At 43.3% G+C, this 72,089-nt stretch overlaps 1 protein-coding gene across 1 annotated transcript; it reads left to right on the top strand.

The window, feature by feature from the left end:
* Positions 1–34,540: 34,540 nt before the first annotated feature.
* LPAR4 (lysophosphatidic acid receptor 4) lies at positions 34,541–51,334 on the top strand. Its single transcript, XM_020964611.2, is given in 4 exon segments — positions 34,541–35,100; positions 40,187–40,336; positions 48,466–49,054; positions 49,056–51,334. Coding segments are annotated over 2 exon segments (1,047 nt in total). The 5' UTR covers positions 34,541–35,100; positions 40,187–40,336; positions 48,466–48,638; the 3' UTR covers positions 49,687–51,334.
* The last annotated feature ends 20,755 nt before the right edge of the window (positions 51,335–72,089 follow it).

The raw sequence follows: 72,089 nt of genomic DNA, 5'->3' as shown, positions 1-72,089 counted from the left end.
TCATTAAAGACAATGACAACAATGAGACAACATGTCAGAATTTATGGGATGAAGCCAAAGTAGCACTTAGGGGAAAATTTATACCTCTAAACGTTCACATCAATAAAATAGAGAAAGAACAGATCAACGAATCGGGCATGCAACTAAAAACCTAGAAAAAGGACAATTAAGAATCCCCAAGGCAACACCAAATTGGGAATCCTGAAAAATCAGAGAGGAGATTAATAAAATTGAAAGTTAGAAAACCATTAAACTAATACAACTGGGAGCTACTTTTATTTAAAAAAAACCCATAAAATAAACTATTGTTTAATTTGATTAAAAAAAGAAGAAAATCAAATTACCATTATCAAAAATGGAAAAGGTGAATTTGCTTCCAATGAGGATGAAATTAAAACAACTTTTAGGGGCTATTTTGCTCAATTATACACCAATGAATCCGACAATGTGTCCTCTGTGGATACTCCTTTTAACTAATAATGAGAAAATTCTTAGGAGTTATAAGTAGCATCTTCCCATGTAGGAATGTAAACAGTTAAACTTTATTAAATCCCTTATGATTTCTCTTTCCTGTTTACCTTTTTATACTTCTCTTGAGTCTTGTAATTGAAAATCAAATTTTCTGTTCAGTTCTGGTCTTTTCTTCAGGAGTGCTTGAAAGTTCTTTATTTTGTTGAATATCCACTTTTTCACTTGAAGGATTATACTCAGTTTCACCAAGTAGGTTATTCTTAGTTGTAATCCTAGTTCCTTCACCTTCTGAAATATATTCTAAGCCCTCTGATCCTTTAATGTGGAGGCTACTGAATCTTGTGCGATCCTGATTATTGGCTTCACAATATTTGAATTGTTTCTTTCTGGCTGCTTGCAATATTTTCTACTTGACTTGGGAGCTCTGGAATTTGGCTATAATATTCCTGAGAGTTTTAATTTTTGGATCTCTTTCAAGAGGTACTTTATCACACTCACAAAGTTGTAGCTATCTCTAGTGTTCCTTCATCAAAAACAAGACAGAATGAATATAAAGAGGCAAAGAATAAAGGCTCATATTCACAGGTCATATATTGACTTCAAATGGGGAGGTCCCAGTGCTCCTCCTCTTACATCATCAACACCTCTCTCACCTGAACAGCAGGTAGGCATGAAAGAGCCTGTCCAAAGCAAGGCTTTACTTTTGCTGGTCAATACACCCCAATTTCTACTACACATTCAACCAACAGCCTGTCTCTTTATCATGTAACTTTATGATGGTTACCTGACTCACACACAGGCATGGTTACATGATTTCATCATTTAACCACGTAATGGTTATTAGCAGACCAGGAATGCTCCAAATTAGGGAGTAGGGCATTTCTACTACACCGCATCACACCTTTCTGGCAGCAGGCTTCCCAGTTTCTTTCATGTGAGGATTGCCCTCTGTGCCTAAGCACCAGCCCTTTGTTGCAATTTGAAGATGAAATATAGGTTTTCCATTTATATGATTTATAATCATTTAATTATATGTTTATACACTTCTATCCATTTAGATAAAGGGAGCACTACAAGCACCATGCCCACCAAAGCTGGATAGCCAGGGGACAAAAGCAGTTGGCAGCCTCACCAGAGTGAATGTCTTCTTCATTGAAATCAGGGTTCAGCTTTGCCTAGGAAAGTGGATGCTATTCCACGAATGATAGTGCACTGTCCAGTGGGAGAAAGCCCAAGCAAATTCAACCTGAGAAATGATTGGCTATATATGAGTTTAAGTCAAAGGGAAAGAAAAACTAAGACCAACGAAGACACAGGACGTGATATAGAATAGTCGGAAAACTTGAGTTTGAATTCTAGCTCTGCCACTTAGGAGCTGTGAGATTTTACACAAGCTCCCCTCTCTATCCTTTAAAAGAAATGAAGGCTTTGGACAATGCTACCTCATATGATCATAGGATTTTAGAACTGGAAGTGACCTTGGAAATCATTGCACTGAATTCCCTCATTTTACCAAAGAAGAAAACTTAAGCCTGAATCGGTTAGGTGACTTATCCATGGTCCCACACCAAGTCCAGTATTTCACACTGTCTCACTTAGAATGCTCCTATATTTCCAGTGTTCTCAGAACTATTTGAAAACAAGTTCAGCTGCTATTCTGAAATTCCACATTGCAGAAACTGCTGAAAAGCAGCCAAAAAGTTGTTGCTTTTTCATTGTTAGGTGCCAAATGTTAGATGTCACAATTTTTTCAAGTTCATCTAAGTAAAGGAAGGTAGGGCAAGGCTATTGTGTTTCTCAGGTAAACAAGCAGCCTTACTAGCTGTTCTTCAGGCAGAGTGATCTTAATGCTGGATTGTGTCCCAGAAAAATGGCAACAGCAAGAACATGAGTAGTAGCAGGCTGGCAGTGAAGGGTCAAAGCTGGCTAGGGCTCCAACGGTAGCTCTGCTGCCTGCGTGACCTTGCAAAAGCTACTTGACTTCTCAGGATCCCAGTGTGCGTGGCTCTAAAATGAGGGGCAGGCTGGACTAGATCACAGTACCAGAGATTTGGGGCTGCTCAGGACCTTCGAGGCCATCTAGTTCAACCTCTCATTTTACAGATGATGAAACTGAGTTCCCTTTTGAATCCTATGATCCCTAATGAGTGCTTACTTAATAACAGCTTAGTTTTATGGGAGACTTCATAGTTACATAGCACTTTTATCTCATTTGGCTCTCATGGCAAGTCCATAAGATAGGCAATAAAAGTCTTATTATTCAGATTTTACAGATGAGAAAGCTGCTGCTCAAAGCAGTGAACTAGGGCCAGAGCTGAGCCTCAAGCCCAGGTTTCCTATGCTAGATCATCCTCCATGTCATATGCGACTAACTGTGGGTGTTCCTCAAGAATCTTGCCTTGGCCCCCTTCTCTTTTCCCTCTATACTTTCTGTAATTTCAACAGCTCCCATGGCTTTAACTATCACCTCGATGCAAATGACTCGTTCAGGCCCAGTCTCTCTTCCCTGGGCTTTGGTCCTGCATCATTGTCTGTTGGACATTTCAAACTGGACGTTCCAGAGACATCTTAAAATCAACATGTTTGTAACTAAATTCATTATCTTTCTCTCAAAACTGTGCCCACTTCCAAACCTCTATTGTTGCCTAGGGCATGAGGGAATTGTGGGAATGAATAAATAGTAATAAGTCAACATGCTTAGAAGCTTTGTTTCCTCAGTTATTTTGTCTCTCACCCACCATAGGAGGTGATGGCGCTGCCATCTTTCTAGTCTCCCAGTTTTGTAACCTTGGCATCACCCTGGACTCTTCAACTGCCAGATCTTTGACATTTCTATTTTCACCCGATCCCTCGCATCCAAACCCTTCTCTCTACTCACACAGCTACCACCTTACTTAGGCTCCCATCACCTCTTGCCTACAAATATTTGCAATAAGCTCCAGTTTAATGGTCTCCTTGCCTCAAGACTCTCACCAATCTAGTCCATCCTGTATGCTGCTGCCAAAGTCATTTTCTGTAAGCACAGATCTGACCATGTGACTCCCCTACCCAATCAATTCTAGTGACTTCCTTTACCTCTAGAATAGCATATAAATTCCCTAAAGTCCTTCATGACCTGGTCCCAACCTACCTTTCCAGCTTCCCTGAACATCACTTCCCCTGGATTACACTCTCTGATCCAAGCAAAGTGCTCTTCTCACTCTTTATCTCACACACACACACACACACACACACACACACACACACACGCACCCCTTTTCTCATATCTGTGCCTCTGCAGTGACCATTTCACTTCCCTGGCATGTACTCCATCCTTACAGCTGCCTCAAAGTTTCTCTCTTCCTTTGAGATACAGTTGAAGCACCATCTTCTTCACGAAGCCTTCCCAGATCCTTCCAACTGCTAGTGCTGTCCTTCCCAATCTAACTTGTATTTATTTGTATTTATTTATTTTATGTTTCTGCTGAATGTTGTTGATCCCTCCCATTAGAATGTCAGTTCCTTGAGATCAAAGATTGTTTCATTCTTTATGCTTCTATCCCCAGCATCCGACACATGGCACATAGTAGGTGCTTAATAAATGCTTGTTGATCAATTGCTTCTGATTCCAAGTCCTGTGTGTTTTTCATTGTGCTGCACTGTCTTTCTTAATTCTTGAGGGACCATGAGTTTCAGTGGCTACTCTTCGGGAAGGCTCTGAAAATTAGAAACACCCACAAAAGCTTACATGCTGTAATCATTAGAGGAGCTGGTAAATTCATAAAACCACTTCCCTGGTTAAAGTGTCCAAAGGCATATAAAAGAAATAATGGGCCAAAACTGGGGGAAAAAATCAAACTCAGGCTCAAAGTCAGGAACAAGTTTACTGATACTAAAAAGCATTTGCTCAAAGAATACTCTCTACAAGACCGTAACAACTTCATTTAGGACATTTTTAGCAAAGTCTTAGAAGGTTACTTATTTAGAAAGCGACTCTGAATAGGCGAGAATTGGACTTAGATTCGACAAAAAAGACCTAGAGCCTATGGGCCTCTCTGAAAATTATAATGCCCCTTATTATAGACTTCTGCTCTGCACACTGGACATGCAAGCTTTTCTGGCCCTTTTCTAGAAAATTTAATCTCTCATTCTCTACTCCCTATTTGGCCTGGATGAGCTTTTCACATTAGAGTCCATCTACATCAGAGACGAGAAAACATGTCACTCACCTGAGTGAGAAGTCAGTCCCCTTCCTCCCCTCTCCGTGCCCCCTCTTCTCATTGAGTGGTCAGGAAGGACAGGGTCCTTTCTCTGGAGCTAGTGTTCTATATCGTGCCCATGTGGCAGCTGGTGCTGGGGGCCACAGGTAGATAAAAGCTGGTGTTGCCTGGCTGCTCCTACCTTTTTTGCTTCCTTTCTTTAAGCAGGTAACTGAGTTTCAAGAGATCTAGAAGTCTGCGGCTGCAATGACAACACCATTTTCTGACGTGGGCCACATCTTGCACCACTACAACAGTGGCAATGCCATCCGCCTGAGTGACAGTAATTCATTCACAGGGGAAGGAATAGGCAGAAATTTTCAGAAAGAGGAATAAGCCACTCGGCTATCAGACCAACAGGAACTTAAAAGTGACTGGGCAATACCAATCAAGGTGAAATGTTAAATGGCTAATTAGAAGCTTTTCAAATTGTTCTATAGCTTGAGGAAGCTTAAATTCCAGCCTTCCTGCCTAGCGTTAGTGTAGTTACAGGTTAAATCAATGAATCCTGCTTAAATCATTTTGGTAACGTATACTACAATTCTTATGCTTAGCATTCCTTCTTTGTAAGTTAAAGTAAATCACTTGTCCTATACTTGATTCGTGCTGTGCATTAAATGCCTTTCCCTCTTTTCCCCTTTGGGGTGACCCAGACGTGAGCCCTAACTTTTACAATAATTAGCATGTCCTTAGGACCTGGGGCAGGGGTTTGTTATTGAGCCAATAAATGTGAGAATGGGCAGCCTAATCCTCTAACAAGAGGTCAGGTTTCCCCAGAGGTGGACCCAGGCAAACCACAAGGGCTGGTATAGGCTGTCAGCCCTTGTAGCCTCAGACCTGTAAAAGCAAGGACCTTCACGACCCACGTAGTGGAAAGAGGGTTGGGTTTGTAGGCAGAGGATTGGATTAGAACTCTAAAATCCCCTCCATCTCTGAATCTAGGAGCCTAAGCTAAAAAAGAGTGATAGACAGTTGGGTGGGGTTGGGTGTGCTAACTCCGAGGGAAGCCTCTTTCCTTCCTTCTGAAACACTTCGAAGACCGTCAGAGGTCCCAGCAACTGCCCTGGTAGTACTCTTCGTTTTTCGCCTTTGCTTCAGATGATGAAATTTTCCCCGGTGTGAGTTAAAATTTGACATAATAAAGGTCTATTGCTCTGTGCACTACGGGTTTGTCTAAGCTTTTGGTGAAACCCTTTTAACGTATCATAGCCACTCTTAAGGACTGGGACAGCCTATCTGGTTCTTTTAATATATTTTTCTATGACGTGTTCTCCAGTCTTTTTACCATTCTGGTCCTGGTCCCCTCCTTCTATATGTGCTTTTAAAACGTGGCATCCCAAACTGAATGCATTCATCTTGTCCTGCAAAACATCCTGATTTCTCCATTTTTGAGGCATTAGAATAATGTTACCAACTGGGCCAGTTCACTGAGGTCCTAGGGGTGGGTTGGGGAGTGAGAAGGGCTGAAGTACAAAGCCTAAGTCCTTACTTAATCACAAATGACTTCTTTAAAGGTCATCTCCTTGACTGCACAGCAGGTCGGGTCTCCACGAGACTCAAATCAGACCAATTACAGTTTTCTGAAAAGCAAGCAGTGGAGAGAACACTCTGCGTCTGAGTTGAGTATTTATTTCTGCTTTTAATCCCAAGGTGGCCATGGTTCATTGGAGAACCCTTTAAATCACTCAGAAAAGGTTTCCAGCCTGGCTATAAAAAACACCCTGTCTTTCTGGTAGTTTTTCCTAGTTCCTACATTCTTGAAAAACAGACTCACTGGCTCCCTTTGCAGTAGGTGTCCTTGATCTGTCCGCTGAAGTTGTTCTTTTGGCTTCCAGAGCCAGCCTAGAAACCTTTTGAAGTATAGCTGCAATATAACCTCTCTGCATACCTCACCCCCCTCCCAATCTCCTATCTCCTAAATGAGAAGGGCACTGTACTTCGATTCAAACCCCTACTATGGGCAAGGAACGCTAGGCACTGGGGATGCAGAGATAAAAATGAAATTGCCTCTGCTCTGGAAGATTATAGAACCATAGACTTCCAACTAGAACACTGAGGCCCAGAGGAGTGAAATGATTTTTAAGTCATGCAGGTAGGGCTTGAATTCTACTTGGGGTATACAACACGTACATGAATACATACAAAGTATGCGCAAAGTTATAAAGGAATGTCAAGATGGGAGAGAGATAATAATCGGTGTGGGAGCAGTGAACAAGAAAAGCCTTGCATAGGAGACGGCACCTGAGCTGAGCTTTGAAAGAAGTTAGGGATTCCACAAGGTAGAAGGAAGAAAGGAGCATCGGTAAGGTATTGTTGATGAAAGTAGCTATTACTGTTAGAATGGGTACATCTTTAAGAACGTGTCTTCCCTTCAAATGAGAGGCTCCCTGCTACCTAGGGATGTGGGACTTTCTGATAAATCCTTAGGGCAGCTAGGTGGTGCTGCAGTGGACAGAGTGCCAGGCCTCCAGTCAGGAAGATCTGAATTCAAATATGCCCTCACACACTGATTAGTTGTGTAACCCTGGGCAAGTCACTTCACCCTGTTTGCCTCAGTTTCCTCATCTGTCAAATGAGCTGGACAAGGAAACCACTCCAGCATCTTTGCCAAGAAAACTCCAAATGGGGGCAGGAAGAGTCGGACACAATTGAAAAACAGCTAAACAACAAGAAGATAAATCCTTTGACCTGTAAGGTACCTCTGGAGAACAGATCCTGGAATTGTTAGCAACCAATCACACATCATTGCGTAGAGACTGATAGGTGAGAAAGATAACTACCTCTTCATAGCGCTCCTCCCTTTCAGGATCTAAAGCTAGAAGTTCCTTGAGAGTATCTTAGAGAGCATTTAGTACAATTCCTTCATTTTACAGATAAGGAAACTGAGACCCAGAGAGGCGAAGTGACTTGCCCAAGGTTATAAAGGGTTTATACCCAGGTCTTCAGACCCTAAAACCAACATTCTTCCATTACATCATGCTGAGTGGGCCAGGAAAAGGTCCAGCTGAATGTGTATGGGGGTGATGAGTTTGAGGAGGATCTGAAACAGGGTCAAGTTATATCAGAGTAGAAAAAGTAGTAAGTCTCTAGTCAGGAAACCTGTGTTTTGCTCCCTAATGCCCCATCCCCCAAGCTGAGTCAGGCACAGAATTCTAAATTAAAAGTATCTCTAAGAGTATGTCTGGGTTTGGCCTAGGAACACCAATTCCTTGCCACCTCAGGGCATTTCTTTACAACTCCTGTAAACTTTTCTTTTTTTTTTTCTTTCTTTCTTTTTTTTTTTTTTGCATTTCTTAAAATCGTAGCCAGCATTTTTTAGGCGCAGCCTACTCCGCCCCTTCACTATATTAAAGGACACAGGTTGTATAACATGTCTCTTTCTGTCCGTGTCAGCTATTTAAGAGACTTTTTTTCTTCAGGGTGAAAGGTATTTGAGGATTAAATGATCTGTAAGAGGCCAAACACTTGGGATAGAAAGAGAGAGTAGAGATACAAACATTTGCTGGAAAGAAAACAGGAGACAAAGACCAAAAGTGAAATCAAACTGGCTGAGGATTGCTCCCAGGGGCTGAGATCAGGGTCTGACAGGGTGCATGCTCAGCCTCCATTTCTAAACAAGAAGAAAAACTAGACTCCAGACACTGGGGTGTTAATGAAGATCAGGACATTTCCGTAAGCTTTTGTGAAAGGTAAGAGTGGGTGGAAGAAGCATCATGCTGAATATGAGTCAGATTAGTGACTAGGAAAGTGCTGATGAATCAACCTCATGTAGAGTAACACCGTTATTTCCTTCAAGTGACATAATGCAGTGACTCAATTTCTCTTGCTGTTCAAAATGGCTATCAACATTCAAATGCTTCAATGGCTCCGTGACCACATGGGCTGCAGGACAGAAGGCTCCATATCCATTCCTTTTCCTCCTGTGCGATTTTGGTTCATGTGTTCCCTGAAGTCCCAAGGGGATCCACCCAATATGCCGAAAGCTGTGCATTGGCTCTTCTCATATTTCATGAATACTAGTACAAATGAATAGCTGACTAATCAATCTCCTTTCCCAGTGACACTTCCTTAAGAATGTCTTTTACATCACTTCTTTCAATCAATCGCTTAGGGTGATATATTTCATCCGACTTCTTACCGTTGCTCTCAGGATACCTGCAAGAGTCAACCTTTGGAGATCATAGTGCTCCATGATTCAGTCATATAACACCATTAGGAGAATATTGGTGCTAACTAAATGGACTTTGTAGGAGGGAGGCGCTATGTATTTTCCCAAGTGCAATCCAACCCACTCTCCTATTTAATTTGAGGCCTAACCCACCGCCATCTGCGGTGCCTGTCCTTGGCATAGATGGATTACAGATGGCCGAATTTCAATGGGTTGCCCTTTCACCTGAATCATGAACTGGGCACTATGCCGTCTTCATCTGTTTGACTTTTTCCTATGTGTGTTGCTGGGCTGAGTGTTCAGGTAGCTCATCGGCTCTCTGTGATCCCTCTTCCCTTTGGATTGCTAAGATCCCGACTTTATGATGACTTTCACAGTCGCAGTACTGGATTTGGAGTCAGAGAAGCTGGGTTCAAATCCCACTGCTGCCACCAGAGGCAATTTCCTTCCTCTCTTTCAGCCTCAGTTTCTTCATTTGTCCAGTTCAGCATCCTCTAATGGTGGGTCCTTAGCCAGCCTAACCAGGCAGTAGACCTAGAAGTTCCGTGAAAATTGTAGTGCTTGAAAGATTTATCCTCTGACAGCTTTGTCTATGAACAAATCCAATCATTGCTGCCCAAATGGACTCTGAAGATCCCAAACATACACACACACATGCATACGTACATTCACACATGTATACATGCACACATACATTCATACATGCATACATACATGCATATCCACACGGAGTCAGCAATGTCTCAGCCAGCTCATTATTTTCTTAAACTCTCAAATGTTTGCAGTAGACTCTTCTAGGTTCTCTCCTTTGATGTGATTTTCTAATGCAATCATAATCAGCAAGGGAGTGTTGAAAGAGTAAGAGCGATGGCAGCAGCCATAGTCGACAGAGCCAAGGATGTGCTGGAAAATGTTTAACAACCAGCTTTCCAAAAGAAAAAAAAGTATGCTAGATAAACTTGTAAGTTTAATCTGCAACATTAACATTTTTTCCATCACTTTTTAAAAATCTAGACAATCAACACAACCATAGATCGAGCCCTGGTTTATAGCATCTAATTTCTGAGGTGTAAATACTCACACTGAAAATTTAATGATCGGCTCTTGTGAACCAGTATGAACACCTGTGGATAAAGCTATTAGCTTAGTCAGGAAGACCTAGGGGTGAATCTCATCTCTGGCACTTATTAACTGTGTGATACCAGGCGAGTCATTGAACCTTTATGCATCTTACACAACTTGCTAGGACTTATCTACTAAGTCATAGATGGATCTAATCTGATAGAAGGAATTCACACAACAGCACTCACAATAAACACAGTCCCTTTGCATATTCAGTTAAGGAAGTTGATTTCATGTGTGACCTTGGGCAAGTCACTTCACCTCTCAGTGCCTAGTACTCCTACTAACTGACGGATCTCAAACCCATTGGTGAGTTAGTGGGGTGTCTGCCCCAAGAATGTGAAGACTTCCCCCAGTGGAATGGGGGGAGGGAATGAGAACTCTTTGTTACAAAGGCCACAAAGGCAGCAGAAGCAGGTGCTGTGGAGTGCTTAAAACTTGGTCAGACATCCAAGAAGCCAAGGTCATCCACTGTACCCCAGGCCCATTGCCAGTCGTCTTGACTTCTGTCCTACCCCTGAACCTTGATGACTCAGGAAGACAGAGAGAGTGAGGCTGAGGACTTTGTGGAGCTCTGCCTTGCTGAAATCCAATTCACGGGCAAGTCAAGATATCACCCCATGATGTCATTGGTCCTCTTTGAAAACTAAGGGCAAACAACAACTCCGACTGGGGGGAATATTTGTCTATTGCTGTAAAGCTATTTCATAAATTTGAGTGGCACCCGCAGTTGCACACATTTGATTAACAAAGGTTTCTCCTTATGTCCGATTTTTAGGATACTCAGGAAACTGATAGCTTCTTGGCCCTAGGGATCACCCACAATAAAGGTTCTCTGAGTTTGGGCCAAGCTAAGAGAAGTATATACATGAGGGGCATTATTTACCACCCCCACCCATTTCTTAATTGGCTGAGGAAATTAAAGAGAAGTGTAATTTAGCAGGCAGAGCAATGGTTGGGATGTAGGAAGTTAGAGTTCTAATCCTGGCTTTGCTGCTAACTCACTGTGTAAACTTTGGGCATGTCATTTTCCTTCTCTGGGCCTCAGTTTCCTCATCTGTAAAAAGGGGGACCTAAGTAATCTAGATCTAATATTGTATGCTTTTGACATTCTATGCTCCAAGACAGGGATTCTTCATCTATTTTGTGTCTTGGAATCCTTCTCAGAATCATGTTTTTAAATAATTGAAGGAAATTCTAAACCAGTTAGAAGTCAGTGAAAACAAAGATGTAATTTTTTTCTCCATCTAAGTTCACAGACTTCCTGAAATCTATGCACAGAATCCAGTGGACCCCAGGTTAAGATCCCTGCTGTAAGGTCTCTTCCATTCCCTATCTGAGGAGACATTCCCTGAACAAACATCAACACTGAATGTGACCTAAGGAAGCCAAAAGGAGAAAAGTCCATAAGAGGAAGGGTGTATCCTTTTCAAATAGAAATAAGCAAATGGTCAAATGCCCCATGGTGGATTCTTTGGCATTGCTATGGCCAAAGTCCTTCTACACTTCTTGGTCAACATGTTGTGGGTTTTGAGGTCTCAGAGGCACTGTTGAGCTCTTCACATACCCTCAGCAATGCCTCTTGAGTTTTCTTCGTTTATTCCAAATGAAGTGCTCTGAGTGATCAGGCATGACGGGCCCCTGGTAAATCTGTGTTGCTTATTACTGATGGTTCAGTTATCCCTTGTGGACGGACGACTTGTTTATCTCGGCCCTGGATGTTACCTGCCAGCTGGTATCCGTCAGGAGCCATTTTCCTTTATTTTGATGGGGCTGCTACTCCCTTTTCCCTTTTGTTTATTCACTCCTCTGGTATTTCTCAGATTTTTCAAGCTCTTTGCCCACCATCTCTCAGTATAATCGTGATTCTCTAGGCCCTTGGGATACGGATCACTGAGGTTTGATGATTCGCACAGGCAGACTCAAAATGTCTGATTTTCCTCTCCTGGACTCTTCTAGGGCTCACAGGGGAAATTCCTGTCCTGCCCATAGCCCCAGTAGGTTCCGAGTTCTCTCTTTCCCCTACAGTGCCAAAAGGAGAGAAATTCCAGCTGCATCTGCTCTTTGCCCTCAGTCAACTCTCTGATTTTAGAGACTGCAGGGATTTCCCTGGGACCTTGGCTGCTCCCCTCAAGGCCCAGAATAGGGAGCAGGAATTAAGACTTGTTTGGGGACCTGAATGAGAGTGTGGGTTTCTTGTAGTCATTAGCTCCTGGACCAGGGGTTCTTAACCTGAGGCTCATGAACTTAGTTTTGAAAAAAAAAATGTTGATTATCCTTTTTCAATAAATTGATTTTCTGAGTAATCCGAAGTATTTTCTTTTAACCATTTAAAAACATCATGCTGAGAAGGAGTTCATGACACACGAGAAAATGTTAAACCCCTGAAGTGGCATGCTGTCATGTTAAAGTCTGACACCAGCTGCATCTTGTATCTATCTAGGGATGACCATCTGGGGGACATTCTTCCTTTCCCAAACTCTAACTGTCCTATGCTTCACAACCAACCCAACCCCTCCCCCCCCCAGGGCCAGGTATCACGCTTCCCTTCTCCCAAGGCCTATCTTCCTCCCGCCCATGACTCCTTTTGAAGTTGATGGTTGGACTCTGGAGAACGGACTGCCTCCTCTCCTGGCATAGCTACACCTGTAGATGCACCATTCTCTGCATTTCTGCCCTTCGGTTAGTCTAATCCCAGTCTTGATTACATACTGACACAGACTCTGACACTCCAACTATCCTAAATATAATTTGATGCAGATCTTTACAAACATAACCACTGTACTAACTTTAGCTTCTAAATTAGTTCAGTCAACCCTGTAGCTTTTAAAAAATGTTTATACTTTCCCCTCCCTAGTCCTTTCCTTACAGAGCCATTCTAATAGCTACCCAAGGTTAACAACCTCCCCTCCCAGTTTCTACACTGATTCAATTAACTTCATAGCTCTCCCCACGTATTAAAGCATTTAGCTTCCCTTCTTCTCCACCTCCCCCAACTCTATCGTAGTGTAATGACCTTAGGCAAGTCTTTTTCCCTCCCTATGCCTCATTTTCCTCTTTCATTAAATGAGAAGGTTCAACTAGATGACCTCTAAGGTTCATCACCTGACCTCTCTGGGCCTCCTGGCTCCCAGTACAGTTTTGAATCTATTCTCCTAGGCAATAATGTCCTTAAGATCACTCACTCTCCAGTACCCCACTTGTTCAATATTTTGAGGTCCACCTTCTTCTTGATTGTATTTTATATTATTAGGTCTATGAATATTCTATGCTTACTAAGTTCCCTTTCCAACCATTTTCCCCAAGTCCATTTGGGACCTCTAGTTGTCAGGCAAAATGACCTTCCTGGTGCTTGGCATGTGTTAAATCAGTCTTTGCCACCTTGACAGTCCTCTAGGATGGGTCTGGTGGGGCACCCTGCCAACTCATCTGTCTTTCAGATGTCCTTTCTTGAGTCTGACGCTGCACCCCTTGAAGATGGCTGTGGGTCTCTCTGATCACTGTTTTGTTAGCACTATGCAGCTTTTTACATGAGCTCCCCTTCCCTAGTCTGTCACCCTACAACTTGAGATCTTTACAGATCATTCCTCCTTCTAGATTTGCTGGCTCTGAGATAAATTCATCAGAAATGCCCCACCCACTTCCTCTCCTGACTCCTGAGCAATGTAACTTTCCTTGTCTTTCTAACTGTGTACAATATTTACATGAACTCTCTTCTTAGTAATTTATTTAATCAGTTTTCCCTCCCAGTCATTGCTCATTTGCTTGTGAAGTATCCCCACTATCCCTGGCTTCTTCAGGACTTACTGGAAGGCTGAATGATAAGCTGATTGGCTCTAAAGTCAGAGATTGTGGTTGTGATTGCTGTTTAGTTGTGTCTGAGAACCTGTATTCAAGTTTCACCTCTGACACTTACTACCTAATGGTTTTAGCCAAATTGTTTAATCTGGTTGGTGCTCATTTTCCTTGTCTGTAAAATAAGGGAGCTGGATTAGATGGTTTCTGAGGCCCCTTCCAGCTCTAGACACATAGATCCCATGGCATTTATTCCTAGGCTAATTTGCCTGTCAAAGGTCCTATCCAGGCTTTCTCTTTCATGTACAAATGTTTTGGGGAATCAAAAGTATGTCTTTATCTTCATATATTATTCCTAGTTAACTGGTAGAAGATTCTGAAATGGTTTGACTTCCTGTAACTTTGTGTAAAACACATTCTAACTTTTTCTTCTGTTTCTGTGAAGGGTGACTAATCCTGTGAGATTTTAATTGGGGTACATTGGTGAGTGGCTGTTGTTTCTTCTTAGCCGATTATCAGATCTTCCTTTTATCAGCAAAGCTATGAAGTCTGACGGCAAAGTGTCTAGGTGAGTTGAATCTAATTTTTCTAATTTTTAAGTAATTTCATTTTTCAGCCTGACCTGTGATCTTATTACTTCTGGGAAATCTTCTTGAGGGATTTCCTAAAAATGGTGGTTAGACTCTTTCTTTGTCTTTTTCAGGTAATCTTAGATTCTTAGATTATCTGAGCTTTGTCTTACAGTTCCATCTTTTGCTTGAAAATTTTTGAAGATTTTTTTTTTTTAGTTAAGTTGTCCTTTGATCTTGTTTGGCTATATTTTCAGCTGCTTCTGCTGATTGGCTTTCCAGTATGAGGATTTTATTGGATTCCATTCTTTTATTCAAATTTTCCACAGCTTTCTCATTACAGATGCCAGATCTTTCTTTACTAACACCAGATCCCTCTTCATTTCCTTTAAAGTGTTTATTATCTTATTTGATGTTTCTTGTGTTAGGTCCAACTGCCTTTCTCGGGCTGTTGGTGAAGTTAATGTGTTAGTTTTTCTTTCTGCTGGCTTCTCTTCAGGATCTTTAAATCCATGGGATTTATTCATTGTGTTGTAGGAGTTTTTTTTTTTTCTGTTGCTTGCTCATTTCCTTGTCCTCCTATGTTTTGAGGATCTCTGATTATTCTCCTTCCTTTTTCTCCTTTTCCTTTCAAAATATTTATTTTTCAATTTAGTAATATTTTATCTATTTCTGTTTTGGGGGAGGGGTTAAAGACCTGGGTTCTCTTCCAGACCCCTTTATTCCAACATGTTGATTGAGAGACCTGAGTTGGAATCTTGACTCTGCCACTTACCACCTGTGTGATATTAGACAAATTATTTAGCCTCTCTGGGCCTCAGTTTCCTCATTTATACTGTGAAACACACAGTGTTAGGTAGCTTAGGTAGTTTACATGAATTCCTTTCCAGCTCTGCCATTCAGAGAAGTGCCATAGAAGTTCAAAGTGTGAGAATCACTATAGGCTAGAATCACCAGCAGAAAGCTTCATGGTAGGGATACAGTCTTAGCTGAACCCTAGAGAATGGGATTGGTGTGACTAGGTATAAAGGAGGGTTAAGGGCATTGTATGCTAGGGGAGCAACAGGAATGAAGATGCAAAGATGGGAATATACATAGTGAGGGAGGGTGGATGGGAAGGTTTACACGTAAATGCACGTAGGGCTAATTCACAGGTCTGGCCAGTGTGGTGCCCACCACAGGTATGCCCCTGGGAGAGGGCAGTTTACCTGTCCTGAATGCTCCTTCAAGCACCACTAAGGTCTAGATATGTTGCTGCCATGATCCCCTTCTCCAATTCCTGATTCAGAATCAGTGGCAGGCAAGCAGTGACAATCATTTACTACATATTTATAGGGTGACTCATTTTAAAGAATCTCATACTAAGGTAGGATTGCATTACATAAGAGCCAAAGGGTCCGTTTCAAAGGGACTACAAGAGGTAGTGGCAGAATAGGGAATAGAACCTGGATTTCCTGATTCCTAGTTCCTCTACTTGCTCTCTGGTAACTAGCTGGCTCAAGTGACATCACGCTTTAGAGAGAAGAGACTCCGTGCAGTCCTTACATAAATCCATATCTATCACGGGTACTGTTTCTTCATTCTCCTAACTGTGCTCTAGAGCACCAAATCTCGATGCAATCTCGGAATTTATTTGTAGGTCCTGGCTTTGGAACTCAGGGACCTGATGGCATCATGGTGTAATGGAAAGAACATTGGATCTGGAGTCGGAAGACCTGGGTCCAAACCCTGGTTCAGTTTCTCACTTCTACCTCTGATAATTACTACCTGTGTGACCTTGTGCAAATTATTTCTCTCTGGACCTCAGTTTCTTCCTTTGTAGAAAGGGGGAATTTTAGCTCTAAATCCTGTGGTAGACTCACAATAGTAAGCTTTTCTCTGACCCTCATAGTCTCAACCCCCTTTTTTTTTTTGCTCCTTGTAATTATGCTCCAGAACAGAGCAGAGATCAGTTTACCATATCATTGGTCTACCACACCCCAGAACATCTGGTCTGGCTGCTAGGTGTCACTGGCCTGCTAGACAATGGAAGATACCCCAAGATCAAGTTTATTCAGAAACCCTAGGTTCTTGGTTTCCACTAGGCCTTGGGAGCCCGCATTGTTCTGGCATACAATGGTCTTCTAGAGAAAAAGTGCCCTCTTCTGTCCTTTTCTTCCTCTCCTCCATACTGCAATAAAAATCTGGCAAATCCTCTTTGAAGGCCAGAGGCTCCACCTGCACCCGAAAAAGCTTTGTTGGGAAACACCTGCTCCTTGGGGGTAGGGGAAGAGATAGGGTTTCTCTCCTGGTAACAAGGGGCACACTAGGGGTATAGATTGTGCTGCTGGAGCTAGGCAATACTCAGAGGCAGAAAGGAAGAGAGTTATTCCCCTAAAAGGGGCAAGGTTTCCCTTTTCCCCTTCTGCTTGTCTGCAACATTTCCCTGCCTGAATTCGGCCCTAATCTCTGGTTGCTTCCTAGCATGTCTCCCTCATCTCTTTGCCCACCTCCCTTTCCTCCCTCTCTTCATCCTGAGCCTTGGGAGTTCATTTAGTTGTATTTTAGTTACACCTATGCAGAGAAAAAAACACAAAGTAGGTGTTTGTAGAACTGAGGTGATTTTTCCAAGTGCAACCCCCCTTGGCTTCTGGTGTGATGGCACTGGGCGCTCCATCTGGTCCGGAAGGACTGGAAACTCTTCCTAACTAAACTGGAAAAATGACTCACAAGCAAGTTGCTCAGCTCAAAAATGAATTAGCCCTCAGTGGAGAAGAACCAGAGGCGTTGAATGAATTAATGATGCCTATTTGGATGGCCTGAGCAGAATCACTGTACCAGATGAAGGCCAGGCTAGATGGATGCCAGAAAGCACACAGGAGGCTGTCCAAAAGATTGGTAATGGTGTGAGGCTCCCAAAGTCTACTCCCTTTCAGTCTCACAGCAAGTTAAAAGCTGAAAGTCACACTGGTACACAGAGGCTACAAATGAATCCTTGTTTCCTGTTGGCAGAGGGTGCCAAGTGACTACATTGCTTGGTTCAGGCGTTAAAGACATACAGCACATGGAGGAGTTTCCTTGATAGCCCCCTTACTGATACTTGGAAGTATCTGGTGAAACTCTTACTCTGTGTCCGTCCGTCCCAGGACGAGGGGGCAACATCCCTATCCTCGTGGCACTTCCTAGTCCAGCTGGGGAGACATGACATGCAAATACTCAGGAAATGTGAAATAACATTTCAATGCCAGTTCAACCCAGGACTGTGTGCTAAATGCCAGAGGAGGGAATGGTGTAGACAATAACTGCTGGGGAAGTCTGGGGAAGGGATGACAGAAGAGTCAGAAGAGACATAATCTCCCTAAATCATCTAAAAAATATCGATCATCCAGCCCCATCGGTCAACAAGCTTAAGTGCTTACTATGTGCCAGGCACAAGAGACACGCCCTGCCCTCAAGGAGCTTGTATTCCAATGAGGAAGCCAACAGGCAAATAACTGTATGCACACAAGATCAATACAGTGCGATCTCAGAGGGAAGTGAATGGGGAAAGGCCGGTGAGGAACGGAGGACTGGGAAAGGCTTCCATATCACTTGAGTCTTGAAGGAAGCCAGGGAAACTAGGAGGTGGAGGTGAAGAGGGAGAGCGTTCCAAGTGTGGGGGACAGTGGGTGTAAAAGCACAGAGAAGAGAAATGGAAGTGCTGTGTGTGAGGAACTGTAAGGAGGCCTTTGTGGCTGGACTGAAGAATGTGTGGTGGGGAGTAAAGGGTAAGAAGCCTGAAAAGGTTTGGAAGGGCTTTGAATGCCAACTAGAGAATTTTATATTTGATCCTGTTGATCCTGGAGGTAACAGGGAGCCACTAGAATTTATTGAGTGGGGTGAGAGGGGTAACATGGTAGGCCCTGTGCTTTTGGAAAATCACTTAAAGATCTCCAGTGAGCATATACCCACTAATTCCTGAGGCAGCCAATCCCCTTAGAACATAAGGACTGAGTATATAAGGAGTATAAGGAGTGAGATATCACCTTGAACTGGCAATGTCAGGGTGAGAGATGATACCTGAGTCGAGCCTTGAATTGGAGAGGTAGTGTTGCCCAGTGTACTGGACCTGGAGACAGGAGAACTTTTATTCGAATACCTCTTCAGATACTTGCTAGCTGTGTGACCCTAGATGAGTTACTGTACATCTCTGAGGCTCAGTTTCCTTCCCCATCTAGAAAAGGGTTATAATAATAGCACTCAGCTCACTGGATTGTTGTAAGGATTGAATGAGATATTGTCTATAAAGCTCTATAGACGGGTGAGCTATTACCAGAGAAGGAATAGCCTGAGATGGGGGTGGTAGGAGAGTTCATTCCAGATAGGAATGAGCAAAGGCACATAAGAAGGAGAAGGTGAGACAATAATAGGAATGAAGAGCAGTTGAGTGTCGAGGGGGAGTAATATGAATGAAGGCTGGAACCAGAATGTAGGGGCCCCTGAATACCAAAGTGGGTAGTTTATAATTTAGTCAGAAAGCAATGGTAGGGAAGAATAGGACGATCATAGCTGGCTTAGGATGATTACTTCGGTAGCAATGTCAAGGGTGGGTTGGAGAGGGCTGAAGCTACAGACAGGGTGACCAGTTAGGGTGCTATTACAGTAATCCAGGCAAGATGTACAAATGGGGCAAACTAGGGTGGAAGCAGTGTGAGCAGTGGGAAAGAGTCAGATGTCCCAGCTCACATACTCACATAATCACTCCTGAGGGTAGGAAGAGAATTCAGCAGCCACCTAGTCCAATGCATATGCAAAAGAATGCCCAAGTGGTTGTGTGTGGCCTCTGCTTAAGGAGAGGGCCCTCGCTTCTTGAGGCAAGCCATTCCCCTTTCAGATGGCTTCAATTATCAGGAAGTGACATCCAACCTCCACTGGCCTCTGCAGCTCCCATCCAGTGCTCCTGGTTCTGTCCCCTGGGGCCAAACAGAACCAGTCTAATCCTTCCTTCCACAAGACAGCCCTTCAAATACTTGAAGCCCGCTCTCATGGTCCCCCTGAGTTTTCTCTTCTTTAAGCTAAACATGCCCAGTTTCTTCAACTGATCCTCAACCTACATACCCGTCAGCACTGTGGTTGCCTCCTCTGCATTCTCCAGCGTTTGGACGTCCTTCTTAAACCATAAGATCCAGAGCTGAACACAGTATTCCAGATGATGTCCGGCCAGGCTAGGGGCAAGGGGCTGATGTCCTCTTTGCCCCTCCTAATACAGTCTAACATGATATTAGGGTTTTGGCTGCCACATCCCACCGCTGGCTCATATTGAGCTTGCAGTCCAGTAAAACACCCAGATCTGTTTCAGATCAACAGGTGCCTAGCCATGCTTCCTCCATCTTGGGCTTATGAAGTTAATTTTTTTTAGCTAAACCTAAGACTCCCCCATTGAATTTCATCTGAATATATGTAGCTCAGTACTATAACCTGTCAAGATCTTTTTGGACCCTGATGCTGTCATTCTCTATGTTAGTGCTCTCTCTCTCTCTCTCTGTCTCTCTCTCTCTGTCTCTCTCTCTCTGTCTCTCTCTCTCTCTTCTCTCTCTTCTCTCTTCTCTCTTTCTGTCTCTCTGTCTATCTCTGTCTCTGTCTCTCTCTCCTCTCTCCCTTGTCTCTCTCTCTCTCTCTCTCTCTCTCTCTCTCTCTCTCTCTCTCTTTCTCTCTCTCTGTCTCTCTCTTCTTTCCTCTCTCTTTCTCTCCTCTCTGTCTCTCTCTCTGTCTCTCTTCTCCCTCCCTCTCTCTTCTCTCTCTTTCTCTCTTCTCTCTCTGTCTCTATCTCTCAGTCTCTGTCTCTCTGTGTCTCTCTCTCTTGTCTCTCTCTTGTCTCTCTCTGTCTCTGTCTCTGTCTCTTCCCTCTCTGTTTCTATCTCTCTTCTCTCCTCTCTCTCTCTCTCTTTCTTTCTCTCTCTCTCAACTTCGTGTCTACTATAAATTGGATGAGTGTGACATTGATGCTTTTATCCAAGTCACTGATAAAAAATGTTCCATATCATAGGAACAAGCACAAATCACCGTGTTACTCTACTGGAGACTTCTCGCCATTGTCACCCTGAAATACCAATAGCTGTTCTTTCAGTCTGGCCATCCAAAGAGTTTTGAATACACCAACTTGTATTATCATCTAATCCACATCTCTCCATCTTTTTCACAAGAAAAACACGAGACACTTTATCAAAACCTTTACGAGAATCTGCATAAACTCTTCCCACAGCTTTCTTTTCATATACTAGTTTAGGAATCCCTGTCATAAAAGGAAATGAGGATAGTCTGATATGGCCTGTTCTTGATGAAGCCCCGCTGGGTCTTTGCAATCACTGCCTTCCTTTCTAGATATTTGACAAACATCTCTTTAATGATCCATTTGGTAATCTTCTCAGAAATCAAAGTCAAGCTCACTGGCCTGTAGTTTGCAATCTCTGTTCCCTTCCTTCTTTTGAAAATTGGGAAATTTGCCTTTCTCCACTCATTTTATGCTTTTTCAAATATCATTGCCAGACAGAAGTTTAGAGGGAGACACAGACAAGCAGGACAGCTTTAAAACTAATGTGTTGAATTCTATTATATACTTTAAAAAAGACAAGCTTTATGTAATTCAGTTCCCATTTTCATATAGGATCCTCTTTTTCTGTTCTTTTTTATTTGGAAATATTTACATTTGCTACTCTTTGTGCTCCTTATAATAAAAACCAAACATTATGTTTAAAATAATAATAGTTCAAAAATATCGCTGACAATAGCTTAACAATCACATCTACCTGTTCTTTGAATACCCAGGGATGTGGCTTATCTGAGCTATGGGTTTTCAATTTATCAGGAGGAACCAGATGCTCTCTTAACTATCTCTTTATTTATCTTAGGTATCAACTCCCAGGTGGTCATTTTTTGTTTCGTCATTTCCAGTGCAAAGGAAGTAGCAGAGAAAAAAGAAGCCAAATAAGAATTGAGTAGTTCTGCCTTCTCTCTCCTCAGTAACCCTTATCCCTTCCATTCCAAGCATAATTCCTATCCCTTTGAGCCTCCTTTTGCTCCCAATGTAGTTTTTAAAAGTCCCTTTCTGTTGTCTTTGGCTCCCCTCAGCAGAGATACAAGACATTAAATACTGCTATCTTATTCTGAGATTTAACACTCTTCACATTCTTTTTATAGGACTGTAACATACTCACACCACCATCTACTACCTGACCTTGCTTAGATTTAGGGAATGGGTTAGATTCAGAGGTGAAATAAACAGAACTTGACAACTAGGTGCATGTCTTGTTTATCCTCCTGGAGATAAAGACTAGGCGTTTCCTTCATTTGTGTCTTCATTCACTTACAGTGCCTTGTATATATTGGTTATTCAAGAAGTATTTGTCGAATCTATGAATGGATATTCAGAATTATTCCTCAGGATAATAAAGCATCTTCAGATACTCAAGGTGTCTGAATCATCAAATAGAGATTCAATTATACTTAGTAAAATTTTAGTGCTGAAAACTGGGAATCTTTACATTACCCAGCCACTTTCTGTTATCCAGATCACTTTTCCTGATCAGTCTGGATTTATGGAGTTAACTGCATTTACGTGATTTTCATCTTCTTTGTTATAAATCTTTGTTCGTCTTCTTTTCTGTAATCAACCTGGATCAAGGCCAGTTTTCAGTTTCATAATTTAGAGCACACTGGCGTGGAAGTCACAACCTGCCATCTGTTCCCAGCCCGGCCTTTAATCAGCCATGTGAACTTGGTTATGTTACTTCTCATCTTTGGGCCTCAGTTTCCCCTACTATAAAATGAGGGAAATGACCAAGAAAATCTCTATGGTCCCTCCCAGCTCTGACGGGTCTAGGACTCTACAACTGTATAACACCACCAGACAAACAAAGAACCTAGGTCAAATGCTAACTATTTGATAAAGCCATGGCTGAAAGCCTACTGGACAGACAGAACAGGGTATTGGACTTGCTGAGATGTAGAAGGCTTGCTTCTTTGTTTTTGTATTTTTTTAAGCCAACAGGCTATGTAGTGTAGTGGAAAGTACTCTGGTTTGGGAGGCAGAAAACCTAATTATTAGCTATGTGGCCCTGAGCACATCACTTTCCCTCACTGAGCCTCAGTTTCCTTATCCATAAAATGGGGACAATACTACTTGAACTTCTTCCCTCATAGGATTGCTTCAAAGAAAGTGCTTTTCCAGTATGGAAAGTACTATAGATATGTGAGCTACTTAATGGCTCACGGGGCTAAAGGGATGGGAAACACACAAAAAGCAAAGAAAAATGGAGCTCTTTTTTTTTTTTTTGCTATAATACCCCAATTAGTTGGATGAGTGTAAAAATCTAGAATGCTCTAGTGTCTTGAGCCAAGAAGCCATGCTATTGATGAAGCCATGTCACAGCATAAACCTACTGGTAGCTCTGGTAATTAAAACTCCTTGGATAGCAACCCTGTATTATGTTAAATTTCAGGACCTAGCAAAACTCCAGTGTCCTTAAGACACAATTTCTTCGAGTTTCCAGGCATGCACCACCAATCTGGATGCTATTTAATTTTCCGTTATGCAATTGCAACATACAAACTGTCAGGCAGAGTTTCTAACCGCTAGGTACCAAGTCAGGCTGATCTCGTACACCAGGGGATTGGAAAGCAGGCCTAAATTCAAATCCTGCTGAGTGAGGATCTTGGCTGGGGTGAGCACCTCAACTGGAAAGACAATGTGAGCCTGGCTTACATGGGGCATCCATGCTGGAAAAAGGTATCAAAGACTGAAACGCTTGTGAGCTGCTTCCTTAAAGACGGGGAGGAAAATCTGGTGAAACAGGTTTTCGACCAGATTCAGAGAAAAACTTCAGGCTGTATGTCTCTACCCAAGTGAAGGGGCCACCTTATGAAAAGCTGACTGCCTCCATGGAGTGATGGCTGAGACGCCAAGAAGGGCAGTCACTGCTCAAAAATAATACCCTGGATCACATGCCGTGCTGCCTGATATTCCACCATTATGGCTTCATTCCTTTGGGAGAAGTATTAGGCCTTCCTAAAATATAAATGTCTCTGGAAGAGGTAACACATTTGGTTGTTAGCACAAAGAACTAACAGAGTTGGAATTCTGGCTGGACAAGCCTCAACAAGTCATTGCCTCACTTCTCTTTTCCCTTTTTCCTTGATAGAGGGCTTGCTCTTAGTATATGATTGATAAGAACTAATAAAGAACAAAGGGATACAAATAAAAGCAGGCAGGCCATGCCCCTGCCATGGCTGCCACCGTCACCACCCCACCCCATCTAGGCCAGCCAGTCTAATCTCTTCAGACTACAGATGAAACAACTGAGGCCTAATTAAGTCAAGTGAGTTGGCAAAGGTTAAATAAGTCACATATCTCCCAAGCAGCAACGAGTCTGCTGTTGTTCTAAACCCCAGAAGCCCCCCAACCTAGAACTGAGTCGGGCCCAGAAATTCTAGAAAAAGCTCCATTTGAGTTTGTTTCTGGACTCCCAATTGTGGCCCTTTGTGAGGGATGGGGGTGGAAAACAGAGTTTGCACCAGATGTTTGACTCACATTTCCAGGAGGTGACCAGAAGCAGAGGCAGAAATGATGAACTTGGGACCTGGGATTCACAGCAGGAGGGATGGACTTTGGGAGATGACAGAAGGTCCGGTAGGCTGATGATGCCCTTCTTGGCTTCAAACTCACTCATTCGATCTCAAAAGGACCTCTGACCCCTTCTAGAGCCTCGGTTTCATCCCCTGGGATATGGAAGTGAAAGCATCCTTACTGTTTTGAGGGCGGTACTTTGCCAATTTTAGAGTGCTAACAAAAGAACCTAGAAATTATTCTCATTAATGTCATTAGCCTCTTCTAGGAACCATGGAGATAATCCAACCCCTTCTTCCAGAGGAGGAAACTGAGACCCAGGGAAATTAAATAACTTTCCTGAGATCACATTGGTAGTAGCCAAGGGAGCCAGAGGAGAACCCTGATGCTCTGACTACAAATACAGTGCCCTTCTCACTCTGGCCCACATAAGCTTCCTCCCGGCTTCCAAGGATCCAGAATTTAGAGGTGAAAGGGCCCTTATGGCTAAGGAGGAAACATTCTGTAGGTGAAACTCCAATGAACTGGATTCTCCTTCAGTGGAAGCCTCATTTGACTCTTACTCTGTTTCTCTACTTTTAAGGCAGAGGAATAAATGGTAGTAGCCTAATTTCATATCAGAGATTTCATCAAAAACCAGCTTCGGAGATATGTACTTTCAAGGTCAATGCGCTGGTGTCCCCGGGTTTACTGGAGCCCGCTTGTGTTGTTCAATCTTCAGCATGAGCATTTACGCTTTGGAAATAAACAGATGCTACAAAGGCAGGACTTGATTTGGGGGGTTTTGTTTTTAACTAAATAGACTTAAGAAAGTGATGTAAAAATGTTAATGCAGATTCAACTTAAAAATGTGTGGGCTGCATACTTTTTGGGGGGAAGGCCAGTTGTTAAGTGTTTCTTGGGGCATTACTGCTTGTACCCCAGTCTTGCACATTTCTATTTCCACCAAAAGCCTTGAAAAATCACAGGCATCATGAGAGCTATGACAGAGAAGGTGCCAGCTTGTGCTCTGGGCTCAGGGGATTTCAAGAGCTCTCAGGAAGTTTGCTATAGCTGCTCTGATGGTGGAACAGCCCAAATGGATCATGAGAAACCATAGCGGGACTGTCTATTTTCTTGTTCTTGAGGCTCTAGGGGTACAGAATTAGCGCAATTGCCCAAGAACCTCATTTAACTTTAGACTAAAATATGTTTCCATTAAAATGCAAAAGCTTCAGGGGGGAAATGTTTATTATATTTTCAATATTAAACGAATTGGAAAATGTCCCTATTTGGGTTTTGATTGCCTCCTTGAGGAATACTAGCAACCCTGACCTCAAAGGGCAATGTTATTAGTATGTTCATAAAAGCAGAAAATTCTTGGGACCTTGGAAAGGAGGTTGGAAACGAGCTAGTCTGCCCTCCTCTTTTTAAGAATAAGGAAACTGAGGCTCTGAGAGCGAAAGTAGCTTGTACAAAGCCACACACATAGTTAACAAAAGACAGACTCAGGAGTACTTGAATGGCCGAATCATTTTTCTTTTGGGATACAATTCCATTCAATAGAGGCAGCTAGGTGGTGCAGTGGATAGAGCACTGGCCCTGGATTCAGGAGGACCTGAGTTCAAATCTGACCTCAGATACATAACACTCACTAGCTGTGTGACTCTGGACAAGTCACTTAACCCCGACTTCCTCAGCAAAACCAAAACAAAACAATTCCATTCAATAAGAATTGAGTAAGTGTCTGCTACGGTCAGGATACTGTACTAAGTTCTGGGGATAACAGGGACAAAAACAAAAATTAGTTCCTGTTCTCAAAAAGCTTACATTCTACATGTAAACACAAGGCAATGTGTGGAGTAAGAAAGAGAATGATAAAAAATAAGGAGAACCAGAGAAATCTTTCCATGGAAGGTGGTGTGCGACGTCAGCCATGAAGGAAACTAGAGATTCTAAGAAGCAGACTCGGAAAAGTTCGTTCCACACATGGCATAGGTATAGGAGATGGAATTTTGAATGCGAGGAATGATGAGTAGGACAGTTTGGGAGGGAAGAAAGTATATGAAAGGAAGGTGGGCTGGAGCAAAATGTAGATTGTAAATGCCCACTTGAGGAGTCTGTATTTTGTCTGTGAGAAAACAGGGAGCCAATTCTTGAACAAGGAATTAACACTGTTACCCTTGGGCTTTAGGAAGACTATTGTGGCAGCTGGTTTGGGGATGGGATTGGACAGCAACTGAAGGCTATTGAAGTAGCTCAGGTGAGCTGTAATGAGAGCCCCACCTAGGGTGATGGTCAGCTAAGTGGAGAGGAGATGAGATCAAAGGGCTCACCTGCTAAAGACCACTGAACACGGACACTTTCATCAGATCTCAAGCATAGTGGTATTCAATGAGCACCCAGTGAAACTCTCCGATTTATGCTTACTAGAGAGCAATGATCTGAACATTAGAATATTTTAAAGGAAACCATTTTATTTGCTGCAAGTATACAGTTTCTGGCACCAGATGGGAAGGGTGTTATCTAGGAGGGGAACTGATTTGAGTGAGTAAATAACAATAAATTGTAATTAGCTGAGAAAGTGTTTGTGAAGGCTGTAACAAGCTGTGGGACTTTAGACAAGGCACTTTGGGCCTCAATTTCCTTATCTGCAAAATGCAGTGTTTGGACAAGACGATCTCTAAGTTAGTATTCTCTGTTTCACACTTTAAAGTCCTTTCCATCCTTTCTGCCTCCTAAATTCTTCAGCTTTGTTTCTGACCTTATGATCAAACCACAGACAGATGCTTCTGAAGAACTTGAGGGGGTCAACAATCAGTTTGCTCACTTAAATTCAGAGTGTGTCAAAGCATAAAATAAGAGGTTTAATAGCAGTTCAAACTCTTCTTTAAAAAAATCCAACTTCTTATTTTAATCAAATATACTTTAACACTCAGTCTCTAGGAGGAAATGCCCTAAGTGGTTTTCATTCTGGACTCCTACCTCTGGAAGACTGTCTCCCAATTCCAAATGCTACATTTGGGGGGCCACGATAACTTCACGCTACTGTTGTAAGGGACGCTTGAAGCCATTAAACAAACCATCTAGGACGAGCCACATTCAGAAGGCCCCAGCAGACAGGCAGGACCAGTTGGCCTAGGGGCTGGTCAAGTTCCACGGGGCTGCGGAGTGCTGCTATTGGACCCTTCGGGTGTGGGGTGAGAACAAATCTGTGAGCTTCTCTTTGGCTGAATGAACAGCCAACAGATATTTTTCACACACCTACAGTAGTTGACGCACTTGTTAGGAATTGAAGAAGATAGAAGAATAAACAAGACATGGTCCTTGTCCTCAAGGAGTCTGCTAAGGAGGAAAGCAGAATTTTCATTTATGTAGCATTTTATGTTTATAAAGTTAACCAACTTGCTCTTCACAACAGCCCCATGAGACAAGTAGTGCATGTATCATTATTCCTATTGTACAGGTGAGGAAACAGGCTCAGAGAATCATTGTGGCATAGCCAAGGTCATACAGCTAGTTGCAGAGACAGGCATTGAACTCAGGTCTCCTCACTTGAAGTCCCTGCTCTTTCTTGGTACCTGGGAGCTGATCCAGGTTGGTGTTCCGTTCAGGTACCAATCTTATCTAGCTGGGAATTCAAGAGTCACAGGTATGAATCCAGGCTCTGTCGTGAAATCGTTGTGTGACTTTAGGCAAATCACTTCAATGGCTCTGTGCTTCAGTGCAATGTGTTTGTGGGTGAGTCAGTGACTTTATCCTCTGTGCTTCAGGACCTGGTTTTTGTGTGTTTTACAAATCTGAAAGTGCTATATAAATATTAGTTATTATTAATACCAAACTCGAGTGGTTCATTTCATTTTGATGGTAGAAGCCCTAAACTTGAACTCATCTGCTCATACATACTTCCTCCTAGAGCTGTTTTAATGTTTCATTACTTTTCCTATGACCAGAAGGGGTGACGACCAACCTGGGAAGTGGGGACACTGCTAGCATTCACGAGATCCTGCTGCCTAACTTGGCTATACTCTAGTGGAAAGAGATCCACCCTTGAAGTCAGGACCTGGGTGTAAATTCTGGCTCTGCTACTTAGAGCTGGAAGAGTTGTTAGCAATGAAATGTCTAGCATCCTTATTTTATGGAGGAAAGCAGGGTCCAAGCTCATGCAGCAAGTAAGCTGCAGAGCCAAGATTTGATCCTGTCTCCTGACTCCAAGTCCGGTGCTATTTTCACTGTGCCCAGAGCTGCGCTGGAGCAAGTTCAAACCAGCTCATGAGCGGGAGCTGATGGTTAAATCTTCAGTGTGAGCATTTATACCTAGGAAATTGGCAAACTACAGATCAGGGCCTGGTGTATTGTTTTGTTGTTCTCTCTCTCTCTGCCTCTGTTTCTCTCTTGGTTTTTTTTTTTTAATCACACATTTCTTTGACACCATCCTTTATACCAGTTCTTTCGGATTATTCCTTCTGGGTTGTGTGCTACAGCCTGTTCATGCCTACCATGTGTTTTATTTGTCATTGTTTTTTGGGCGATCAACTTTAATTCTTTACAGGCTATATTCCATGACTTGCAGCCACATAGCCTTACTGAAAGAATACTGCTACTAAAAGATGGGTCTTTTTTTTTTTTCAGGGAGAAGCTTGGGGTCATTAAAAACACTTAGTATGAGCAAACTGGTAAAGGTGACAAAAGATGGAAACAGGCAACATTCAATCGACTTCCTTTTCATACAGATATACCAAAAGACACACTTGCTCCTTCCCAGGTGATCTTGAATGCACCTTTTCAAAATCAGAGGCATTTTTCAACGCCCAGACCTGAACAACTGCTTGAGAGTTTGATGAAGAAATTGAGCAAAAATAGGCACACTAAAGCTCTACTGCTAGAGCTGTGAATTGATTCATCCATTCTGGAAAGCAAATTGGAATTATCTGAAGAAAGTGTCGAAGATATCCATACCCTTTGACCCAGAGATTGCACTGCTTGGCATATCCCTCAAATGATGACAAGAAAGTCCCCATACATATTATAATATTTGTAGCAGCAAAGACGTGGAAACAAAATAGATGCCCATGGATTAGGGAATTGCTAAACAAAGTGTGGTACATGAATGTAATGGAATATTACTGCACTGTAAGAAAAGATGAATAAAATGAGTATAGAGAAGCCTGGAAGACTTTCATGAAATGATGTGAAGTAGAACCAAGGAAACACTCTTCACAATTAATACAACAACGTAACTGAAAAGAACAACAACAAAATAATAAAAACACAAGTTATAATGACCCAGCTTTGCCCCAGAGAAGAAGGCACTTCCGTCCACTTCTTTGCAGAGTGGAGGGCTATGGATGTGGAACGCTGCATATTATTTTAGACTTTGTTATATATTGCTTAGTTTTGCCGAACTTCTAACCCTCTTTTTTATTCCTTATTATAACAGATGATTCTCTGGGAGAAGGAGGGGGAGGGATACATTGGGAAATGTAGGTGACGTAAAAATAAAAGATATGAATAAAATGTATTTGTTTCTTTAAAGAGCACTACATGATTTCCCAAAGGCAATGCAGAGTAATCGACTCCTTCTGTTCAATTCTGAGCTCGGTTTATTGTCCATTTTCAGCGTGTGTCCCGGATATATGCCCTGATAAATGAGTTCCTTGGTTCTTCATTCAAGAGTATATAGAAATAGGATTGTTATTCTTCTAGCTGGAAGACCCAATGGCTCCATATGCTCCCCAAGCATTACCTGGGTCCAGATCAATAGAAGATAAAGAGCTTCTGGCTACATCTGCACCATGTTTCTGGGGGAACGTTTGGCACCTGGGGTGAAGTCAGTACCGTTGGCAGAAAGAAAACGATTTTGGTTTGGAGGGGAGAGTAAAGTCATCTGAGGTGCTCATTTGAGGGTACAGAGTCAGTCTGCCAGGAGCAACATTCAATCGACTTCCTTTTCATACAGATATACCAAAAGACACACTTGCTCCTTCCCAGGCGGTCTTGAATGCACCTTTTCAATGTCAGAGGCATTTTTCAGATGCCCAGACCTGAACAACTGCATGAGAGTTTACTGATTTTTTTAAGGGCTTATTTTCGTTGAGGATCAGATTTGGGCCTTTCTAGCTGGGAAAGCTTCTTCCTTGCTCTTTGTTTGGCCTTGGACTCACACCCTAGTGTAGTTCTGTCTGCTGCTGAGGGTGGAGGAGACAGCACATACTCTCAGGAGTAATGTGGACATGGGCACAGTTTTGCAACTTCAGCTGGGCAGGAGAGAAGAATGGTGAGCCTGTCAAGAGCATGAATATGAATTTTGAATTAAACAGATACTGAATCTTGGTGCACTAGACTTATTGACTCAAGAGGTAAATATTGACCGTTGGGCAGCAACAGAATTCCCACTTCAAGAATTCCCTTTGGATGCAAAACAAAGGTCAACACTCAGCAGAAAGCACTATAGGAGCTGTGAGAGTTGGCCTGTATGAGGAGGACATAAATATAGTGAAGATTTCTTTGGCCACCACTATTTCCCCAGGACTAGAGCATGTTAGAGATGGAACAGATGTTAGTACTCAACTAGGCCCTCATGTAGTGGAAAGAGGATCAGATCTGGTGACTGGGGACCTGGGTTTGATTCCTTACTACCCTGTATGACCTTGGATAAGTCTCTTTCTCCTCTCTGGGCCTCAGTTTCCTCCTCTTTAAAATGAGGGAGCTGGCCTAGGCAGTCTTTAAGGTTCCTTCCAGCTCTCTCTATTTTTTTCTCTAACACCTTTTTTATTTTATTTTTTCTCAGTTACATGTAAAATTTTTTTTAACCTTTTAAAAAAATTTTGAGTTCCAAATTCTTTCTCTCCCTCCCTCCCTTCCCCTACTTGAGAAGGCAAGCAATTTGATACAGATTATACATGTGCAGTCATGCAAAACATTTCCATGTTAGCCATGTTGCAAAAGAAAATGTAGACCAAAAAACCCCAAGAAATAGTTTTTTAAAAGTATGCTTCACTCTGCATTCAGACTCCATCAGTTCTTTCTCTGGAGGTGGATAGCATTTGTCATCAAGAGTCCTTCACAGTTGTCTTGGATCATTGTATTGCTGGGAATAGCTAAGCCATTCACAGTTGATCATTGTACAATATTGCTATTACTGTGCACGCTGTTCTCCTAGTTCTGCTCACTTCACTCTGCATCAGTTCACATAAGTCTCCCTAGGTTTTTTTCTGAAACCATCCTACTCATCATTTCTTATAGCACAACAGCATTCCATCACAATCATATACCACAACTTGTTCAGCCATTCCCCAATTAATGGGCATCCCCTTAATTTCCAATTCTTTGCCATCACAAAAAGAGCTGCTATAAATATTTTTGTTACATAGAGATCTTTTTTCTTTTTGGAATCTCTTTGGGATACAAGTTCTGTAGCCCTTTGAGCACTGTTCCGAATTGTTCCCTACGATGGTCAGATCAGTTCACAACTGCACCAATAGTGTGTTAGTGTCCCTGTTTTTTCATATCCCCTCCAACATTTGTCATTTTCTGCATATTAGCCAATCTAATAAATGAGAAGTGGTACCTTAGAGTTGTTTTAATTTGCATTTCTCTAATCCATAGTGATTTTGAGTGTTTTTTTTATATGACTATAGATCAGCTCTGTATTTCTTGATGTGATGCAACTCCCTATTTTACAGGGAAGACAACTGAGGCCTAAAGGGGAAAAGGATTTGTTGGGAGATTTTTTGCCCAAGGCCACAAAGCTCACAGCATACTGATTTTTGCTTTGAGTTCCCAGAGGAAGCCTGTAAGGGCACACTGCTTGGGGCGAGGTTTCTCATTTTCATGGTGGAGATACCAAGCAGCATATGTATAGACTTTTTGGCAAGATAATGACCAATTTATGTAGCTGTCAGTTTCCTCTTTATTTTTGTGCTCAAGTCAACAAGAACTGATGACTCAGTGGTACTGCAGTAATACTTTTAAGATATGTTGAGTAAGATTCAAAAAATGACTTGAGCCCACTGGATAGAAGCCCATGAGAGCAGGGCATAACGCCAGAAGAGGGTACAGTACAGGAAGACCAGGAAAGAATCCATGCCTAGTGAATGAAAGTAACTGGAGTGAGGTCAATAAGGTAGAGTTGAAAGAGTTAGATTTGGAACCAGAGAACCTGGATTTAATTTAGGGCATTACTACTTGTTAGGTGAGTGACCTTGGCCAAGTCTCTACCCTCAAGGCCTTGGTTTCCTCCTCTGTAAAGATCCTTAGATGATCTCTGAAGTCGGACTTTAACAAAACCACGGATGGTTAGAGAGATCCAGCTCCTCCCTGCCCCCTTCTCAAGCCATGCTCGTTCTTCCCGTCTCAAGTGCTGCTGCCTCCCAGAAAGCTCTCACTACTCCAGGCCACACTGATTTTGCTTGATCCACAAAGATATACTTCCATTGCACTTAATATCTGTATTATTTGCTGACTTGCCATCATACAGTTCCTGAACTCTATGTTCCCGAACTGTTTCATATACATATGTCTTGTTTTCCTAAAGAAGTTGTAATAAAGATGATAGGGAAGATCTGTGATTTCACCAGTATGGGGAACTACCCACGTGAGCTATAGCTCCCTCCACTGGAGATGCAACCAGGCCACAGTGTAGCACCTAAGTCCTAGGGAGTTTCTGGAAGCATACAGATATTAAGTGACCTGATTACAGTCACACAGAGCTAGTAGAGGCTGGAACAGGATTTGGACCCAGGTCCTCTTTAACACGAGCTCAAGGCTGTACCCACTATCCCATAGTGACCTCTGCGGTTGCAATAATTGCTTACATTTCTATAGTGTTTTTATGGTCACAAAACACCTGACCATCTCATGCCCCTACTTCACTGGTGAAGAAAGAAAGGCTTAAATAATGTGACCTATATAATGTCACAGTGACAGTAAATGACACAGCTGGGACTTAAACCCAAATCTCCTGCCTCCTGCTCCTATCTGCATACTTTTCCCCCACCACAATGCTGCTTCCTTCCCTCTAGGCTCAGTAAGAGCCTTACAACAAGTCACATTAGTAGCACGTAGAATATTGTCCTAGAATGAATCTCAGAGCTCATTAAATCTAATACCCACCTTTTACAGAGGAGGAAACTGAAGCCCAGAGAGGGAAAGTGATTTGCCTAAGTTCTCACAGGGAGTAAGTAGCAGAACATGGATTCAAACCCCAACTTCAGAGGCAAATCCACTGTGCCATTACTCTGGGCTTCTTGCTGGAGTGCAGAGATTATGTTTTACTTATCTTGGGGTACACTGTAGCATGTATAATAGGACTAGATGCATAGTAAGCACCAAGGGAAGACTTAGAGGAGGCGGAGCAAGAGATAGAGAAGACATGGTCCATGTTAGAGACAGAAACAGAAAGAGGGAAAAGAGTGTAAGACAGTGGGAGCAGAGACCAAGAGACAAAGTGTTTTGCAGTATCTTCTATTATCAGTCAAGAGGTGTAAAGTTAGTATCAGTCTCACAAAAAAATGACTTCTGGACCTGGCCTTGACTCCCAGTGAGAGCAGCTCCAAGGCAGTTGAGGGAAAAGGCCAAATAAACAAAGTGAAATGTGTCCTGTTTGAGAGGCAGCAAATTGACAAAACTGGACTTGAGAAACAGACAGAGGATCCCCCCAATTCTCCAGAGGCGGGGCTCTACCCAGAGAAGGAAAGAAAGCATCCTACTCCTGGCTGGAATTTTTCATTCCAGAGAAGGGGGAGGGGTGAGGGGTGCTCGAGGTTGGTGGAGGGACAGGCTAGAAATGAAGTTGCAGATGGCTGGGTAAAGTTCTATAATAGTGTTCAACGCGGGGGGGGGGATGCAGAAGGGAGGGGGAAGGAGGAAAGGAGGGAGAGAGGAAAGGAGGTGGGAGGATAACATTAGAAGCGTGGGCGACCCAGTCAGCAACCTATAGCAGCAGAAAATACTGGAGGGGAGGAAGTATATAGCTGGAGATCATTCCATTATAAACAGGTTTCATCTGTACCCTTTACTTTGCTCACTAGCAAGCCCCTGGGCCTTTCTGGATGATTAGACTTCCTCTCAGCCAACTACTTAAGAGGAGGGGTGGCCCTCCTCTGGCCTCAGAAGAGGAGCTTTCCTGGGAAAGGTGTGCATGTGGCCCCTGGGACCGAGGTGCTTTTCCACGGTGGCACTTCCCAAGTTTAAGACAGTAAGTACCCATCAGAACTTCTCTCTTGTTTTGTTGCCTTTTTTTCTTTTATTCTTGTGCCCCGCTCTGATCTTTTCTTTCATCCGCGGCCCCCTTTCCCTCCCTTTCCTCTTAGTCTTTCTGCAGCCTTTTTTTTTTTTTCTCCCGAATGTTTTTCCTTCTTGTGGCCTTTCCCCCTCTTTCTGGGTTCTTTCTTTCTCATTTTTGTGCTTCCTATTTCTCTTTCTTTCATACTTTCTCCTCCCTCTTTCGTTCTTTCTCCTCCCTCTTTCTTTCCGAAGAGATGGGCTCTTAAGTACCCCTACTCCAGCCTCTGTACTTTGAGCCGTTAGGTCCCCTACTCCTCATTAGGCTGCTACGGAGGAGGCAATCCCGTTGCACGGACACGCAGCTCGCTCTGCCCACTAATTGGCCAGGAAAGCAGCTTTAGCCATTGTCAAGTGGCACTTAAGTTGCCAATTCCGGACTGTGCAAACGGCCTTTCCTGGGCAATGAGCTGGGAGGCCAGCTCGGTGCGTGCGCGCAGTGATTGGTGACTCCCGAGCCGAGCCGAGCGCGGCTGCAGCCCCGGGGATTGGGCGGGCTCTGGGCTCCCATCGAGACCTCCTGAGCCAATGGAAAGCATTTCCTATTGAGCCCCCCAAGTGCTCCCTTGCCCCTCTGCTTCTTCCCCAGACATTGGGCCCTTTCTTGTGTCCTGTTTGCTAAAGGCATGCCGGCTCTGGCATTCCGGAGCCTCAGTGCCTAAACAAAGGCTGGGCGAGCAATGTCCCCCCGCCCCCGCCCCTGCTGCTGCCCGCCCGCTCCGAGGATGAGCGCTCGGCAGTGAGGAGCTGGGACAGACCCGGCTTGGGCTGCGTTCCCTTTACGCCGGAGGACATGCAGAAAGGCATGCACTTTGAAAGAGCCTACCATTGTAGCCAGCAGGGCACTGGGTCTTGCTAGCTGTCTGCTGCCATGACCGTACTTTCTCACTCGGGGTAAGTCTCCTTTGGTCTGTTGTTCGGGAGTGGGGCTGGGGCGGGGGGGAGGGCTGGGGGTATCCTCCTCAAGCGGGCACCCTGCCTCTTGGAGCGTTGAAGGCCAGGAGGCTCCTCTACAACTTTGGGCTGAACGAACAATCGATTTCGATTGTTCCTGCGGGGATATAACGAAACGACCGTAGAGTTCTCAGGATTCTGCTTAAAGTGAACACAAATGTCCCAGGAAGTCAGAGTTGCCTGGGAATGAATGCAGTATGTACCTTGCCAGCAGGATTAAAGGCATCTCCGTGTCTAGCACTTTAAAAACTCCTGTTGCTCCGGGTTACGGTTTTCTTTTATTCTTTTCAAACTCAGAGGCTGCCTGTTGGGAAGAGGTTTCTTTTAGGGTTAATGTACATAAGATTTCTGGTCCATCAAGTGTGATCGATGTATGGGAATGGGACAGCCAGCAAACTGAATTATTCACCAATACGGTCCTGTCTGTGTCAAATGAAAACCCGCATCTTGGGTAAATTGGATGAGCTGTTTGGAATGAAATGAATAGATGTGTAATTCCAAAACAAAGACAGAGCCAGGGTAATGGTGAGATGGGGCAAGTATGGAAAGAATCCTTTCTGAGTAATTCACTCCTTGTGTTTTTACTTCTAACATTCTTCTTGGCCAAAGCTCTTTCTGCATTGGTCTGCATTCCCCCATTCTCAGCTGCAGGCATTTGGCTGTTTATTTCGGCAAAATTTCAGCGGGGGGAAATGACCAAACAAATCTCTATGGGGAGGTAGCTCAAAGCTTGGTGGGGTCATTCACCATCTCACCCAGGCCGATTATACCAACTCCCCTTCCTGGCTGGCATAAAGGCAACTATTAGAGATCCAGAGCCAAAAGTTCTCTTCCCTTTCGGGGAGCTCAAGACACATTTTGTAGCCCCAACACACACACACAAACACACACACACACACACACACACACAACCTGTGAAGCCTTTTAACTTGTCACAGTCTAAAAATTACATTCCTGCTAGGGATGGTATTTGGTCAGCTGATAAAATCACTGGCCTCAAAATTTTAAGGCAGCCTGGGTAAAGAAGAGAAGTGAAGGAGAACCATTTGAACAATTCAGATGGGGCCTTCAGCAATCAATGACCACAGCTGGAAACCAGAGAGGGATAGGGCTGGGGGTTCACAAACACCCAGGCAAACTTGAAGAAGCCAAAAGGCCAAATCTCTTTAGGGGGCACCTGAGATATTGTTATTGTTGTTGTTGTTGTTGTTGTGAGGAGGTCAGGGCCACAACTGTGTATGTAGCATAATGCTTGTGTTTGTGTATTCATGCCCTTGACTTGTATAGAGGATTGAGATTTGTTAAAATTGTGGGTGAAAACTAGAAGCTTAGCTTATGGCCACTGACCCCCAGGGGAAATTTGGCCAGGTTTTTGCGGAGGCAGGGAGGTTGCCTGCCTGGTCCAGCACAAAGAACCTTGGCTTTGGAGCCAGAGGATTTAGAGCTGGAGGGATCTTAGAGATGATTTAATCCAACTCCCTTATTTTACAGGGAAAGACACTGAGGGCTAGGGAGAAAGGGTACCCTGGGTAAGCTCATGTGGCTACAAAGTAGCAGAGCCAGGATTTCAGCTCAGAGCTTCGAAATGAAAATCCAGGGCCCTTCCTACTACACCACACTGTCTGTCCAAGGTCAATGTCTGAAGCCCAGCTCTGATGCTTACTAGCTGGGCAAGTCACTTCATCTTTCTAAAATGGAGATAAAATGAAGACCACCTACCTCACTGAGTGAATGTTGGCAAAGAGATATGGGGTCTAGCATCTTTCAAAAGACAAGAAATGTCTATACATATTTACTAGTTAGTATATAAAATGGTTCGCTATATTTTGTCTTCCGAGTGGTTGAATAGTCACTTCATCTTTTGAAGGAAGATGGCAGATTCTTTGGGAGGGAGAAAGTGAGCTAACAAATGTGGACTCAGGGACTGAAGAAAAGTAGGGCTAGGATGGCCAGATGATGGTCAAGTCCAGGTCCAGGGGCAAATCTACTGAGAATGGAGCTAATAGGGATGGTATAAGGATCAGACATGGAGATAGCCCACAAGGTTCAGGACTGCTAGGCCGACGGCCCTACCTCATCAACAAGATATCAGAATATCAGGCAAACAGTCAAAACTTCTAGTCTTTGTGGGAGGATCTAAAGATAAATATGATAAGTTACTTACCCTCAAGGAACTTACCTTCTAGGAAGAGAAGCAAATTATACCTATATGAAAAGTTACCCAACAATACAAGGCATTATAAGCACCATATAAGAGATGATAGATATAAAATGTTAAGGAGTTCGGAGGAGAGAGAGAGGGATGGGGGGGGAGAGAGAGAGAGGGAGGGAGAGAGAGAGAGAGAGAGAGAGAGAGAGAGAGAGAGAGAGAGAGAGAGAGAGAGAGAGAGAGAGAGAGAGAGAGAGAGAGAGAGAGAGAGAGAGAGACAGAGAGAGAGAGAGAGAGAATTATAGTGATATAGTGGAAATGACACTGGACTGAACACCCTGGGTTCAAATGCCAGGATGCCAGAGCTGCTTTATACTAGCTCTGTGAACTCTGATAAGTCCACTCTGGGCTCCAGTTTCTTTCTCTCTAAAGTTAGGGGGGGCAAACTAGATTATCTCTAAGGTCCCAACTAGCTCAAAATCCTGTGGCTGAGGAAGGGAACAAAGGCTTCATGGGTGCTCAGTAGTGTTGCTCTGAGCTGGGTCTTGAAAGATGGATAGCATTTGATGGGCAGAAAGTGGGTTGGGTTATGGGGAATTCGAGGCAAAACAGTATGAACAAAGGTATAGATGTGAGACTGTGTGTCCATGGGGCGCTTGGAGACAGGAAGATCATTTTGTGCAGGTCAGTAGTTGGAACCAGATTATGAGTCTTGAATGAATATACTGCAGAGAGTTGGAGAGCCCTCAAAGGTGAAATTCACCAGGCAAGCTATTTGTGTCTTATTTGATGAAAATGGTTTCCCTCTTTCATATTGTCTAGTCCCTACCCACATGCTAGAGAAGGCATTCAAGATAAAGTGGCATGGGAGCCTAATTTCTCTGACTAATCAGTAGCCAATCTGGAGCCCTATGTACAAGGAGCCTCCCCTCTTTGGACAGAAGTAAATGACTAGTAAATTGGCCACTTGATGAGCTATTCCTCACCTGGAGGATTATTGCTACCAAGTAGACTTAGGCTTTGAGTAATGATTCTCAGTGGCCTGGTCCCCATGGAAGCTTCTCTGGGCAACTGGACCATGGAAACATGCAGTCTTCATGCTTATGACATGATGGTATCCATGTGTTGACATGAGGCCTGATGAATAAATGGCTTAGGATATTGAAAAAACTTCAAACTTAGCTTTATTACTGGTCTTCTTGAAGTGGCGGGAGGGAGCAGGTGGCCCTCAGGGCATTCTCTGCCAAGGTGGGCCATTGACAGAAAGCGTTTAACAACTCCTGCTTCACCAGCCTCCATACAACTAGGAAGTGCCATCAATCAGTCTAGCCTCTCAGGTATGGGGCTGCTCCTGTGGGGTACCCAGTTTTAGAATTGTTCTCTGCACAAAGTTGGCACTCACATAAATGTCTGTTGTGTTTAGAGGGGAATGACCATGAGATCACCTTCCCTAGTTTCTATAGCTAGAGGAGCATTGGGATGGTGAGTGCTTCTAAGGAAGTAAGAGAAGGGGAGGATGCATTTACACATTCTGGTGCATTTGAGCTCTTCTCAGACTGGGATTTCAAGGCCTTAAAACAGCCCAACTCAGGTAGTCACCCCACTTTGGAAATATGTTTTTTTAAAAAAAAGCTCTAAGGAAAGCTGGAAATTGTTAATAGCAGAGCATGCAATCAACCATTCATCTTTGATGGTTTATTCAGGTCAGTGATGGTATAGCGTGAGGGGAAGCTTTTACCTCACTCCTAGCCCTCTTAAGAATCAAAGAAATCTTTATACTCATCTGGGAATTTGAACATTTCAAAAGGGCTACATTCTCCCGAAGGGAGGGATAGTGTGCTAATCCCATGGGAGGGTGTGGCCTGCCCCTTCCTTCTTCTTTCCCCCCTTTTTTCAGATGGCCTTCATCCAACAGCTAGGAGTGTTAGCTGTACCTAGAATGTCAATATTAGGAGGAGCCTTAGAACGAGAACCTAGAATATATCAAGAGGTAGAAGGGACAATAGAAATCATCTAGTTCAACCTCCTTGTTTTACTGATGAAGAAACTGAGACCCAGAGAGGGGAAGTGTCATCGAGCAAGCTAGGAATAAAATCTGAGTCTCCTGAGCCAGAGTGTTATTTTGACTAGAACGTATATATTCCCAATTATTTGGAGTCATCCCAGAACGGGGTCTTCTGATAAACGAAATAAGCTTGTTAACTGAGAGTGACATACTCACAATTAAAAAACATTTAGAATTGGTTGGTTAGTTATGTGGTGAAAGTAAAGAGTGGCAAGTGGCTAGACAGACTCTGTGCTCTATCGACACTCTTGTAACGTCAAGAGAACACGGGGAAGGAGTTCAACACGTTGGGTGGACTCCTGTGGCGAATTTCTGGGAGGATATGGATAAGAGTTGGGCAGGATGAACACGCATAGAGAGACTAGGTTGCATTGTGGGAGTAAAGTAACAATTTGGACTCTCCCAGGAATACTCATTCTGCATGACCAGTTAGTTCCTTTTTCAATGTGGGGATGTAGCAGGTCTCCGGGAAGAAATCATGCCTGGGGTCAAGGGGCCGTGGGGGCTCCAGAGCTGAGTGTTCCTCCCCACCTCCCCCTTTACCTGCGCTGGCTCTCCTTCCTTTGCCTCTCACAGTCAGACCCATGCATGGCCAGAACAGAACGTGTGTTGGGGGTGGGGAGGGGGATCAGGAACAATCCCTACCACCGGCAAACTCACATCTGGGAAGAAAGGGGGGGGGTATTTATAATACGGTTTCTCTGTGTTGGGTATCAGGGTGAAGGAGGAATACAGAGCTTAAAAGATGTAAATTTCCAAGAAAAGTATGCATGGATTTCTTTTTCACTGGGTATTTCTTACAAAAATTTCAGATTCTCTAGTGCCAAGAACTGTTAGAGCCTTCAGTCAAGGCCAGACTGCCAATACAGTCCCAGCTATCAGAGGAACAGATTTGGAGGACCTGCCTGCACGCCCTACACTTCCGGAGCAAAGACCTCAGAGGGGTCCCAAAGTCCTGCTGGGTCCGTATGGTAACCCTTATCTTCTCTGATTTAAATCCTGTTGTCATGAGCTCTGCCTTCTCTCCTGGGTCTAAGCTGACTATAAAGGCCTGACACTGGGACTCAGGTATAACTTCCTAGGTGGAGAGAGGAGCTGACCATGGTGCATCTCAGCAGCATTGGCAAATAGGTTCTTTAAGCAATCTCTGAGGACGTCTGGTGTCAGAGGGCCAATCTGGGCCCTTCCAGGTGGCTACTGGTAGGATTTTTGTCAGGTTACTCTCCCTCTCTAGGCCTCAGTTTCCTCCTCTGTACAATGAGAATGTTGGACTACATATATCTAATGTCTCCCCTACTTCTAAATCTTATGTTTCAGCCTATTCATCAGAGTAGATGCCCACCCTCACTACTGCTTTAGATCCCAACCCTCCATGCCTTGGCGTGCTACCTGGGGGGTATACCCCAAATTCACTGCTAGTCAGCTAATCTGATCAAGTGCCTGCACAAAATTCAGCTGGTCCTCTGATAAAAAACACATGGCTCAACCCCAGACCCAGACTTGAGGCTTTTCCAGCTGGGCAAGCTGAGCCTTCAGGAGTGCAGGGTCACCTTCACACCACAATAAGGTCCTAGAGGAGAACATTAGAACAAACAAAAGAATTACATTGTAGGAATTAGGCATGCTACATAATCAGACAGAGAGGCAGCCTGGTGTGGTAGAGTAAGAGTCAGGAAGGCCTGGGTCCCTTCCATTCCAGCCTTTGACACACACTGACTGGGTGACCCTGGGAAATTGCTGAACCTCTCAGTGCCCCAAGCAACTTTCTCTGACTTGAAGTTACAAAAGAGTTATTGATCTGCAGCAGTGGAAAGCATTTCCACACTAGGAGTTTCCCACATGGATGAAATCAAGTCAGGATCAAAAGCAACATTTTAAAAATGACCAATACATATTCAGACGGTAGTAAGGGCCTGCGCTGGGTGCATTATAAGTCATAACAGCTAACAAAAAATGCAAATTCACCTTTAACTGTGACTCTCCATCATTTCTCTCACAGCATTCCTCAGAGGGGGCTGCTAGTCACAGTTCCTATGATTTTATAGATCTATGTGTACATCACTACCATTTTTGGTCCCTTGCCCAAAGTATTACAACAATTGATACCCACAGTAGACTGAGACTATGGTGGTACCAGTCTCCTATTTGATATCTCCTCAAATTTGCCATTTCATTTTCTGCCCTCTTTCCTCAACCAGGCATTCAGAATTATTAAAGGCAATGCCACCCCAAGCCCAGGACAGGATGAAAAGGTCTTATTGTTTTTTGTGACCCAGTTAATTAAACTAATATGAATGTAAGGTATTATTCTAAATCTTGATTCTTCAATCTATGTGCTATCTCACACACACACGCACACACACACACACACACACACACACATATACAATGTACTCACATCTTTGGGGTCTCAGCCCCCTTGGTTTGTATTCATGTTCCCCTGCATCAGTGCACATAGATATCTGATAATTAGGTATCCAAATGAAAAATTGTTAAGCCTGCCTGGGTAGTTTGGGGGTGGTAAGAAACAAAGCAGTTGACATAGAGGCAAAGTGCAGAATTTGGAAATTAGTGCTTCCAGGAATTTCCCCCAAAGCCTCTAGCCCCTCTGTTGTGATAAGATACCAAGTCTCCAGCCTCAGGACAATTCTAAAGCTGTAGCTTGAGCAATTGCTCTGTGATCGTTTTACTTCCTAACCAAGTGGGGGCAAAAGACCACATTACTGAAAGGAGGCTGATGCAATTCTTTGGAGCAGCCGACGGTCTTCTTTTCCAAGTGATGGACCATGTCAGTGGGTGAAGGGTCATTGGGGAAGTGAAGCCACTTTTGGTCAGGAGAGGAGGGAAAATCAGCTTGGCCTTTGGGATAGGGTAGATAGGATCTGATTGGATCAGGGGCCCGGTTAGTCCAGCACTCTAGTTAAGTAAAATGGATTGGGGGTGGGGGTGGGGAGAAGAGCCAGGAGGGCAATGCAAACCAGATCTAGCCTGGGGAAGCCACCATTAACAGGAAATACCTCTCAGCTCTCCCAGGAGATCTTATGGAACATAGAAACCCAGGTTGAACAAGTGAAGCATTTAGCACAAAAGGAGGATTGCCTAGAATTTGAGCTGATAGGGATGAATTTCCTAGCTCAATTGTGGAGTGAAGCCTTTAGCAGTCTCCTCCATATGGCGTGTTATACATATGACTAGGCCATGTTTGGAATATTCTTCTGAAATATCAACCGTAGAATAATAGAACCTGACCTTCATTCGGTAGCAGCTGTACCTTGGCTGGAGATTCGATGCTTTGGCCTGGGAAACGTCCTAATCTTGTCTATTTTCAGCTCTCTCCTCTTCCTGATGCCTTACCCATCCCTTGTCCAGGATCATGTGGGGCTCCCTGGATTTTCACAGTGTTTGGGTATACCTTAGCTCCCAACACTATTTAGTATTTATAGGCAAGAATACAATGGTGTCAGAGGAAATGTTGGACTCTATTGTGTCAAGTTTCATACACTTCCACCAGATTAGAAAGAGGAAATACTCGAGAGAGCTGAACCACTCAAACCTGGCCAAATCCTATTCACAATGAATCAGGTTTCCTCAGCCTTCTGGGACTTGGTTTCCCAGGCTCTGATTGATTCTGTTTATGGTATTATGTGTGCAGGTAGTGAGGGAGGGAGGAAGCAAGCACTTCTGTATGGTACCTACTATGTGCCATGAGCACTTTTTACAAATATTATCTCATTTGATCCTCACAACAACCCCATGAGGTAAGTGGGAGAAAACTCTGCTTTTAAGGTAACCCCTGGAAAGTTCCCACCTTGTAAACTACTGAGATTGATTTATTAACTGAGGAGGGCCGAGAGGCTAAATATTCTGCAGGAGTTGGGGAGATCCCAAGTTTAGCATACTTCATTATTGTTAAAAATCAAAAGAAAGAGTGGAAAATGGGAGTACCTGCAATGAGCTGTCTGGATTGAGTTCACATGTGTAGGTCAAAGTTAATGCTTCATTTTGGGTTGGATTTTCTTGGTCTACCTTCAGTTGACCTGCTTCCTGCCCATTGTCAATGGGAAAGCATCTCTCTGATAAAATGAGCTCACCCAGTGATTAATTGTGGGCATAATTGGCTGTAAAAACGGGGCATAAATGTGTGTGCATATAATTTTTTCTTCCTCTGCAACTCATCTGAAGCACAAATGTTGGCCCATTGCCTCTGCTCACTGCACAATCTGTTAACCATTTATGAAACGCCCTAGTGGTAACTACGTTCTGCCTCCTTCGCAGCTAAAAGCCATTCCTTGAACCCAGCTTACATAGAGTCCTTGTGGTTTTTTCATTGGGGTGAATAAATGTCCTTCCTTCCAGATTCCTCCATCTGCAAAGCGTGAGCCTGGTGGAGCAGAGAAGAGTATTCTGAGTACCGTGGGGTGGTAGAGCTGGGCCTCAAATAAAAGGCACCTTTCCATCTCGCCAGGCGCTACAGGGCTGTGGGATATTTCAGAGAGGTGCCAAGGGGAACAGGAACAAAGCCTTTTCCAAAAGCACTCTTGCTCCATTCAGTTCAGCTAGCTTGGGCATGGTGCCTCAAGAACACCAAACTGCTTAGAAGGCTGCTTTCAATTTTTGCCTAATGTCCTATGTGACTTTGGTCAAGCCCCTTACCTTGTCTGGATGTCAGCTTGCCTCTGTTGGACTAAATTAGCTCAAAGGTCCTCCAGCTCCAATGTCCCATGGTCCTAAGTATAGCATCAAGGGTGGAGACTTTGAATGCAGTATTTGGAGGGAGAAGCCTCTGTAAGCTTATTATCCCAATGCTGAGACAACTCTTCAACCTAAAGCCATTCCAGGGACGTGAGTTTAATCCAGGACAGGTGCTGAAGACAGACTGAAGCCCCAGCTGCTGCACGGGCACTGTTTCCAGCCCTGCCTCACCCTAAAGATCCTGAGATGCTTTGGGGAATTTAGTCCCCACTGAATTTGGCTTTCCTCAGGGTCAAGTGAGGAAATCGCTTATCACAGAGCCTGGCACACTGAGGTGCTTCCTAAATGCTTGATGCGCCCCCCCCTCCCCCCCCATCCAAAAGCAACCCTAAGTCCCTCTCAGTCTGGAGTTCTAGTCTCAGTTCTGCTGTTTGCTCTGTGTGACTATTGGGCAAGTCACTTCTCCCCTCGGTGAGGTCCAGTTTCCTCAGGCTTAGGACGAGGTCAGACCATAAACCCCTATGATGTTGTTAGCTCCAAAATCCCATGATCCTACTTTCTTCTGACACTCAAAGACAGGATTTCTAAACAGAAAGAAAGCTGAAGAGGAATCATGTCTTTTTGGATGGGGACAGAGGTGCCAAGGAAATGCCAACATAAGTGTTCCGTTGTGTCAGGGAGGGCAGGCAAAGTTTAGAAAATGTTAACTTGGGTAATATTGATCACTGCCAGGTTCCAAAGTTTTCCACAGGTCCTACTGAATCCTCCCAACCTCAGCTCTAAGATGGGGACATAGGTGGTAGGTATACAAAGGAGAGGAAGGGTATAGCCAAATTACATACTGGATCAGAAATAGAACTCCGCTAATGTGCTGGGTAAAATCCCAGGGCCACACTCTTACTGTTAGACAGTCAAGGTGCTATGTGCTACAGTGGGGAAAGGAGGCTGGCTGGCACACAGATGTCTTTCCCCATTTTCTGGGTTCAGAATTGTGAAAAGACTAATATTTTCTTACCTGTGTTCTTTTCTCTCTTCTAGGGTTTGATTACTTAGAGCAAGGTCACAAACGTTAATTGAGTGCCTTCCTGGGCCAAACCCTCTACTGGGCATTCTGGGGTGTGCAAAAGTAGAAGACCCTGCCTGCCCTTCTGCAGCCAGTGCTTTGGGTAGGGAGACAGAACATGCCTATGTGAATGTGGCCTGTTAAGAAGCACAAAGTAATAAATATATTCCTATTGATTTTGGGCTGGACCTGTGACTGTGAGGAAATTCCGTCCACCAGGACAGACTGGCAACTGTTTACCAACTCCTCGGGGGCTGCTGAGAGCTGAAGTGGCTTACCCACAATGTCACAGCCAGACCTGACTCTGAGCCCAACTATTTATCTACTGCACACCCTACTTGTCTGAGTGTCTCGGTCTCTTCCTTGAGGAATCGTTGAATAAGGGAGTAAGAAAAATGGTACAGCATTAACCTAAGAAGGCTACTTAAGAAAGGTGAAGGGGACTCAGAGTCTCGTTTCTGGGTGAAATCATTTGAAAGGAGGTGAGACTCAAAGGACAGATGCGATTTGGAGAGACAGAGGAAGGTGGGCTCAGAGGCTAGATCGGGGCGGGGGATTTGTTCTGTGACATTTGGATTCAGTCAAAGGGCCGCACTTGAGGACCTAGAGGGCCACATGTGGCCTCGAGGCTGCAGGCTCCCCACCCCTGGGCTAGACTCATGGGTCAGAGTTTCAGGTTTAAGTGATGATTCGGTGCCCGGCACTGTGCTAATGCTGGGATGTAAAGTAGAAGCAAGTAAGCCAGTCCCTGCCTTTGAGAGGCTCCTGTGAAAACGAAGGAAGACAAAACATAAAGGGGAGCTAGAAAGGATCTGAAGGGGGAGAGTATGCAGGCTTAAAGCCTGGTTTGGAAAAGGTCAGGAAGGAGTGTGGAGACCTGACCCTGGGCAAGAGAAGGCAAAATCCCAGCATCCCAAGGTCAGAGGCCAAGGTTCTGTGGGAAGGGAATGGCTGAGGGGGAGGTGGTATTCTTTAGAAATGACTGGGAAGACAGCTGGTCCAATCACCTCATTGTACTGAGGCCTACTAAGGTAAAGTGACTTGCTTAGGGTCACACAGCTAGCGAGTGGCAGAGCTAAGATTTGAGCCCAAGGCTTCTGACTCTGAATCCAGGCCTTATTCTGCTATACCCCAGTATAAAAATACAGAGGCACAAATGCCTTGGGAGTTCTTGCCCAGCCCGCCGGCTACCCTAAGCAGAAGAGGCTGCTTCCTCAGTGGCCTGTTCTGCTATGTTATGTCGCTCAGGAGCATGATGGTTTCTGGGGTTCCTCACTCTTGGGTGCCCTTGGTCTTAAGCCCCATGTCCCCCTAATGCTGTGTCTCCCGTCATAATGCCCGAGTTCCCCGTCCTGCTTCCTGTCCAAATCAAGTTCTTCCAGGCCATAGACTGCACCTTCTTGGTTAAATTGCTGAGCATCTCATCCTCTGCCCTAGAGTTTCCAGGTGGGGACACTTAGTGTACTATAGGGCACTTAGTTTTTAGGAAAATGTGGGCTTATGTAGCCCAGGCAAGATTTTTTTTCTTTTTTCTGGCTTAGCTACAGAAGCACTTTTACCTAGTTCCTGGGAATGAGCATTATGGTATAATGGAGCGCACCCTGGATTTGGAGTCAGAAGATGTGAGTCCAAATCCTTTTCCTACACTTGGTAGCTAGGTGACCTTGGGTAAGTCACTTCCCCCTCTTGGTCTCAGTTTCTTCATCTAGAGGTAGAGGACACAACACAAAGGTTTAGACTAGATCGGATGTCTACAGTCTAAATTTCTCTGGTTGCTAATATAAGGAAGAGACATTTCAGAGGAATGGTTTTTACAATTAGAATATTATCCATGTGAAATCCATTCGTTTTCAATGTGGGACACAGAGACCACTTTTCTTTTGTAGGCTTTTCATTTCAAAGGGACAGGGCTATGTCCCTTAGCACTTCTCAAGCTAAGACAGTCTGTAAGATACAAACAGAAATCTCCCCCAAAATCTGTGCAGACATGAGCCACGAAGATTTAGTCAGTGGCTCCCTTATGAAGAAGCAGTCTACCTGGGGAGGCAGGCTCTGCAGGCGAAAGCTTGGGGAATGAATGTTGACAGAGGATCAGCCTCTAACCTCAACTCAGCTAGGTCAAACTTTGTAGTGAGGGGGCATTTTGATGGCTATCAGAAAGAGGGGGGACATTCTGAAAGGAGGAAGTAGGGGAGACATTCTAGGTGTGGGGTACCAGCTGAGTGAGTCAAAAGATCAGAGAGTTAGCTCTAAAAGGGTTCTCAGAAACCATTTAGTCCAATCCCCCCCCCCCAACCATTCAATCCCAAAAGGTTCAGTGATTTGTCTAGAAGGTGGTATGGGGACAGTGGGAAGAGAGCTGGAGGGTCTTGAGTTCTGCTTCTCTCTTTGGCCATTCTTTGGGTTACCTACCATTGCCCCCAGACTATTCCTCACTTTCACATCCTGACTAGATCACCTCCTTTTGCAGTCTTTTAGGACACCTCTCATGTACAACACTGGGCCAGTAAAAAGAAAAGCAAGGAGACCGTGTGGCAGTCAAATGGTAATCAACCTGAACCCTTAATTAACTGGGACTTCACTTTAAGGAGAAAGACAAGTGACAGGACAATAAACTCATGTCAGGGATTTAGTAAAAAAACCAATGCTACTTCCAGGACGTGTCCTCGAATCATTGTAGGGTCTGTCCAGACTCCTCATGTGATTTCTCCATCTCTAATCTTGCGCAGTGGACAATGATGCTCAGACCCTAAGATTGTACAGGTTCCCCAGTGATTACAGATTTCGTTTGGCTTAGTACACTGTACTTAAGAAGGCCAGAGGCAAATATGTTTTAGAAAAGGCAGCAAAGCACAGTGGAAAGAAAACCATCCCAAAAGCCAGGAGACCCTGGCCCCAGCTTTGCTCCTAACTAGCCATGCAGCACTGGGCAAATCGCCTGAAGTCTCTGAACTGAGCTCCGTTCCCTTCTCCATTAAACAAGGATGATAACACTTGCACAAGGTTGTTAGAAAGGTTTGACAGAGAAAGTCAAATAATGAAAACTGTGAAGTGTTTGAAACTCCAAGGGACGATCAATAGTCATGGTGTTAATAAACAAAGGATGTTTTTTGCTCAAACCCTCAGCTAGACCAGAACCCCCCCATTTCTTGAGTACCTCAGCTAATGCACAGGACATTTGATGATACTGAATTTCCTTAGTATTGGCTCTTTTTTCTTCATATGCTTTCTTCAAGTGTGGGTAGACAGGATGTGGATCTGTTTCTCCCCTTCAATGGTACTTGAAATACAATTGATTGGTTGCTGTGTTAACTGGTTCCATCTTGTCTCCTATAGGTAGAAAAATATCTTTCTGCAATATTCAGGTCCCAGAGAAGTTACCTCTTTGATAGGCAGGTGTTCCAAGTGGCACTTGGCCCCCTCTCACCTCCCCCCAGACTTCCCGACCAGTGTATGGACACCACAGAATTCCATTGCAGCAGCTTCCAGAAGCCCAGCCTGAAATTGGAATGGGAAACTCCAGCACCAACCAGACATGTTTCACAGATGACTCTTTTAAGTACAATCTGAATGGCGCAGTTTACAGTGTCGTGTTCATCCTTGGCCTGATAACAAACTGTGCGTCCCTCTTTGTCTTCTGCTGTCGGATGAAGATGAGAAGCGAGACTGCCATTTTCATCACCAACCTGGCCCTCTCTGATTTGCTCTTTGTTTTCACCTTGCCTTTTAAGATTTTTTACAACTTTAACAGACACTGGCCTTTTGGCGACACCCTCTGCAAGATTTCTGGGACTGCGTTTCTCACCAATATCTATGGAAGCATGCTTTTCCTCACCTGCATCAGTGTCGACCGATTCCTTGCTATTGTCTATCCCTTCCGTTCTCGTACCATCCGGACAAGAAGAAACTCGGCCATCGTGTGTGCGAGTGTGGATACTGGTCCTCAGCGGGGGGATCTCCGCCTCGCTGTTCTCCACAACCAACGTCTCCAACTCCACAACAACCTGCTTTGAGGGCTTTTCCAAGCGCATCTGGAAGACCTATCTGTCCAAGATTACGATATTTATAGAAGTGGTAGGCTTCATCATTCCTTTGCTCCTGAACCTCACATGCTCTTCCTTGGTACTGCGAACCCTGCGAAAACCTGCAACACTGTCCCAGATTGGAACCAACAAAGAGAAAGTGCTGAAGATGATCATTGTGCACGTGGCCATTTTCATCGTCTGTTTTGTGCCGTACAACTCTATTCTCTTCCTCTATGCTCTGGTCCGCTCCCAAGCCATAACCAACTGCTCCCTGGAGAGGTTTGCCAAAACGATGTACCCCATTACATTGTGCATTGCAACACTCAATTGCTGCTTTGACCCGTTCATCTATTACTTCACATTGGAGTCCTTTCAGAAGTCTCTTTATATCAACACCCAGATCAAAATGGAGTCGCTTTTCAAGACTGAAACCCCACTGACGGCAAAGACTTCTCTTCCGGCGATTCAGGAGGAGCTCAGTGACCAGGCGATGACTAATGGGGGAGAACTCATGTTGGAATCCAACCTCTAACCGTGCTACAGATCTCACATTCATTCCATATCATACGACAGCTTCCCAATGATGAGACCCTGAGCAACAGCTTTGAGTCTAATATCACAGAAACCAGAGACACGATGCCTGCCTCCAGGAGGACCCGGATTCTTGTAGTAACACATACCACTTTTTTCCAATACCGACAGGTCTAATGCTGTTCTAACATCCCAAGGGAGTACTGGATTTTTTTTTTTTTTTTGCTGTCCTAGAGTTTTGCTACATGAAATGAATGGGTAGAGGAAATCTTTGTTATCTAGTGATTTTCATTCAAATGGTGAGTGGATCAACCTGACTTGACTTGGAGCCATAGAATCAAGTCAGGAACTGGAAAACCAAGCCTATCAGCTTATTACTCATAGCTACGTGCTAGTGGTTTTTTTTTTTCCCCCCTTCTCTACAAAGAAAGCCAGTGGTTCCTACATTCATTCTGAATGGCTGTTTTTTGGATATCAAACCAGCGTTGTCATCATTCTTCAAACTGACTCCAAGAGTATATTTTAAAGTTTTATTTTCATTGAAACATTTGAATGGGAACACGATCAGATTCAATTCAACACCAATTAAATACCTACTACGTGCAAGGCACAGACCAGCTAACTTTGGCTTGTGTGTCTGTGTGTATGTATGTGTGTTTGAAAACAAATAGGTTGTGTTTGTGTAAGAACAGGAGAGAGGAGTTACTAAAGTAACTGGCTCTTCCGATCAGAATACTTGCAATATAAACCGCCACACACAGTGATGTGTTCAAGTGCATGCTTATTTGACCTTTATATCTGTGTACTTTTCTTACTAGCAACATTCATATTGAAAACCTGGGCACGATATAGTTGAAAAGCATCTGAATCTGTGCTCAGAGCAGGGGTTAAATGGGAGATGGGGGAGGGGGGAATCATATTAAAAGAACATTCTTAAAGCACACATTTATCGTATCTTTGCATGATCTGTAGCCTTAGACGGTGTGTGATTCATTTTCTTATCTAATGGAGACCTCGGCTACAGAATAAATATAGGCACTAAACGTATAGGTAGCAGCTAAGTTAGAAAATCCGATAGACCTAATTCTTCTTTGCTTTTGCCATTTACAGTGGTGTGCCTGACTGGACATGCATCTCTCCTGCTACTTTTAGAGCAAAAAACCAAACCAAGTTGGTATTTTCTTTGTTTCTCTGCCACATGCCTGCTTGTTTTGCAACTAACTTATTATTCAATTTGCATTTCTTATAGATTTATGAAACCTATATTATATATATATACATATATATATATATATATATGTATATATATGTATATATAAGCATGTATTTGTCCATTGGGCTGAAGGCATGAAGTTGTATAGCCGAGGCACTAAAAGATTTGATGAGAATAGGACACAAATCGTGAATACAAAGTCTTTCTAGGCAGTGAGGAAGGCACTGCAATGGCTCTTGCCCCAGGGACCTGGTGATGTGTCCATAATAAAAATGTAACCAACCAATGGCAATGGACTAAATGTATATTTATATAGCAAATGGAATTTTTAAATACGCGTGAAAATAAAAATGATACTTAACCTCTAATTTCTGCTTAGACTGACTTGGATTTTAAATGCTCATTTCATGTAATAAAATACATTTGAATTAGCCAACTGTTTCAGTTTCTTGTTGCTTTTCCTTTGAGTAAGCCCTAAAGGCATTTTTCTTCATCCCCAAAGAAAGGATATAGACTTGTTACGGAGGTTTGATCTCAAACCAATTCCAGCACCTCATTTTCAATGCTGCCTAAAGTCTCCTGGAAGACTGGCAAATGGCAAATCCCTGAGCAATTAAGTCAAAAGATTAAAACCCTCTTTTCCAAGTTGGCTTTGATTTATTTGGGGTTTAGGAGAAAACGGACTTTTTAATCTGGTTTCCAGGACTTGATGAATGTATATTAAATGTCACAGGGCACCAGGCAAGCAGCCTTCCAAGGATCCAGGAAAATGTGGACAAACAGACCGTCTGACAACAATGAGAGATGGTTGGAGCCAGCTGGCTGGATAAATCAATAGCTAGAACAGGTGGTGGCCACAGGGCAGGGCCATGCAGTAAATTCCTGGTAAACTCACTGATTTCTTTTGAGGGAACTAAATGGAGAAATCTAGAAAACGGACATTCCATATTAGCTACTGATGACAGAGACCTCAAAATGTCCTTAGCTGCAGGGCCAGCCCTGGGCAGCATTTAGAAGCAGAGGAAGTTTGTTTTGCTTTTTCTGTGCACTTCCACCTTTCTTTCTGTGTCCTTCCAGGCTAAGCCAAAGGCCAGAATCCATGCATCGGGATCCAACATAAGGTTGCCACATAGATGGACTATCTAATTGAACATCCTCTCACTTTTCCTTTTTGCCCCTCTCCACCCACCAGGTGTCTCGTGCCCTTATGACTGCCCAAAGTTCCCCAGGGTGATGCCTGCCCTCCTCACACATCTATTTCAGTCCCTCCCTGCCCCATACCCTCCCTAGGCTCTAAAATCTACCTCCTCCCCCAAACCCCTTTATATATTTAGCTAGGGGTCAGGGAGGAAATCTGACCAACATTTTGGTGTGTGGAAGCAGTACAAGTTTTGGAGTTGGAAAAGTTCAAGGCCTTTTCTTGCTGCTTCTCTGTGAGATCTTGAGTAAGTCACATCCTTCTCTGGGCCTCAGTTTCCTGCTCTGTGAGGTGAGGAGGTGAAACTAGATCTGAGGTTCTTAATCTCAATTTCAAGGAGTCTATGAACTTGTATGGGGAAAAATTGAATCTGTATTTGCAATAATCTTTGGTTTCCTTTGCAATCCTCTACATTTTATTTTGTGCACTTAAAAACATGACCGAGAAGGGGTCCATGGGCTTTACCAAGACTGCCAAAAGAGGCCAGGACACAACAAAGGTGAAGATTCCCTGAACTGGAGGGTAGAAGTAGAGATTCCCTGAACCACCTCTGACATTTCTATACTCTCCATTTAGGTTCCCTCCCTCACACCCAAGGTACTTACATTTAAAAAAGAAGTCTCAGTGGGTAGAATGCTTATACCATTTACCAGCACAGCCCCCCCCCCCCCCGGCCAAAAGCCTTCCTGCCCTATCCATCAACAAACCACACACCAACTTGGAACAAATATTACACTTTAAATTCATGTAGCTTAGAGTTAGAAGCCATGGGTTCGAATTTCAGCTCTGCTATTAACTGGGTATCTGCCCTTATATTCAGGTGACTAAACAGTTCTGGGCCTTTGGCTCTTTATGCTGCACTATCTACTTTCCAGATATGTTGTGAGAATACAATGAATGCCAGGTCAGTAGTTGCTGCTGTAACTTCACAATTGGCTGGGGCAGGGAGAGACTTACCCACCACACTTTTAAATTTAATCTGTATTATTAACATGTTCTCTATCACTTCACTAAGTCTAGACAATCGACTGAACAATAAATCAGTCTTTGAACTGTATGTAGCATTTGCCCATTTCTAGGCACTGAAAAGTGAACAATTTGCTCTCTTGGGCCCTTTGGCAGCTGCCTCCAGCAGAGTCAGAGAATAAGGGCCGAAAGAGGTCTTAGAAGTCATCTATTCCAAACCCCTCATTGGACACATTCATTTCAATGGGTGTTTTAAAAATGCCAGCTGTGCCAGGCACTGGGAATACAAAGAAGAAAAAACAGCCCCTGAACATTGATAATTAAAGACGAAATTTCTATGTGGTAAGTGCAAAGTCATTTTTATAAGTGGGAGAAGCACAAACACCTAGGGAATCAAGAAAGGCCTCTCATCTTATAGGAAGCAACACTCAATCTGAGCCTTCCAGGAAGCTCTCGGTTTTACGGGCCAGACCTAAGTAAAGCTTGCATGCCAGGCATGGCAGTTAGCCATTTCAAAGGTGTGAAGAAAGAACTGGGATGTCATGTGCAGAGAAAAGCAAGGAGGCCTGTTTGTTGAGAGTATACGGTGTGAGAGGGAGAATCATTTGTCATCAGTTTGGAGGTGTCCGGGGAGACAGCTTGGAGTCAGCTTGTGATGGGCTTTAAATGCCAAATGGTAGTTGGTACTTTATCCTGGTGCCAGTAGGGAGCCACTGAAGTTGCTTGAGCAGAAGAGTGGTCAAATGTGTGTTACAGGAATACCACCTGGGGGGGGGAACGGATGGAGCCAAGATGGCGGAGTGAAAGCAGCGACTTGCTTGAGCCCTCCCCCAAAGCCCTCCAAATACTCATAAAAAATGGCTCTAAACAAATTCTGAAGCAGCAGAACTCACAAAAAGACAGAGTGAAACAAATTTCCAGCCCAAGACAACCTGGATGATCGATCAGAAAGGTGTATCACGCCGGGCTGGGAGTGCAGCGCATTGCGGCATGGGCGCACAGGCCACAGCAAACCTGGAGCAGGCCTCAGAGGACTGAATCACGGGCAGCTGTGGAGGTTTCCAGACTCCTTAATCCACGAATGCCAAAGGCAACTTAGAAGGTCAGTGGGAAAAGTCTGTTTCTTCGGTGCTAAGAGAGGAAGGTAGGGTTTCAGCTCCATTCCCCAAGAGGGTAGGGGGAAGGGGGCAGCTGCTTCCCAAGCTTCCAGCCCACAGACTGAGGGGGAATCCAGTGGCTGATCAGAGAAGGATTGGAGGGATCTCTTTGCCAGTGCTGAGGCAGGAATCTCTTGCTTTGCCCGTGCTTGGATCTGGGTCACAGTTCTGGGCGGGGGTGCTGGGGTGAGGAGGAACGCTGGCTGGCGTGGTGGAGCTTGTAGTGGCTGGGAAGAGGAACCCCTCCTCACAGTTACAGGACAGAAAGGAGTACTTGTGGTCACAGGCCAGGAAAGGAGTAAACACCTCGCCCCTTATCATGCCACCTTGGAAGAACTGAAAATTTGCAGGTCCCTACAAGTATCTCTGAAAACAGCTGTATAAACCCCCCCCGAAGCTTGGAACAGTACATTCTCCACATTAGAAGCAGACTCTTACCTTAACAAAGAGTTTAAAACTCAAGTAATTGGCCGGGATCATGAGCAAGCAGCGCAAAAAGAGTCAGACCATATTATCTTACTTTGGTGACAAAGAAGATCAAAATATACAACCAGAAGAAGACAACAAAGTCAAAGCTCCTACATCCAAAGCCTCCAAGAAAAATATGAATCAGTCCCAGGCCTTGGAAGAGCTCAGAAGGGATTTTGAGAAGCAAGTAAGGGAAGTAGAGGAAAAACTGAGAGTGATGCAAGAAAATCATGAAAAACAAGTCAACAGCTTGCTAAAGGAGACCCAGAAAAAATACTGAAGAAAATTATGCCTTAAAAAATAGCCTAACCCAAATGGCAAAAGAGGTCCAAAAAGCCAATGAGGAGAAAAATGCCCTAAAAAGAAAAATTGGCCAAATGGAAAAGGAGTCCAAAAGATTACTGAAGAAAATACTTCCTTAAAAATTAGAATAGAGCAATTGGAAGCTAGTGACTTTATGAGAAATCAAGACACTGTGAAACAAATCCAAAAGAATGAAAAAAAAATTAGGAATACCAGCTTGGCAGCTTGGCAGCTTGGCAGATGAAGGATTAGGGGGCAAAGGCCGGGTACAAGGAGATCAATCGGCTCTCAACTTGTGTGGTGGCCATCTGAGTGAAGAGAAGGGGAGAGATGCACGAGATGTCCAGTAGAAATGAAGGTCGTACAGGTCACAAGTGGCAGAGCAATGATTCAAATACAGTTCTTTTGACTCCAGCTCCATGATGTAAAGCACTTTTATAAATGTTAGCTATTGAAAACACCAGCAATCTACCTGATACCTTTTTGTTTATTTGTTTGTTTGTTTTTGCAAGGCAATTGGGGTTAAGTGACTTGCCCAGGGTGACACAGATAGTAAGTGTCAAGTGTCTGGTCTAAGACCAGATTTGAACCCAGGTCCTCCTGACTCCAGGGCCAGTACACTATCCACTGTGCCACCTGGCTGCCCCGCTGATACCTTTTTTAAAGGCAGCCCAGCATAGTGGAAAGAGGATTGGACTTGTAGTTAGGAGACTAAAGCTCCTGTCCCAACTCTCTTACTTGCTACCTATGTGATGGGCGAGTCACTGAACCTTGGTTTCTTCATCTATATTATGGCCATGATACATGAACTATTTATCTCTTATTACTATAATGAGAGAAATCTGTAAATGTATGTTTATTAATAAAATACCTAAATAATAATAATGAAACAAAAATGTTTCATAATAAAATACTTTCTAATTCCAGTAGATTCAATTGAAGAACCAAATCACTTGGCATCACAAGGCCAAAGATTAATGGCTGCCCAAGTGGTTCTCAGGACCCCGTGAGAGTTGTCAAGGTTTGCAGGAGACAGAAACCAAGGGTATATCCCAATGCCAAAGTAGTAACCTGGAGGAAATGTTAAGAACATCAAAACTGGGTCAATGCGTCTCGAAAGCAGGATAGGAAAGGCTATGTATGTGAAGAGCCAAAGAAACAGCACACAATGAAATCAGGCACTAAAGAGGTGGCCTTTCTGTGGCTTCCTTTTAATGGTGAGCACAAAACATCTTTCCTCTAAACTTTCAAAAGAATCCCAGAACCCAGAGTTATAAAGGATCTCAAAAGCCATGTAGTTCATGACCCTAAATTCCACATACAACACCCCTAACACATTTATCCAGCCTGCGCTTGAAGACCTCCAATAATAAGGGGAGCCTGCTTCCTCCCCAAATGGCCCATTCCACTTTGGGACAGCTATGATCGCGAGAACATTTTTTCCTTATACTGAGCAAAAATCTGCTTCTCTACAACTTCCCTGTGTTTCCCCTTTGGGTCCACGCAGGACAAGAAGGTCCTGCTGGTCAGGCTTCAGATGACCCCTATTTCTATCCTCTCCAGAGAGTTGCTAGGGGCTGACAGCTGTGAGAATGGTGAGACTGAGATGCTGTGGGTGACCCTGGCAACCAGCTTCCCTCCATGTTTGTCAAGGAACAGTTTCACATCTCAGGCGAAGAAGTAATTGAAAAACAGGGATGATTTATCAGGTTGCTCAGGAACTGCCAGCTAACTGCTGTTCAATTTACCACATTCCTAAAGACTTTTAGGATCCTAGAGCTGTAGAAGGGACCTCAGAACACAGAATGACTTCAGAACATTTTTAGAACTAGAAGGAAACTTAGAGGTCATGTAATTTAACCCTGTTTTTTACAGATGAAGAAGCTGAGGTGGGACTAAAATGGCACAGATGAAAAAAGATTTTCTGATTATGTTCAGGGCAAGAGGAAGATCAAAGAAGGTACAGGATCTATACTGGGGTGGATGGGACAATTATAACTGACAAGGGAGAGAAGACAGAACTCAATTCGTACTTTGCTTCTGTTTTCTCTGCCAAAAAGAATGATCTTTGGACTGGGAAACAGCGAATACAAATGATTAATAGGAAGTTGAAATCTAAGTGGACAGTCGATATTTATTAAGTGCTTACTACGTACCAGGAATTGTTCTATGTGCTAGGGATAAAACAAAAGGCAAAAGATGTTCCTGATCCCAAGGGGCCCACAAACTAGTGGGAGACAACATGTAAACAACTATAGACAAACAGGATCTAGGATAAATTGCATGTAATTGATGGGGAGGGCACTAGAATCAAGAGGGATTTCCTGCAAAGGTGAGGTTTCATCTGGGATTTGAAGGAATTTAGGGAAGCTAGGAGGTAGAGATGAGGAGGAAGAGCATTCCAGGTCTTGAGGACAGCCAGTGAAAATGCCTAGGGTGGGAAGTCAGGGTGCCCTGTTTGAGGAATAGCAAGGAGGCCAGAGGGTCTGTGGTATAGGGAAGGGATTAGTGTAAGAATTAAAAAGAGGGGGCAGGTTATAAGAGGATTTTATACTGGAGATGATTGGAAGCTACTAGTGTTTACTGAATAGAGAGGGTGACATGGTCAGACTTATAGAAGGTCTGAGCTTTTGGGAAGATCACTTTGACAGCTGAGTGGAGGATGGACTGAAGTGGGGAGAGACCTGTGGCAGGAAGACCAACCAGAAGGCTATTGCAGTAGTCCAGGTAGGAAGGAATGAGGGCCTGCACCAGGGTGGTGACAGTGTCAGAGGAGAAAAGGGGGCATATGAGAAAGACATTACAAAGGTAAAATCAACAGGTTTGGCAAAAGATTGTATACGGGGAAGAGTGAAAAAGAGTGAGAAGCTAAAGATGACATCTAGTTTGGGAGTCTGAGTGACTGGGAGGATGATAGTATTCTTGGCAGTAATAGGGAATTTAGGAAGAGGTGAGGATTTGGGGAAAAAGATAATGAGTTCAGTTTTAGATATCTTGAGTTTAAGATATCTGCAGAACATCTAAGTCAAGATGTCCAATAAGTAGTTGGAGATGGGAGACTGGAGGTAAGCAGAGCATCTCAGTCTGAATAAGGAGATTTGAGAATCATCAGGATGAAGATTATGAACAAAATTCATGGGACCTGATGAGATCACCTGTGAAATAGTACAGAGAGAGAAGACAAGAGGACCCAAGGCAGAGCTGTGGGGGACACCCATAGTTAATGGGTATGAACTGAAGTTCCAGCAAAGGAGACTGAGCAGGGATGGTCAGACTGGTAGGAGGAAAATCAGAAGGAAGTAGTGTCCTGAAAACCTAAAGAAAAGAGAACATTAAGGTGAAGAGACAGTGTCAAAGGCTACAGAGAGGGCAAGAAGGATAAGGATTGAGAAAAAGTCATCAGATTTGGCAATTAAGAGATCACTGGTAACTCTAGAGAGGGTAGTTTCAGCTGGCTTGGTCAGACTGTAGAAAGCTAAGCACAGTGGAAGGAAGGTAGCTTTAGAGTGTGGCACTGGGGGAAGGGAGGAGGTAAGTGAGAAGATGGTAGAAGCACCTAGATGTCCTCGATGGTGATTATTGACATTTATATGGCACTTGACATACATTATGCGTGTTGTTGTTGTTGATGATGATGATGATGACAACTAACGTTACTACGTGCCAGGCACTTTTTACAAATATCTCATTTGATCCTTGGGACAACCTTGGGAGGTAGGTGCTGTTATTACCCTCATTTTACAGATGAGGAAATTGAGGCAGCCAGAGTTTCAGTGACTTGTCCAGGGTCTCACAGCTAGTAAGTGTCTGAGCCTGGATTTGAACTCAGGTCTTCCTGAGTCCAAGACCAGTATCCACTGTGTTGCCTAGCTGCCCATTTTCTCTTTAGAGCAATTGTGTGAGATCCTTTCCATGGTTATTATTATTTTCACTTTAGAGATGAGGAAATGGAGACTCAGAGAGGTTGGAAATCACCTGTGGTCACAAAGTTAGTTAAAGGTCTGAAACAGGATTAATAATCAAGCATCTCTAACTAAGGTCAGTACTTTTTATCATTCCAACATGCTGCCTCTTTATTGGTTCAAGTTATCAGCTGTGGATGAATATATCCTAGGAGCCTGAAAGAGCTCATGAAACTGAAACTGCCATGTCCAAAGTTGCCTTTAAATTCTTAAAGCCCAATCCAATCTCTCAGTTCTCTTCCTTCTTGACCTCTCTGTAGCCTTTGACACTGTCAATCAGCCTCTCCTTCTGGATAAGATGTCTTCTCTTAGGGTTTTAAAATACTGCCGTCTCCTGGTGCTCTTCTTACCTGTCTGATTACTCTTTTAAGACTCCTTTGCTAGATCTGAATCCAGGTCATGTCCATTGGGTGTCCCCCAAGGGTCTGTCCTGGGTCCTCTTCTCTTCTTCTATACCAGGAGTTCTCAGCCTAAGGCCCATATACTTCTAAGGGGTCTTCAGATAGATCTCAGGGGGTCCGTGAAATTGGATGGGGAAACATATCTTTACTTTCTCCAACCTTTAGTTTTCTTTGTAATCCTATGTATTTTATTTGATGCATTTAAAAATATTATTTTGATAAGAGGTCCATAGGCTTTACCAGACTGCCAGCAGGGTCTGTGACAAAAAAAAAAAAAAGCTTAAGAACTCCTCGTAATTCCCTTCACAATACCATCTTACTTGGTGATCTCATCAGTCCCCATGGGATTAAGTATCATGTCTATGGAAATGATTCCAAGATTTACACACCCAGCCCCAGTTTCTCTCCTGAACACCTGTCCCGTATCACTGACTGACTCTTAGACATTTCAAACTGCTAGGTATCTCAAACTCAACATGTGCAAAACAGAGATCATTATCTCTCCCTCCCCTCTCCTCCCCTCCCCCCCCTCCCCTCTTCCAAACTTTCTTATTACTTTTAAGGGCACAAACATTCAGTCAGCCCTAGCTTGCAATCTCAGTGTTATCCTAGACTCCTTATCTGCATTCATCCCATGTATCCAGTCTCTCATCAAGTCTTACGATTTCTACCTTCACAACATCTCTTGTACATGTCTCTTCTCTCCACTCACACAGTTACCAACTTGGTGCAAGTCCTCATCACCTCTTGCCAGGACTACTGTAATAGTCCTCTGGCTGGTCTAGAACCGGAACTTTCCTGAACGGGCCTGAGGTGCGGAGGTCTCTATGAACTGATGCAAAGTGACGTAAGCAGAGCCAAGAAAACAATATATACAATAACCACAACAGTATAAATGGAAAGGACCATGACACACCAAAAAAAAAATGTAAGAAAATTATAAAGATTGTGTGGAACTTGAATGAAGAGATATAAGAAGACATCCCCAACCCGCCCCTTCATGGAGGTGGGAGGCACACAGGTACTATACATTGCACATGTTTTCAGACTTTTCATTATGTCGATCAGTCGTACTGATTCTTTTCCTTGCTAAAAAAAAATACTATTAGCTATCATTAACTTCCTTGGGAATAGAAACCCAGTTGGGGGGGGCAATTGATATAAGCTTATCGTCCTTGAGAATTGTCTGGGGACACTGAGAAGTTAAATAACTTGTCCCAAGTTACACAGCCCAGCTGTGTCAGAGATGGGACTTGAACCCTAGTCTTTCTGACTCTGGGGTTGATGCTCTCTCTATTCGGTATATCACTTTGCCATTCCATAGTCATGGTAGGGGAATTCACATACCTGGACATCTGCTGGAGTTTTTTTTTCTCTCTGTCAAAAACAGAGCAGCTAGTAATTTCTTGACTTGCCTTAAGGATAATTTCATCCTTCAAAAGGTGGAGAAACGAATGAAGGTAGCTGCTTTTCTGAACCTGATTGTCAGAAACAAGAAGGAACTGGTTGCTGGTGTGGAAATCATGAGAACCTTGGGGGAAAGTGACAAAGCTTGCTTTTGGGGATTTGACTTCAACCTTTCATTTTAACTCCGTGTTAATTTTTTTCATCTGTGTTTCTCATAAACATGTTGTTAGATTCTTCTTTCTAATTCATTCTTCTGTCTTCCCCCATTTCCTAAGTGAGTTCATCTCATTCACACTCACCATTATGGTTAAATGTTTTCCCCTCCACTATATTTTATTTTCCTGCCTTTGCCTTCCACTCTCCTCTTTACAAAGACAAAGAAGGTAGGGAAAGAAAAGTAATGAAATAAACACTAGTAATCTGTAATTGAGATGGTGTGATCCTACTTCTCTGCCCTTCCTGTCTTTGTTCAGGGCCACTTCATGGGCTGGGACTTACCCTTTCCTCCCTCTTCTTTTCATCTTCACTTCATAATCAGTGACAGTAAACTGAAATTTGTTTTGCTTGTGACCATTCCTCCCCCAAATCTAACCTCTTTCTTAAATGCCCCTCTTCCCTCTCACTGTCCCTACCTAGTTCTCAGCCCACTTTCTGAGATGTAAATGCTCACACTGAAAATTTAACAATTGGTTCTTTCGAACGCATCTGAGCTGGGGATAGCATGCCCCTGACTTGTATACCTGACGAGTCGTCCTTGGCCAGTGAAGGGGAATCCGCTGGTAACGCTGTCCAAAAAGAAAGTGAGGTCCCAAAGTCTACCTCAGGAGACAGTGACTTTCCTCTCACTGGAGGTCTTGAAGCAAAGGTTATTTGACACATGTTACAGAGAGGATTCTTGTTCAGGTATGGGTTGGGTTGGGTTGGGTTGGGTTGGGGGGAGGGATCTCTGAGGGGCCTTTGCACTCTGACATTCTGTGAAAGGGGTAGTGACTTGGCCATGATCAGTTAGGAAGGGAGACAGGCTTCCAATCTAGGCTTTTAAATCCAGTGAGCCCCCATTACACTGTACTGTCTCTCAGTAAACAAATGCCTGATGTCATTCCCATCAGTGCAAACCGATGAATTCTGGACCAGGCCATAGTCACCCCCTAGTCCAAGATGCTCATGGAGAAAATGTGGATTTGGGAGGATCCTCCAGGCTGATGAGGGTCATTCTTTGATGGGACTGCTATTTGGTATTAGTTACTTGTATTTGTCATATCAGAGGCCTGATCAAGGAGTACAATCTAGAAACCATTGTAGTGGAGAGTGGATCAGGGCTCTCTCTTAGACTTGGTGTCAGGAGACCAGGATTCAGATCCCTATGCTGACGAGCTGTTTAATCATGGCTAAGTCATTTTACCTTTCTGAGCCTCTGTTTTCTCATCTGCAAAATGGAGATAATAACACTTAATCTCATGGTGCCATTGTGAAGAAAATACTTTGTAAACCTCAAAGCCCTAAAAATATCAATTATTATTCGATTATAAGTTATATAAGGATAGAGATTATATCTTATCTAAACAAGTTTGTCTTCTGACAGGCACAGCCCGCCCTCTTCTTCACCCCTTGGGGTGTCCTCTCTTTCCAGCTGTTAGCCTCTGACATCCCCGTCTTGTATCCTCGACTCTAACAGAGCCTGCTCTTTAGAAAGGATGTGAAACCCGTTAGTACTAAAGTACGAATGACTGATCATGCTCAGTGTGAGTTTCAGGAAGCTCTAAGCTAGAAGACTGGCTTTTCAATGGTATAAGGGAGTGGTGGGGACAGAGGGCTTCCCAAGTAATCTTGAAGTTCTATTGTGTAGGTGATTTGCTTCCTGTACTAGCATGTAAGACTGGCCCTGGGCCAAGGGAGCCCCATGACTGTAAAGCTGGAAAGAATCTTATCTTTAGAACTTGGAGGGCCTTTGGAGATTATCCAGTAATGAGATATGAACTATGAGTCCAACCCTCCTCACTTTAGAGGTGAAATAACTGAATTCTAGAAGAGAGACTTGCAAGATCACATAGCTAGTAATTGGTAGATAGGATTAGAACCCAGGTCTTCCGAACCTCAGTCTACTACTCTTTCAACTACACCACACTACCTCCTAGTGGGGTGTTTTTTTTTAATCCCCTAGGAGTGTAAGTAATAGCTCTTCTGTATAGAAACAGCTGCTTGTGTTGATATTTAAGTCCAAATGCCAGACTGAGGGAAATGTATTTTAGAATATACCAGGTAAGCAAGAACCTATTTCAACAGCTATTTTCATGGTGGTGATGAGAGGTGAGGGGCAGAGAGGAAGCATGGAACCCCTAAATATCACTTCAAATAGGAAAGGGAGGCCAAAAATGTAGAAGGCAAGCTGTGTGCTTATTTCAGCCTCTTAAGCTATATTCAGGCCACATGTAAACAGCTCCATCTCTCCCTCTGCAGTCCTTACCCTCAATTAATTTGTCCTTTCTGGCAGTAGCCTGGATTCCTGAGTCCACTGTTGGACTGGAGCCTTCTAGCCATCCACCGTGTCACATAAAGTTGATTACAAAGGCAGATCTTGTTGCTGGCAATCTTGAAAAACAAAACAAAAAAACAACCTTCCCAATCCTTTCAGCACGCATTCTCCTGGTTTGTTTGTTGGCTCTTTCTTTACCTAGAAACCGCTGTCTAGCCTTTGCAAGGAAATGTTTTAGAAAGGAAGAAAAAGGGAGTTAGGGTAGGGAAGCTCGATGTGATTGTATGGTATCCAGGCGGCCCATACATAGCTGAACTGTGAGGGAGTATAATGGCAGTCTTTTTCGGGGATCAGCCCGGGCCAAGGCCCACACTTTTCTGTTTGCAGTTTTGCTGGGAGAGAGCTGTGCTATCATCACCTGCCAAGATGCTAACTGAAAAGATCCATTATTTTGAAACTTAATACCTTGTAAATTATATAAAGATCATGTTGACCGCCACTCTCATCTGTTAGGACATTTTGGGCCTTTTTTTCCCCTTTAGGTCAGGTGGTCTGAGTAAATGCCTGCTTGTACATAAATAACCAATTGTGCATTCAGGGAGAAAAAGGTCTCATCTCTGAGCCAAGGGCCTGGGATTTGGTGGTGGGTGGGAAGATGTAAATGGACATAAATGGACAGTCAGGGTTTATGTGGACAATTATAGTTGCTTATTTCTTACCAGAGGTCAATTGTGAGTTAATGTGTATACAACATTCTGATATATTTCTGAGGCCTAGCAAAATATCCACCTTGGTTTATCTATGGTTGGGTCTGTCTCCTAGAGCCTTTTTTCCCCTTCCCACAGAATCTGTCTACCGAATGAAGGTGTCTTGCCAGGATGGTATGATAGATTATCGGATTTAGAATCAGAGGACCTGGGTTCAAAGTCCAGCTCTGCTAATTACTACCTGGACAAACTTTGGGCAAGTCACTTAACCTCTCTGGGTCTCCATTTCCTCATTTCTATATTGAGAGGATTGGACTAGAATTCAGGGCTTCTTAAATGTTTTCTACTCACGACCCCTTCAGTGCTTCTTAAACTGTGGGTCCCTACCCCATGGGGTCTCAACCCACTGTTTAAGAAGCACTGGACTAGATCATTTCCAAGGTTCTTTATTGCACTAAATCTATGATCTTATCACCAAGGTCCCTTCTTGTTGTGCGAGAGAAAAGCCTGGGATAAAAATGCTATATCTTAGTCAAACACCAGCCAATTATCAACCCTAATTCCAGACCAGTTCCCACTGTGTCTGGATGCTATGTTTTCTAAAGCAGAAATCAAGAGAGATAGTCTGAAAAGGATTCTTTTTGCAAAGGTATACTTTCTTTCCTTTAAATCAGGACCATCCTGGGAAATCCCACATGTGTGGTCCTAGGATCTATTTGGAGGAAGAATATATTCTCCCTGAGAAATATATCATGCACAGAACTGTACAGATGATGCAACCCTTCTATGGACTCTGGTTGGGGGAGAACATCTGTAGGTAGGAGGCTGGGCACAAGCTCTCAAGAAAACCATGGCATTCAGGAAGATTCAAGAAGGGCACTGCAAGACAGATAAAAGAATATGGTTGCAGTACCAGAAAGCTACTCTGCATCTATGCCCAGTTCCTGCTGCCACTAGCTGGAAGCTTTCCTTTTTTTCTGTTAGGAAACAACAGCTGCAGCCATCTTCCCCGATATGGTTTCTATCTTGTAGTGAGGGTGAGGGTGAGGGTGAAGGAGGAACAGACAGCCTTGGTACTTCCCAGTCGTGAGAGTTCAATACTTCACAGCTCTGGTGCTGAGATGCAATGCCTTTCAGATATTGATACTCATGGGCTCCATTGCTGAGACAGTTGCTAATGCCCCCTTTGTCTCCTCTAGGTTGCTGTGATATGCTGATTTTATAGCAGCAAGATAGAATGCCAAGAGTAAACCTATTTTTCTTGTTTTATTAGCCAGACTGATAAGCAAGCTTAATTAGCAGACCCTAGAGGACTCTCAACCTATATTCTCTGAAAGTTTAGGAGGTTGTAGTTTGGGAAATGATCAAATATTCTAACTACTGAGGTAGGAACTCACTATTCAACAAAAGCTGCTGGGAAAACTGGAAAGCTGCTGTCTGGCAGAAATTAGGTTTATGTCAAGATCTCACACCATATCCCACCACAAACTATAAATAGATACATGACTCATACGTAAAAGTTCACAGAATAAATAAATTTGAAGCATAAGGAAGAAAGTACCTTCGGCAACTATGAATGGGGAAGAATTCAAGAGCAGAAAAAGGGACAGAGAGGGTCACTGAAAATAAAATGGACAATTCGGACTACATATAATCGAAAAGGTTCTGCACATATAAAATCAATACAGTTAAAATTGGAAGGCAAATAGTTTATTGGAAAGAAATCTTCACAGAAAGTTTCTCTGATGAAGATCTCATTTCTAAGATATATAAAGAAGAGATGAAAATATGTAAGAATGGCAGTCGTTGCCCCAATAGATAAATGGTCAAAGGACACGAACGGGCAGTTCTCAGTCGAAGAAACCCAAGCTATTAGCAGCTGTGTATTTTTTTAAAATGCTCCACATCACTAATAATTAGAGAAATGCAAATTAAAATAACTATGAGGTTCCACTTCACACATCTTAGATCAGCAATTATGACAAAAAATAAAAATGACAATTGTTGTATCTTGCATTCTGTTTTAAGTAAATGGCCTTTGGAATTGCTGCGACATCACATGATTAGTTCTGGTTGGTCAGAGAAAGGTAAAAACAGGCACTCGTGAGTGGTGACAGTTGAATCGATGTTTAACTTGATAAAGTTTCAGAAACCTGAATGTGGCACTGGGACACTATTTATGCCTCTACATTTTTCTTCCTTTTGGTATCTCTACTCCCACTCCTTTTTCAGGCCTTGGAATCTTCCCACCAAATTTTTTTACAGAAGGGGTGACAGGTCTCTATTTGGAAACAGCAAACATTCAAACAAAAGCTGAAGGAAGGATGTGTTCTTATTTCCGAGACTGTAGGAATGTATATTTTCTTGTCTATCTTTAATATACTATGCTAAGCACTGGAGAAGAGAGGAAGGAAGGAAGGAAACACTATATGCTAGTCACTGTGCTAAATGCTTTATAAATATCTCATTTGATCCTTACAACTCTGGGAGGTAGATGCTATTATGATCCCCATTTTACAGCTGAGGAAACTGAGACAAACAGAGGTTAAGAGACTTGCCCAGAGTCACACAGCTCTTCCCTGCCCCCAATCCCAGTGCTCTGTGTATTGCACCATCTAGCTGCCTCCAGATGTGTCTGGAGATACAAAGAGAAAATGAAAAGTAGGCCCCTTCTTAAAGTAGCTTTTATTCTACTGGGAGATACAAGCTATAAACAGACAAGTAAATAGAAGACAATTGAAGATTTGAGGAGTGTACACTAACAGCTTAGGGGAATTGGAAAAGGCTTCTCATACGAGAAGGTGACATATGTATGAGCTTAGCCTTGAAGGAAGCCAGAGATTCTAAAAAGCAGATGTGAGGAAGGAAAGCAGAAGTGAGGGACAGTTTGTGCAAAAGTAAAGAGGCAGCGGATGGCACTGAATATTAGACATGAGGAGCAGCAAACAGGCATGTTTGATCGCGAGCTGGGGATGGTCTAGTACACGAAGGAGAGTAATGTACAAACATCCTAGAAAGACAGGCTCTACGGAGATTGTGAAGGGCTCTGCTGAGTCCTTTGTCTCTTACGCATTCTTTTGTGCTGTGAAATAACGACTGTTTCATACCAGGTACACATCGAGGACTTTGAGTGACTCTTCAGGGGTTGGGGGCTTCATTACCCATGTTTGAATATGACTCAGGGTACAGCCCCTCCCCCTTGACCCCCAAAACAGGTCTGATCCTGGAGGCTTGACCAGAAAGGATTCATTTCTCTTCCTTTGACCGATTGCTCTCCCTAAATTAATCCAAGCAAGTCTCCAAAATAAGCTTAGTTATAGCCCAGGTCTAAGGTGTCCCAAATCTGCATGGTAGAGTCCCTCACTTCCACACAGCAACCCTCACAGTGTTGTCGTTCAGCAGGGGTGAGAACCACGACACGGCAATCCAATAATCTCTCTGTTCCTACCTAGAAGAGAATTGACCTTGGGGTTCCTGGCAGGGTAACTCTCTATTATTCTAGGGAGTGCCTTTTTTCCACAAAGAAGGCTCAGAGTACCATTCTAAGGTTTTGACATCATTGAAAGGTAAATGAGCTTTGAAACTTTCTGAGTAAGCAAACCCCTTCTCATTGGACTTGCACTGTTTGATTTCCTGTACTGCCTTTCCCACCACCAACACTAAATTTCTTTTTTATATCGTATTTGTTTTAAGCAGCCAAAATCAAATCTCTTCCCCTCCCATCCCACCCCTCTGTCCCAGTTGAGAACACAAGAAAAAACAAAACCCATTACAAACATGTATAGTCAATCAAAACAGATTTCCACATTGGCCATGTCCAAAATGTCTCCTTCTGCATTCTGAGTCTTTCACCTCTCTATCATGAGGTGAATAGCATGTTTCATCACTGGTCCTCTGGAATCATGGTTGAGTATTACTCTGATAAAGAGATCAGCACAATAGTATTCTGATACATACATACATACATACATACATAATAACTTGTTCATCTGTTCCCTAATTTATGGGCACCCCCTCATCTTCCCATTCTGTGCCGTCTTGAAGAGCAAAAATATTTTTGTGCATCCTTAAAGTTTGTTTTGCTTAGAGCTAGTCCTCTTAATCTATCTTCCCTCAAATTCCTCCTCTCCCCTTTCCCTCCTATTTCCCTGTTGAGTGAAATATGTATTTGTACCCAACTTCATGTGTGTATATATTTGTGTGTGTAGGTTTCCTTCTTTTGACCAGTTCAGATGAGTGAGATTCAAGTGTTAGCCACTCCCCCTAACCCCTCCTCTTTGCATATCTAGATGTCTACACACCCAGTCTGTACCCTGATCACGTGAGATAACTTTCCCTAACTTTTCTTTCCTTTCCTTTATCTCCCCACCCTCATGTATTCCTCTTCCAATCTTCTCTTAAGATCGTCAAGACACAACAGAAGCACCCCCATGCCCTAATTGCACACCCTCTAATGGCCCTGATAATAGGATGTATCATTTTTCCATATTAGAATGTAAGCAGTTTATCTTTTCTTGGTCCCTTATCATTGTTTATTCACGTTTACCTTTTTATATTTCTCTTCACTTCTGTGTTTGAACTTCAAAGTTTCTATGGAGCTCTGGTCTTTTCATCAGGAATACTTAGAAGTCCTTTCATTCATTAAAGGCACATTTTCCCCAGTAGCATTTTACTCAGTTTTTATGGGTAAGTTCTCCTTGGCTATAAGTCCATACCCTTTGTCTTCTGGAATATTGTATTTTGAGTTCTTTACTCCTTTATAGTAGTGGCTACTAAATAATGTGTGATCACGACTGTGGCTTTTTGGTATTTGAATTCTTTTTTTTCGTCACTACTTATAGCATTTTTTCTTTGACTTGGAAACTCTGGATTTTGGGTATGAATGTTCCTGGGAGTTTTCATTTGGGGGTTTCTTTCAGCAAAGGACCACTGGACTCTTTATTTCCATTTTGCCCTCTAGTTTTAAGAGATATGAGCAGTTTTCTTTTAAGATTTTTTGAAATATGATCTCTGGGATTTATTTTGGTCATGGCATTTGTGGTCCAATGACTCTTAACTTTTTTCTCCTTGACCTATTTTGTAGGTGAGTTGTTTTTGCTATGAGATACCTTACCTTTTCTTCTATTTTTTTCAGTCTTTTGACTTTATTGTAATATTTTTCATTGCCTCATGGAATCATTGGCTTCTATTTGGTCCATTCTAATTTTGTTGCTTGGACAAGGTTTTGTATTTCTTGTGCTAAGCTGTTAATTCCCTTTCCAATTCTTTCTTCCATAGTTCCTATTTCTTTTCCAATTTTTTCCTCAAGTGTTCTCATTTCCTTTGTAAAAGCATTTAAAAATCGTTTTTAAAGAAAACTCATGCTTCATCTTTTCCAGAAATTCTAGGTGAATTTTTGCCCAGTCTGTGTCCTTCTCTGAGGCTCTGCTTGTAGATGTTTTTGAGTCATTCTTCTCTTTTGCATTCGTATCTTGAGCTTCCCTGCCACCCTAATAGCTCTTTATGGTGGGGTTCTTTTTTTGTTTGCTCATTCTTCCTGATTTTGGACTGGATGTTAGAGCTGGGCTCTGTGGCAGTTATGGAGGGGAAAAATCTGATTTGATTTTATTGCTGCTTTCTTGGAGTGTGCTAAGTTGTGTCAGTCCAGGATCTCAGGGACAAGCTGGGGCCCAACAAGCTTTCAATGTTCCCAGAGATTGGCCACTCCTCTGGTCTGAGTTCTGCAAGTTCCTGACCTGAGTTTGGGTCTGATGAAGATTAGAATGCTGCTGGACTCTACCCCTCTCAGTCCACCTGGGAAGTTTGCTAGTTCAGTGGTAGAATGGTAGGCTCCTCTTTGGTCTGGGATTCCTGTTCTGGTTATTGCTCTGCAGTGTGGTGCTAGAAATGAGACCCTGCTCTGGGCCTGGGGTCTGAGACACATTGCTACTGCCGGCTTTTAAACTTCTTTCTTTCTCGGTACACTCACCAAGGCCTTTCTCCCTGTGCCATGCCACCCTCCAGTCTACAGCGGAGATCCTTTTGGCACATGGGCTTAGGCATATAGATAAATGTCTCAGTATTAATAGGCTGTTCTCGGCTTCAGCATTATGCTTTTGGCAAGGTAAAGCAATTTTAAAAGAGCTAGGAATGTTAAAACAACTTTGTGCAGCTGGTCACCACAAGCAGTAGTGCCAGCAAAGTCATACTTGCCTGATCAAAGAAAGACATACACAGACTTGTGTCAAGGAATAATTTTGCCATACCTGAATTCAAGAAATATCTGTGATTTTGTCTGCATGGAAAGCCTCTGGTGTGGAAATTGTTTCTACCATGCACTAGGATCTTATTGATGTCGATTGTGGTTTATCCTTTATTCTCAAAGAGGACCTTGACATTAGGGAGATGATGACATGACTTTCAATTGACTTGGATACGAGTGAGGGAGGGAGGCTGTGCAAAGTCACCAGCCTCACTTTCTCCTCCAGAGCCGTCTGGGTCCAGTAGCCAGATATCAATCAGGACAACTGGAGATGACCCAGGATGCAATGGGAGACCTTGGCAACTCTGAGGGTCTCCCCCTCCCAGTTTGCTAAAGCAGATCGTAACCTTCTGACCCATTCTTATCATTGTATGATTCTTGTTCATGTCTTTGCATGAATGTTCCAGGAAAGACCCATTCAGCATTCTGGAGACCTTCCTCTAGTTCTATGAATAGTTCGTGCTACCTTGGGGGCACCAGGATGATCCATCTGCTATCATTTGCCCTCACTAAAGGCCTGTCCTACCTCTTTTTCCAGGCATATATGTTCTTGATGGCACCTTTTAAAACACTTCCCATGTGTAAATCATCATTTGTAAATATGCTTCAGCCTACCCAGACCCACCATATGCCTTTTCATTGATTGCCCTTTGAGTCACAAGCAATTAGGATTCTTCTGAGTTTGTGATATTCTTTTGATTCCCAGACTTACGATATCACAGGGAAAATCTTGATATTGGTTCTGGAAAGCAGTTTGAAACTACACTAGAAAAATCACTAAATTACTCATTTGCAATAACTCAGCAATATCACTACAGAGCACAAACCCCAGGAAGGGCAAAAACAAAGGGAAAAGTGTCAGAGATCACGATTTGTAGCAGTACCTTTCTGGGCAGGAAGATACTAGAAATAAAAAGGAGGGCCCATCCTTTGGGGAATGGCTGAACATATGAATGGAATGAAATAGGATGCCACAAGAAATAATCAATATGAAGAAGCCTGGGAAACTTCGGAATACTATGAACGGATTCAGAGTGAATTAAGCAAAACCAAGAGAATGATGATCAAAGTAATGCAAATGAAAATGTCCTTCAAAGACCTCAGAGAGAAAGGCTCCATATATACCAAAATATTAATAGCAGCATTTTTTGGTGTGTGGTAGCAAAGACTTGGAAACAAAGGAGATGTCCGTTAATTGGTAACAGCTTAACAAATTGTGGTACATGAGTACAATGGAATGTTAATGTGATGAAAGAAATGACAAATATGAATATGGAAAAACACAGAAAGACTTACGTGATCTGATACAGAGCGGAGTAAGCAGAACCAAGAAAACAATGCATGCAATGTTTTACAACATTGTAAAAAACAGTTGAAAGTGAATGTTGTACAATTATAAAGAACAAACTTGGCCCCAAAGAAGAGAGAAAAGAATATCCCTCTCCAGCTCTCTAGGGAAGGGGGTGGGGGAGGGGTGCTCACAGGTGTAGACTATTGCATAGTCAGATTTATTCAATGTATTGATTGGCTTTGCTGATTTTTTTTCTCTTTATTTTCAAAAAAAATTCTTAGTTTTAAGAGATAGCTCTTTGGGAAGGGAAGAGACAGGGAAACATGGGGAAATTTTAGGGAATGTAAAACAAAAGGTATCAATAAAAATGTCTTTTTAAAAAGACTTCAGAACTCTGATTGATGAAGCGATTGAACTTTACGTGAGAGGCAAGATGGTGAGTCATGCCTCCTTCTTTTCCACAGAGTGGTGACAGACTATAGGTGCCAAAGTGTTGGTTTGTTCTACCTAACTATATATATATATTCATTTTATTTTATTTTTTTTGTTTTTTTGTTACATGAGCAGGTTCTGTTGGGCCACTAGGAAGTAAAAGCAATCTGAAAATTTATTTTCAA

Source organism: Phascolarctos cinereus, unplaced genomic scaffold (assembly GCF_003287225.1).
Source record: "Phascolarctos cinereus isolate Bilbo 61053 unplaced genomic scaffold, phaCin_HiC Scaffold_8;HRSCAF=390, whole genome shotgun sequence".
Classification (NCBI taxonomy): domain Eukaryota; kingdom Metazoa; phylum Chordata; class Mammalia; order Diprotodontia; family Phascolarctidae; genus Phascolarctos; species Phascolarctos cinereus.
The sequence above is the reverse complement of the archived record's forward strand: the minus strand, read 5'-3'. Positions and strand labels throughout refer to the sequence as shown.